A 60,948-nucleotide genomic window follows, 5' to 3' on the forward strand; every position below is an offset into this window, starting at 1 on the left:
ACCATCCCATCCCCCCAACCATCACCTCAGTGGTAACCTTGGTAACATCAATAGATAAGAGGGCAGCCAGCCAATAGGAACACATATTCATTCCTAACTGACCTTCAGTGACCTGGAAAGTGTTTATTTGTATCATTTTCAGTTAGTGCGCACTAACACGATTTAACGATTTTTAACGATAAATCGTTAGAATTTCTATTGTATCGTGTTCTATAACGATTTAAGACGATATAAACATTATCGGACGATAATTTTAATCGTTGAAAAACGATTCACATCCCTACTAATTTATCTTCTTTCTGACATGAGAAACTGTGTATGTGTTACTCCCATAGGTTCATGCAATTTAGGGACTTACTTGAGATTGCCTGTCTTATCTATAAAAGAAGAATTATCAGATGTATAGAGTGGAGGCAGAGAGTAGTGCTTTTCCTGGCTGGCTTGTCAGGGAAATGCTGCCTCACAGTATCTCCCAGGGATACCTGAATTATGTACTGATATACAATAAAAAATTGATTTGTATTTACAAACCTTTGGGGTGGTATCCCTGTGTCTGTGGAGAAGCGCCTTAGGTTTGTTTGGCGCTTAACATACTAAAGCTTGAGAGAGAGTGAAGGCCACACAGCTGTGCCTGAAATTGATAAGACCTCAGAGGGAGGGAACATCACTGCTTTTCTCAAGCATTTAAAGGTTGATTTTAAGATCCATGCGCTGTTCCCGGCGCATGCACAGACATCGTATTTTATAACGTGCGCACAGTGATGTGCGCATGCGCCAGGAACCGCACACAGATCTTAAAATTGTCTTCTAAATGCTTGGGAAAAGTAGCGATGTTCCCTCCGAGTTCTTATCAATTTCAGACACAGATGTGTGTCCTTCACTCTCTCTTAAGCTTTAGTATAGGTTAATTGATTGCTTTATCATCATAGACCTACTGAAATAATTAAAATAATCAGACTCTTGCCTGTTCATAAGCATTTCACAATGCAAAACAGTAAATATGAGTTCACTCATAGGTTGGCCTGTGGTCATCAAACCAGTCTGTGTCTGGGTGAGAACTCTGAATCCACATGGCCCAACCTCCACACACATCCTCAGCCAAAGTAACAAAAAATGATTCCAACATGGTGGTATTTGTTGCGACCGTCGCTGCCCGATGTCTCCACTCCGCCCACCTTACCGCATTGGCGACTCCCTCCGGGGTTGATGGAAGGCTGGCTGCCGCGGCGTCTTTCAGCCGTCCTCGTCCGGCGTCCCCAGACTGGCCCGATGCTGTAATCCACCATAAGAAAATAAGAACATAAGAAAATGCCATACTGAGTCAGACCAAGGGTCCATCAAGCCCAGCATCCTGTTTCCAACAGTGGCCAATCCAGGCCATAAGAACCTGGCAATTACCCAAAAACTAAGTCTATTCCATGTAACCATTACTAATGGCAGTGGCTATTCTCTAAGTGAACTTAATAGCAGGTAATGGACTTCTCCTCCAAGAACGTATCCAATCCTTTTTTAAACACAGCTATACTAACTGCACTACCACATCCTCTGCCAACAAATTCCAGAGTTTAATTGTGCGTTGAGTAAAAAAGAACTTTCTCCGATTAGTTTTAAATGTGCCCCATGCTAACTTCATGTAGTGCCCCCTAGTCTTTCTACTATCCGAAAGAGTAAATAACCGATTCACATCTACCCGTTCTAGACCTCTCATGATTTTAAACACCTCTATCATATCCCCCCTCAGTCGTCTCTTCTCCAAGCTGAAAAGTCCTAACCTCTTTAGTCTTTCCTCATAGGGGAGTTGTTCCATTCCCCTTATCATTTTGGTAGCCCTTCTCTGTACCTTCTCCATCGCAATTATATCTTTTTTGAGATGCGGCGACCAGAATTGTACACAGTATTCAAGGTGCAGTCTCACCATGGAGCGATACAGAGGCATTATGACATTTTCCGTTTTATTCACCATTCCTTTTCTAATAATTCCCAACATTCTGTTTGCTTTTTTGACTGCCGCAGCACACTGCACCGACGATTTCAATGTGTTATCCACTATGACACCTAGATCTCTTTCTTGGGTTGTAGCACCTAATATGGAACCCAACATTGTGTAATTATAGCATGGGTTATTTTTCCCTATATGCATCACCTTGCACTTATCCACATTAAATTTCATCTGCCATTTGGATGCCCAATTTTCCAGTCTCACAAGGTCTTCCTGCAATTTATCACAATCTGCTTGTGATTTAACTACTCTGAACAATTTTGTGTCATCTGCAAATTTGATTATCTCACTCGTCGTATTTCTTTCCAGATCATTTATAAATATATTGAAAAGTAAGGGTCCCAATACAGATCCCTGAGGCACTCCACTGTCCACTCCCTTCCACTGAGAAAATTGCCCATTTAATCCTACTCTCTGTTTCCTGTCTTTTATCCAGTTTGCAATCCACGAAAGGACATCGCCACCTATCCCATGACTTTTTACTTTTCCTAGAAGCCTCTCATGAGGAACTTTGTCAAACGCCTTCTGAAAATCCAAGTATACTATATCTACCGGTTCACCTTTATCCACATGTTTATTAACTCCTTCAAAAAAGTGAAGCAGGTTTGTGAGGCAAGACTTGCCCTGGGTAAAGCCATGCTGACTTTGTTCCATTAAATGATGTCTTTCTATATGTTCTGTGATTTTGATGTTTAGAACACTTTCCACTATTTTTCCTGGCACTGAAGTCAGGCTAACCGGTCTGTAGTTTCCCGGATCGCCCCTGGAGCCCTTTTTAAATATTGGGGTTACATTTGCTATCCTCCAGTCTTCAGGTACAATGGATGATTTTAATGATAAGTTACAAATTTTTACTAATAGGTCTGAAATTTCATTTTTTAGTTCCTTCAGAACTCTGGGGTGTATACCATCCGGTCCAGGTGATTTACTACTCTTCAGTTTGTCAATCAGGCCTACCACATCTTCTAGGTTCACCGTGATTTGATTCAGTCCATCTGAATCATTGCCCATGAAAACCTTCTTCATTACGGGTACCTCCCCAACATCCTCTTCAGTAAACACCGAAGCAAAGAAATCATTTAATCTTTCCACGATGGCCTTATTTTCTCTAAGTGCCCCTTTAACCCCTTGATCATCTAAAGGTCCAACTGACTCCCTCACAGGCTTTCTGCTTCGGATATATTTAGAAAAGTTTTTACTGTGAGTTTTTGCCTCTACAGCCAACTTCTTTTCAAATTCTCTCTTAGCCTGTCTTATCAATGTCTTACATTTAACTTGCCAATGTTTATGCTTTACCCTATTTTCTTCTGTTGGATCCTTCTTCCAATTTTTGAATGAAGATCTTTTGGCTAAAATAGCTTCTTTCACCTCCCCTTTTAACCATGCCGGTAATCGTTTTGCCTTCTTTCCACCTTTCTTAATGTGTGGAATACATCTGGACTGTGCTTCTAGAATGGTATTTTTTAACAATGACCACGCCTCTTGGACATTTTTTACTTTTGTAGCTGCTCCTTTCAGTTTTTTTCTAACAATTTTTCTCATTTTATCAAAGTTTCCCTTTTGAAAGTTTAGCACGAGAGCCTTGGATTTGCACACTGTTCCTTTTCCAGTCATTAAATCAAATTTGATCATATTATGATCACTATTGCCAAGCGGCCCCACCACCGTTACCTCTCTCACCAAGTCCTGATGCCTAGGGGCGCACGTGCGGTGCGGCCCCGCCTCAAGTACCAGAAGTGGCGCGAGCCTCAGGGGCGTCCCCCTGAGATGACGTCATCCGCTTCAGATATTTAAAGGTCTCTGAATTGCTAACAACTCAAGTTAGCAAGGATAAGGATTTGTTCAATCTATGCTACTCTGCCTCCTCGGACTTAACAGGGGTACCCGCTCCTCTAGGGCCTCGTTCTCTCTTACTTTGTAAGTTGCAGTCTGGAACCGGTACTCGGTCCTCGTTCCCGGACTTCTTTGGAATTCACTTCTGCCTGGAAGCCATCGCTGCCTACTACATCTGTGAGTTACTATCGCTCTCGCAGAGCTTTCCCTTGAACCAGGTACTCGCTTCTCGAGGGCCTACTTCATTCCAGCTCCTGGGCTTCTATGAGACATTGTGTGAGTGTTACCATCAAGTTCTGTCCATGAACTCTGCATACCCTGCCTACTCACTATATTTCAGTTTCTCTACAGCTCAGCCTCCAGGGATTGCTGTTCCAGTATCTGAGGGACTACAGCCCAGCCGGGCACTTCTAGCTCACTACTGCCACCTCTGGTGGTTCAGTATACTGTCTAATAAAAGAACTAGTGTGTGTCTGTCTCCTAACTCTGAGCCTGACCGGTGGTCCCTCTTGGGATCTTCCCCCGGGGGCATGGTCATCTGCCACCGGTCCAAAGATCCACTCACAACTCTCCTAAATAATAACAGTATTATACGACAATATTTTCTTGTTCCTGTTCTTGTATGTTGTGTATTTGGTGTGTCGAATGAATGGGGTTTCGGAGTTTTTGTTGTAGTGTTGTACTATGGTAGAATGGATATTATGTGGTTAAAAAGTGTGAATGTGACTACAAGGGTGTGGATAATCATACCTTTTGGGTTTCTATATTCTTGGTTTGTGTACTTGAGTTGGAGAGTAATCCAATTCTTAATGGATATTTTATATGTTGCGTCTTCTTTTTTTCATGATGATAATGGCTGATTTTAAAATTTTATCCCCTATTGAAAGGAGGAAACTATTATCAATTAATCGTGAAAAGGCACAGATTGTGTTTTTACAAGAAACACACCTTACTGATGTCAAGCATCATAACCTTAAATGTGACTGGGTTGGTCAGTGTTATTTTTCTTCTTTTTAAAGTAGACAACGTGTAGTGGCTATCCCGACTCATAAAAATCTTCCATTTGTACTTAATAAGAAGATAGCAGATCGAGATGGCCGCTTCATTTTAATTAGTGGGACTTTATGTTCTAAGAAATATGTCTTTTGTAACAACTATACTCCTAATTTATATCATCATTCCATTTATACAAAGATAGTAGCTGAAATGGGTCAATTTCTTGTACACCACTTTATTTTGGGTGGTGATTTTAATTTAATAGCTGATGTGCAAATGGATACCAAGCCAAGTCAAACAACAAATCAATGTAAGATACATGAGGGTATTTCTTTTTTGATTCAAGAATTGCAATGAATAGATGTGTGGTGTATACTTTGGCCTTCTCAATATGATTACACCTATTCCTCTAAGCCACATAATTATATTCTCAAACTGATTATTTATTTGCTCCTCTCTTCTTCCTCCTTTTCTCATGTTATATCAGCTGATTCTAGAATACAGAGTCATCCCAACATGCTCCTATTTCATTGGTTTTAGGGGCGCATGCTTCTTATTCTAAAGCTTTTCAGTGGAGGATGCATCCCTCTCTCTAGCATGATAATGAGTTTCACACATATCTGCAACTGAGATGGAAGGAATATAAGCAATTAAATCAATCCCCTGACATTTTGCCAGATAAGAACATAAGAAATTGCCATGCTGGGTCAGACCAAGGGTCCATCAAGCCCAGCATCCTGTTTCCAACAGAGGCCAAAACCAGGCCACAAGAGCCTGGCAATTACCCAAACACTAAGAAGATCCCATGCTACTGAACCAATTAATAGCAGTAGCTATTCCCTAAATAAAATTGATTAATAGCCATTAATGGACTTCTCCTCCAAGAACTTATCCAAACATTTTTTGAACCCAGCTACACTAACTGCACTAACCACATCCTCTGGCAACAAATTCCAGAGCTTTATTGTGCGTTGAGTGAAAAAGAATTTTCTCCGATTAGTCTTAAATGTGCTACTTGCTAACATCATGGAATGCCCCCTAGTCCTTCTATTATTCGAAAGTGAAAATAACCGAGTCACATCTACTCGTTCAAGACCTCTCATGATCTTAAAGACCTCTATCATATCCCCCCTCAGCCGTCTCTTCTCCAAGCTGAACAGCCCTAACCTCTTCAGCCTTTCCTCATAGGGAAGCTGTTCCTTCCCCTTTATTATTTTGGTTGCCCTTCTCTGTACCTTCTCCATCACAACTATATCTTTTTTGAGATGCGGTGACCAGAATTGTACACAGTATTCAAGGTGTGGTCTCACCATGGAGCGATACAGAGGCATTATGACATTTTCCGTTCTATTAACCATTCCCTTCCTAATAATTCCTAACATTCTATTTGCTTTTTTGACTGCTGCAGCACACTGAGCTGACGATTTTAAAGTATTCTCCACTATGATGCCTATATCTTTTTCCTGGGTGGTAGTTCCTAATATGGAACCTAACATCGTGTAACTACAGCAAGGGTTATTTTTCCCTATATGCAACACCTTGCACTTGTCCACATTAAATTTCATCTGCCATTTGGATGCCCAGTCTTCAAGTCTTGCAAGGTCCTCCTGCAATGTATCACAGTCTGCTTGTGATTTAACTACTCTGAATAATTTTGTATCATCCGCAAATTTGATAACCTCACTCGTCGTATTCCTTTCCAGATCATTTATATATAAATTGAAAAGCACCGGTCCAAGTACAGATCCCTGAGGCACTCCACTGTTTACCCTTTTCCACTGAGAAAATTGACCATTTAATCCTACTCTCTGTTTCCTGTCTTTTAACCAGCTTGTAATCCACAAAAGGACATCAACTCCTATCCCATGACTTTTTAGTTTTCATAGAAGCCTCTCATGAGGGACTTTGTCAAACGCCTTCTGAAAATCCAAATACACTACATCTACCGGTTCACCTTTATCCACATGTTTATTAACACCTTCAAAAAAATGAAGCAGATTTGTTAGGCAAGACTTCCCTTGGGTAAATCCATGTTGACTATGTTCCATTAAATCATGTCTTTCTAATGCTTTACAATTTTGTTCTTGAGAATAGTTTCCACTATTTTTCCTGGCACTGAAGTCAGGCTCACTGGTCTATAGTTACCCGGATCGCCCCTGGAGCCTTTTTTAAATATTGGGGTTACATTGGCCACCCTCCAGTCTTCAGGTACAATGGATGATTGTACTTTGGGAAGCTATGAAAGCTGTAATATGTGGGAATATTATTGATTATGTAGCTCACAAGGTAAAATTGAGACTAAAAAATTATGCTTTTTTAAAAAAAAATTTATTTATTCATTTTAAAGAATCTTACAAAGCAGAAAATCTTTGTACAGCAACATTGGAAAAGTAAACAATTCAAAAAACATAGTTTGATTAATCAAGAAACAGAATTATCTCCAAAATGGAAACACTAATCGAATGGGGGAGGACTAGAAACATATGGAGGAGATCATTACAATTAGTAAAATAATAGACATTGGAAAGGCGGTTTTAATAACACCCAATCATATTATAGCCTAGGGATTTACTTGGGTTGTTAAGCAGGCATTCTTTTTGGCCTCCAAGAAGTCTCGCAATTGGTCTGGGCTGAAAAAAAATAAACATGTTAACATTTATCTTAAGGACACACTTCCAAGGATATTGAAGAAGAAAATTTGCACCAATATCCAAAGCATCTTGTCGCATACTGAAAAAGACTTTACAACACTCTTGGGTTGATTTGGCCAAGTATGGAAATATCTGCACTTGGCCTCCATGGCTAAATAGTATTCAAATACGAAAAACAAAAAGACACAGAATCTTGATAAACATATAACATCAGAAAAGTACCTACCCAAAATCTATAATGAATCTCAAGGTTAAATCAATAGTTAATATTTTTAGAAAAATGTTTTAGAAAAAATGTTTGTGTAAAGGAGAAAAAAGACTTCGGAAAGCAATAGGGCAACAGATTGCCCCAGCAGTTGGGCTTCTTAATCATAACTCAAAAATCCTCCTTTAGTTGTGACCTTATGTGTCTTCAAAAAATATGAAAGAAATGTGAATCAACAAAATTGAATTTAACTTCTAGAGATTCAACGTATCTTCAACCTGAAGCAAAACTTCCAATATAGGTAAAGTCGTATTATTATCCAATGTATGCTACTCTGACAATGGACAGCATTTCGCCAGAAATGGCTGCGTCAGGGAGTTTTATTTAATTCCCACTTCCAACAGACATTGTTATATTAGCTTCTACTGGGGAAAGAGAAATCTAAGATATGTTTATTCACAGATGATATGCTGTTGTTTTTGGGTAATCCTGCTTCATCGCTCCATTTAATTTTAGACATAATTAACAAGTTTGAGACTTTGCAGGTTTAAAAATAAATTTTACCAAGTCTGAGGCTATGCCTATCACTCCAGAGAATAGACAACTTTGGCCTAATGATTTTCCTTTTCCATTGGCTTTTTCTCATATTAAATATTTTGGGGTGGACTTCCGGTGATGTCATGCAGCTGTGAAGTCATGTGTCCGAAGAGGTCTTCTCGGGCTGCCACTTTTACACCTCAGATCTGCTGTTTTACTGCGAAAAAAGCTCCTATCCCAGAACATAAGGGACAAATGACAACAAGCGAAACAACTAATGAGAGGTGTGTGGAGGTATAACAGTTAAACCGCAATGAGAAAATGAGGGATAAGGTATAGGCCGGAGATTTGCAAATGGTGTTGGGGTTTGAAAAGTCGATGCAGGAACATAAAGCTGACCTAATTAAAGAAATTTCAAAAAATGGTTCGGCATTCTTGGAAGATAAGTTAATTAAATTACAATTGTCAATAGACAAAATAAAAGCATCTTTCAAATCACAGAACCGTAGGTTCAAGGAACTTGGGTCCTGCATGGTGATGCAGGAATCAAATATGGACCATGTGGAAACGGAACTGCAGGCCCTAAAAAAAGAAAATTCCGTTTTAAAAGATCGGCTTGAAGATCAAGAGAACAGAGGGCGGCGACATAACCTACTCATCATCAGTGTCCCAGAATCAGTGAGAAATCCTGAATTGCTGCCACTAGTACAGGTGTGGCTTCCAGAAACTTTGGGCCTATCTCTGATGACGAAGCTAGTGTTAGTGGAAAGAGCTCATCGGCTGGGCACAAATAACCAAAAAACTGTTAAACTGAGGCCGGTGATAGCTAGGATATTGAATTTTGCCAACAAACAAAAACTTTTCATGGCTTATAAAAAAAGAGGAGCAGCACAACTGCTAAAATATAAAGATTCCCGGATCCTCCTGTTCAACGATTCCTCAGCGAAGGTGTCGGAGGACCAATGTGCATTCTCGGGAATATGCGCTGAACTGTATAAAAAGGGAATCAGATTCACTCTTCAATATCCAGCCAAACTCAAAATCACATATGCTGGAGAAAATGACCACATGTTTATCTAAGGTTTCAGCACAAAAGTTTATTGCATCGCTTCATTTGGAGAACAACGATCAACAGGACTGTTGAAACCACTGTAGGGGCCAACCCATTCTAGGGAGCCCTTTCCTGCGCAAAGGAAAGGGAACTCTCCCCAGGTGTAGTCTATCTCTTAATACCTGCTGACCCATATTGAACCGCAAAAGTTTCCCCAGTTCCTTACAAAACTGAATCCCTCTTCCCTGCACCATTGTCTCATCCACACATTGAAACTCTGGAGCTCTGCCTGCCACTGGGGACCTGCACATGGAACAGGATGCATTTCAGAGAATGCCACCCTGGAGGTTCTGGATTTCAGCTTCTACCTAAAATCCTAAATTTGGCTTCCAGAACCTCTCTCCCACATTTTCCTATGTCATTGTTGCCCACATGTACCACGACAGCCAGCTCCTCCTCAGCACTATCTATAATCCTATCTAGGTGACGCGAGAGGTCTGCCACCTTCGCACCAGGCAGGCAAGTTACCAGGCGGTCCTCACATCCATAGCCACCCTGCTATCTACATGTCTAATAATCGAATCACCAACTATGATGGCCGGCCTAACCCTTCCCTCCTGGGCAGTAGCCCTAGGAGACTTGTGCTCAGTGCGAGAGGACAATACATCACCTGGAGAGCAGGCCCTTGCTACAGGATCACTTCCTGCTACACCAGGGTGATGTTCTCCTACTGGGAGACCTTTCTGATCCAAGGCAGCACTGGGGCTGCCAGACTGGATTTGGGACTTGGCTATTATGTCCCTGAAGGTCTCATTAATGTACCTCTTTCTCTGCCTCAGCTCCTCCAAGTTTGTGTTGGAGATGTTGTCCTATTTCAGAAGTCAGACCCACAAAAAAATCATGACTATAGGTATTTGGGCATAAACATTGCACCATAGGATTTTTTGTTGTTCAATAGTGCCGCATATGATGAGAAATCTGCCATATTTAATTTGCTTGTCCATGACAAAAGGACAATGTTTATGTATCAGGATGGCAGCTCCTCTACATTTAGTGGAATAAGATGTATAGCAGCACTGGCCCACCCAATCTTGTTTTAACTTTCCGTGCTCCTTGTCAGATAAATGGGTCTCCTGCAAGAAACCTATCTGCTCTCTTGCCCTCTTTAGATGGTTCAAAATCTTTATACGCTTAATAGGGGAGTGTAATCCCCGTACATTTAAGGATATTAATTTCAGGTCAACCATAATCAGTAATGTAAACAGGGTTAACTTGCCAGTATAATAAGTAGTAATAAGCTCTTGCAACCCCGCCCAGCCTCGAGGTCCAAGTCCCACTTACTTTATTGGTTGTATTAAGACTATTTTTCCCAGAGTATGACATCACAGCCAGCAAAACACCGCACTTACCCCTCCGGGTACTTCTTATTCCTTGTTTCACTTCATTCATTCCTTCAAACATCCTCACAACACTAACCATACTTACAATTACCACACAGCACATCCATATCAAGAACCATGCTCCTAATGGGCACATCTTCCCCAATTCCCTTCTGCTCTTCCTTCTGGGTGAAGACATGTCCTTCAGGCTTGCCAGTCGTAGCATGATTTGAAGCAGATGAGTAGACCATAATCAGGTTAAGGTAAAGAAATCTCTCAATCTTAACCAGAGATCTTAGCATTCCATAGTGAAGCAAAGATAGCCTTCTGGCTTCGAAGTGCTCACAGTAGTCACATCATAAGAGAACACTCCCTAAGATAACTACTGGCCGTCTTGTCAATACTAGCATTCAGAAGCCAAAAGGACAACAGGAAGATATATTGTTATTTAGTAGGGAGTGCTATATGATTTGCCAAGCAGATGAATAGAATTATATAAATTGCCAATTTAGTCAGTCCTTATTTGATCTTGATCTATACTATCCTCATTCTTTCCAATAGGACATTTCTCTTTTGGGGAAAGGGGAGACTTTTCCGAAAGGATGGGCTCCACCTTTGCCAGAGTGGAACCAAGCTGCTGGCACAAGCCTTCAAAAAGGAGATAGAGCAGCTTTTAAACTAGAACAAGGGGGAAAGCCAACAATCACTCAGCAGTGCATGATTCGGAGAAATGTATCTTTGAAGGATACTAATGAAACAGGAGAGTTAGGGCATCCCAACAGAGAGGTTCCATTAAAAGGAAACATAGTCCATGTGCCTATATGTAAAAAATCACTGAAGCTAATGATTTCCGAATTATCCCTAACAACTGAAAAGCAGGTTGTTAATACAAACAAAAAACACACTTTGAAATGTCTGTATGCCAATGCCAGAAGTCTAAGAAGTAAGATGGGAGAGTTAGAGTGTATAGGATTAGCAGCAAATGATGAGATTGACATAATTGGCATCACAGAGACTTGGTGGAAGTAGGATAACCAATGGGTCAGTGCTATATCAGGGTACAAATTATATCGCAATGATAGGGAGGATCAACTTGGTGGAGTTGTGGCACTTTATGTCCAGGAGGGTATAGAGGCCAACAGGATAAAGATCATACAAGAGACTAAATGCTCAGTAGAATCTATATGGGTAGAAATCCCATGTGTGTGGGTAAGAGTATAGTGATAGGAGTATACTACCGTCCACCTGGACAAAATGGTCAGACAGATGATGAAATGCTAAGAGAAATCAGGGAAGCAAACCAATTTGGCAGTGCAATAATAATGGGAGATTTCAATTACCCCAATATTGACTGGGTAAATGTAACATCAGGACTTGCTAGAGACATAAAGTTCCTGGATGTAATAAATGACTGCTTCATGGAGCAATTGGTTCAGAAACCAACAAGAGAGGGAGCTATTTTAGATTTAATTTTAGTGGAACGCAGGATTTGGTGAGAGGCTGTGGGGCCACTTGGCAACAGTGATCATAACATGATCAAATTTAAACTAATAACTGGAAGGGGGACAATAAGTAAATCTGCAGCTCTAACACTAAATTTTAAAAAGGGAAACTTTGATAAAATCAGGAAAATAGAAAAAAACTGAAAGGTGCAGCTGCAAAGGTTAAAAGTATTCAACAGGCTTAGACATTGTTTAAAAATACAGTCTTAGAGGCGCTGTCCATATGTATTCCACATATTAAGAAAGGTGGAAGGAAAGCAAAACGATTACTATCATGGTTAAAACGTGAGGTGAAAGAGGCTATTTTAGCCAAAAAAAATCCTTCAAAAATTGGAAGAAGGATCCATCTGAAGAAAATAGGATAAAACATAAGCATTGTCAAGTTAAGTGTAAAACATTGATAAGACAGGCGAAGAGAGAATTTGAAATGAAGTTGGCCATAGAGGCAAAAACTCATAATAAAAACCTTTTTTAATATATCCAAAGCAAGAAACCTGTGAGGAAGTCAGTTGGACCATTAGATGACCGAGGGGTTAAAGTTGCTCTTAGAAAAGATAAGGCCATTGCAGAAAGACTAAATTAATTCTTTGCTTCCGTGTTTACTAATGAGGATGTTGGGGAGATACTAGTTTAGGAGATGGTTTTCAGGGGTGATGAGTCAGACTAACTGAACAAAATCAATGTGAACCTGGAAGATGTAGTAGGCCAGATTGACAAACTAAAGAGTAGCAAATCACCTGGACCGGATGGTATGCGTCCTAGGGTACTGAAGGAACTAAAAAATGAAATTTCTGATCTATTAGTTAAAAATTGTAACCTACTTTAAAATCATCCATTGTACCTGAAGACTGGAGGGTGGCCAATGTAACCCCAATATTTAAAAAAGGCTCTAGGGCAATCCGGGTAACTATAGACCAGTGAGCCTGACTTCAGTGCCAGGAAAAATAGTGGAAACTATTCTCAATATCAAAATTGTAGAGCATATAAAAAGACATGGTTTAATGGAACACAGTCAACATGGATTTACCGAAGGGAAGTCTTTCCTAACAAATCTTTCATTTTTTTGAAGGGGTTAATAAACATGTTGATAAAGGTGAACCGGTAGATGTACTGTATTTAGATTTTCAGAAGGCATTTGACAAAGTCCCTCATGAGAGGCTTCTAAGAAAAATAAAAAGTCATGGGATAGGAGGTGATGTCCTTTCGTGGATTACAAACTGGTTAAAAGCCAGGAAACAGAGAATAGGATGGAATGGTCAATTTTCTCAGTGGAAAAGAGTAAAACAGTGGAGTGCCTCAGGGATCTGTACTTGGACCGGTGCTTTTCAATATTTATATATAAATGATATGGAAAGGAATATGACGAGTGAGGTTATCAAATTTGCGGATGATACAAAATTATTCAGAGTAGTTAAATCACAAGCAGATTGTGATACATTTCAGGAGGACTTTGCAAGACTGGAAGATTGGGCATCCAAAAGGAAGATGAAATTTAATGTGGACAAGTGCAAAGTGTTGCATATAGGGAAAAATAACCCTTGCTGTAGTTACACGATGTTAGGTTCCATATTAGGAGCTACCACCCAGGAAAAAAATCTAGGCATCATAATGGATAATACTTTAAAATCATTGGCTCAGTGTGCTGCAGCAGTCAAAAAAGCAAACAGAATGTTAGGAATTATTAGGAAGGGAATGGTTAATAAAACAGAAAATGTCATAATGCCTATATATCGCTCCATGGTGAGACTGCACCTTGAATACTATGTATAATTCTGGTCGCCGCATCTCAAAAAAGATATAGTTGCGATGGAGAAGGTACAAAGAAGGGCAACCAAAATGATAAAGGGGATGGAACAGCTCCCCTATGAGGAGAGGCTGAAGAGGTTAGGGCTGTTCAGCTTGGAAAAGAGCCGGCAGAGGGGAGATATGATAGAGGTCTTTAAGATCATGAGAGGTCTTGAACGAGTAGATGTGAATCAGTTATTTACACTTTTGAATAATAGAAGGACTAGGGGGCATTCCATGAAGTTAGCAAGTAGCATATTTAAGACTAATCGGAGAAAATTCTTTTTCACTCAACGCACAATAAAGCTCTGAAGTTTGTTGCCAGACGATGTGGTTAGTGCAGTTAGTGTACCTGGGTTCAAAAAGGGTTTGGAAAAGTTTTTGGAGAAGTCCATTAATGGCTATTAATCAAGTTTACTTAGGGAATAGCCACAGCTATTAATTGCATCAGTAGCATGGGATCTTCTTAGTGTTTGGGTACTTGCCAGGTTCTTGGATCCTGGTTGGCCTCTGTTAGAAACAGGATGCTGGTCTTGATGGACCCTTGGTCTGACCCAGCATGGCAATTTCTTATGTTCTTATCCGAATTATATGATATGAATATTTCAGCTGTAATAGAAAATATCCGGGAGCAACTGATGACATGGAAAGACCGCCCTTTGTCATTATTTGGTAGAAGTGCCCTGTTCAAGAATGCTGTCTTGCCGCAATTGCTCTATAAGTTGCAAATGCTCCCAGTTTGGATTAGGCGTCAAGATTTCCTGCAACTCTGTAAAGCATTAATACATTTTCCTTGGACGGGAAAGAGAGCAAGGTTAAGCTATAAAGTACTTATGTTGTCAAAAAAATATGGTGGTCTAAATGTTCCGCATTTTTACTTTTTTTTTTTTTACATTTTTTATTTATGCGTTATATAAATTTACAAGCATCCACTTGTGAAAGAATATCCTACAGTACAGACTTAGTAATAGCAAACAGAATACACAACATTTATATATATGATAATAAACTTCTGCATTGTAGTCAAAGAGAAGAAAAACTGGAGAGCTTATAATAGAGCGATAAACAGAGTGAAATATCTTTTACCAAGAAATATCTAGTGGCCTGAAACAGTCCTTCCGCTATAACTCTAATTACACCTATACAACGTGCCTATATGGGACTAGGATGGGAGTCCAGGAACACTCTTATCTGTATTGGATTGAAAAATACATATTGTTGTCCCTGATACATTAAACAACATGGAAATTGCAGTTTAAACGTTATTCCTTTCTGCACAGCCTCTCATCTTCACTCCAAAAAGCTTTTTCTTCTTAATTGTTTATTTATTTATTTATTTTAAGTTTTTCTATACCGGCATTCGCGATAAATATCGCATCATGTCGGTTTACAATTAACAAGTAGATAGGGAATAAAAGGCAATAAATAACATTGATCTAAGTAATAATAATAAAATAATAGTAATAGTAGTAAAAAACATTAAACAAGAGAAGGCTAAGGAATGCAGTTACAATAAAACAAGGGAGTAATATAACTTGAATCAGAGAAAAGAAGCAGGGGTTTAAATATAGATAACATATATGCCAGTTGAGTCTGTTTCACTAAATCTTGGTAAACGCCATACTTTTTGACCAAAAAATAACATCTGGCTGTTTCTAAAATAATGGTTAAAGATATTATTTTTATCCATTAGAAATGTAAATGTAACCAGAAGGGGTCTTCGATATGATACAACCAAATCCTGTGCTGAATTCAAAAGAGTAGTTAGATCAGGTATATCTTGTTCTTCTGCATTTTCTTGTCTCTCTTCAGTGGGATATAGATAATAAGCCTTTGATATCACCAGCTTTAGTTCTTCAGGAATCTATTGGGGAAATATTCTTCAAAACTGGAAAATTTAAGAATCTTAGGTTGTGGGCTCTCAGTGCATTTTCAGTTTTTTCAAGTCTTTTGTTAACTTCCATATCATTTTGAATAATTGCAGTGTGTGCTTTCTCAACTTCTATTACTCTTTCTTCCATTCTCTCAATTTTATTTTTCTGTGTCATTAATTCCATAGCATTGTCCTTAACTTGTTGTTTAACTTCAATGACTTTTTTAGTTAATTCCCAAATCGCTTTTTCTAAGGATTGGAGAGCTTTCCAGATTACATTCAATGATATTTCAGGTTCAGATAATATCTTTATTTGGTCTGAGGGAACCTGGCTCCCTTCTTTGCCCCCACCCGCTGCTAAGCCGTCGCCATTTTCAAGACCAACAGATCTTATCCCTGCAGCAAGGCCTAGTCCCGTACCTCCCTCTTCTCCTCCGGGTACTACCTTGTCTTCGTGCACTTGTTTGTTAAGTCCTTCCAAAACTCCAGCCTGTTCAGATGCTCCAGCCTCTCCGCGCAATATCTCCCTTGGACTTTCATCACTCTGCAGGCTCCTTTCCTCATCGTGTCCTGGAGGCGCTGGTCTTTTCGGTGATCCAGGGCTTAATGATATTTCGGTCGGGGATGTACACTCACGCTCCAGAGCCTGTTCGCCAGCGACCTTTTCACCCAGTGTAAGCGGAGGTACGGCTGCGAAAAAACTTCCTATTCTGGGTTGCGATGACTCCAGAGGGGTAGAGGTACTCGCTTTTCGCTTTGTATGGGGCATTTCAGAAATGGTAAGAAAAGGCAATGAATCAGGAGCTCCTCATGCCATGACCGATCAGGTCGCCATCTTGAACCGCATTTTAAATTTTATAATATGGCACGTCAAATGCGATTTTGCTGGGAATGGTATCATGCACAATATAAGTTTGAAGTTCCAGATTTAATAACAGATATTTTGTGCCCCCCTGAAACCCACTAATGTATTACATACAATGTAATGTTTGTATTTGCATACAATGGAGGCAGTGCATGCAAATCTATCTCGTGCATATTCATTGTGGATATCCTGAAAACCTGGCCTGTTTGTGGCACCCAAGGAAGGGAGTTCGCTATCACTGCCCTAGACCATTCCTCAAGCTTCATTAGATCCCTTCTCATGTCTTTCTGGTTGTCTACTCTGTTGCAAATTTTGGCATCATTGGCAAAAAGACAAACCTTTCCCAATAATCCTTCCATAATGTTGTTCATGAAAATCATGAAATGAACCATTCCAAAGGCAAAGTGTACGGCACACCGCTAGTAGCATCTCTCTCCTCTGAGTGAGCTCCATGCATCACTACCTTTTGTAATCTACCACTCAACTAATTTCTAATCCAGTCAGTCACTTTAGTTCCCATACCAAGGGCACTGAATTTATAAGTCAACTACGTGAAACCGTGTCAAAAGCCTTACTGAAATCCAAGTGCACTACTTTTAGTGCTCTCACCGATCCAATTCTCTGCTCACCCAATAAAAGAAATTGATCAGATTCATCTGACAAGACCTATTTCTGGTAAAACCATGCTGCTTCAGATCTTGTAATCCAGAAACTGCACTATCCTCTGTCATAGCAGCAGTTCCATTAATTTGCTCACCAAAGAGGTCAGACTTGCAGGTCTGTAGTCTGTGGTGAGCAAATTAATGCGATCACTACTACCTTTCCCTTTCATGTAATTTTCGTTCATATCTCTCTTCTCTGCCTCTAAATCTTTCCCTTACATCACAATCACTTCACTCCCTTTATCCTGTCACAACTGGATCTCATCTCTCCTTCGCCTTCATTTATCTTCTATCCTTCATCTATCACCCTCCAGTTCTTCCTGCCCCATACTTCACTTACCCAACTCTCCTGAGAGCCTCCCCTCTCTCATCACTCCCCATCATGTTCTCTCATACCCTCCAGTTTGTCTCCCTCATGGAGTCTTTATCCCCATTGTCTCCCACGGCCCTCAATTATCCTCTTTCATTCCTATCACCACACACTCTCTTATTCACTTTCATCTCAGTCCTCCCCTTGCATATTCTCCCCTCCCCCATTCAATGTCCTCTCTGACTTTCTATCACACACACTCACCCTTCATCCCTTATGACTCTCACACACCCATCCCACATCACTTCCCTCTCTCATACTTCCTCCTCCCAATTATTCACTACCACTCACAACTCCTTCTCCACTCCATCACATTTCTAAGCTTCCCCCCGCCCCAATCACCATCTCTAGCTTTTTCGTTACCATTCTCCACTTCATTCTCTGGGTCAGCTACACCTCCATCATCATTTCTGACCCACCCCATCTCTGGCTCTCATCACCCCATCACCACCTCTGGAGTTCTTTGACACAGTCTATGCCCTTCCAGCAATTTTCACCCCTTCCCCAGATACTGTACCCCTGCACTTCCTCATATGCATCCCCTCCTCCCACATGGTTTTCATGAACCCCATATACTGACTCTCTCTAATCACCTCAGACAGTTCAAGTTTGCACTAATTTCAGGGTGATGAGGGGGAGGAAGCCACACTCTCCTTCCCTTATCCTGTTCCCCTCCAGAATTCACCTACCTGTCCTCATATTCCCAGAATTCAACCAGCTCCTCACTTCCCCAGTATTCACCCCCTTTTAGACCACTCCTTCCTCACATCCCCCAACATTAACCCTCCTCCCATTCCACCATTCACTTTCTCCTCATCAGTCATCCTTTCACACCACAAACATTCACCCACTCTTCACTCTCACTTTCCCTCCATGTCGATCACTTACAGCTCTCTGAATATTTCTTTCCTCCACGCAACGCTTTGCTCTCAGCTGAGTCCAGAATCCTGAGATCAAAGGTTGTGGCTAAGTCTGGTCCCCAGTTCCTCCCCTCTGTTGAAAGACGGGAAGGGATGGTAAAAAAAAAAAAAAAAGCACAGCAGAACAGAAAACAATTACTCTCTTCTCTTGTCCAGATACCTTCCTCTTTCTCACCACATGCCGCCTGCAGGGGCTGCTCCTGTCTCAACCCTTCCCCTCCTGCGTGGACAAGAGGAGAAGGAGGGGACGATGGAGCAGGCACTGGAGAGAAGAAAACAATTGAGCTCCCTTTTCCAGCCCCAGTCTTCCTGTTCCCTGAAAGCTGCTCCCAGGAAAGGGGCTGGAGCAGTCAACAGACAGATGTGGGGCATGAGCCCCTTGTACCCACTGCATCACTGGCGTTTGCATTAACGTTAACAAAACTCCACCCTAGGGGAAATGAGAACAGAGCCATGTGAAGCAAGTGCGTCCGGGAAAAGGGGGACCGGAAGTAGAAACAGACTGACTCAGGCTGAAAATGGTGCAGGAGGGGAGAAACAACTAAGGGTAAAAATCACAGGGAGGAGCCGCCGAGTCCCTGGACCCCACCCTTATCTTCCCTAGAACTGGCTCCAGAGCAGCTGGGAAACAGAAGAGGAGGTGGCAGTGATCCTGTGCGGTTGAGGAAGAAGGTCCTAATCCTATCTACTTGCTGGTAATCAGAAGGGAGTTTGTTGTACTGTTAAGTTAAGGAACATTTTTTTGCTTTGACTGCTCACCTGGGGCCAGGAGCCAGTCCTCAGGGGCTTGTACCTGATGTTGGGGAGTCAGAAAGGGAGGGAGGGACGCCTGAGCTGCTCTGTGTCCGGCTGCAATCCCTTTGGAGCTTGCAAGGCCGGATATTCTTTCATTCTTCAAGTACATGAAGTGATAAATATCCTTAATGTGGCTAATCTTAAAACTATGTTTAGTGCTGTTGCATTTCACGGTTGTTGGGACTTCAACTTCTGTCTTATGGCTGGAAGTGGTTTCTTTTTTTTCTTCCTTGTAGGTGTAATAAATGTGGCTAATAAAAGGGGGTCTGGATGATTCTTCTCTGTTAAATCTTTACAAGAGGCAACGTCAACATTCCAATACAACAAAAATCAAACTAAATAGTAATATCTTAACCCCCTACTTCCATTTTCTACACCTAAAACCCAGAGAAGGTGTAAATGCTTCCATAATGTAATGAGGTAGATGACTTAAAGGGAAAAAAAAACAGCTGGCCCCTGTACTCTGCGTGTTGGCTTCAGATAACTAAAACTATATCCCACTTGCCAGCCTTAGAAGCGTCCGTGCTGATATTGCTCTTTATTGGAGACCTGTCAGCCTCTCCTTGCCCTCCTCTTTCCTGGTGTTTAGAGGCGAGTGGTGCTCCGGTCTGCTAGTGCTGATCACTTTTTAATTAACCCCCAGGTGAAACTTTATTCTGTTACTTGGCAAATGAGCCTGGCTAGTAATTACTGTTCCTCCTAAGCTATGAGGAGCTGTGCTTCCTCTGCTTTCTGTACTTTTCAAGTGTATTGTCCAGGATTCTTCTAAACCTTTTGGGATAATTTTTTTTGAAAGATTTATATGTAAATGTAACTACTGTTTTTGTAGCAACTTTCAAAAGTCATTTATGCACATAAAATGCATGGATAAAATCTGTAGACAACTTGGTGGTGTAGTGTAGCAATCTTCAAAGGCCCACTTACCCTGAGTAAAGTGCAAATGCTTTTTTAAAATTGGGGCCCTTTATTTACCTTTTAATCCACTCTGGAGTAGCTGGTGAGGTAAGTGTAATCCAATTTAGAGTCAACTAAAAAAAAAAAAAGGGGGGGGATCTGCTTAGTGCATTTTGACAGATCCATATCACAAGTAGTGAATGAAGCTGGTTAAAAGCTAGTAGAAGGGTTGGGTAACCTTGATGTCAAGGATATGGCAAAGAGGGAGACAAAAATAAGTACTTATTCTACATAACTGCAGGCACTTCTGTCCCAGCATTAAAACAAGCTGAGTCCATTGTTGGCCTACCACTTATCTATATCCCATTCCATGTAAAAACTACACAGCTATTTACAGGCTTATTTGTATGTCTAGTTAATTACTACTTATATTTTACTCTAATTTTTGTAATTCTATTGTAAGTTGTCATTGGGTTTATTGGTGCATTGAAGATATTGAAACATTAGCTCTGTTTATGATAGGGGAGAAGAGTTTTATAAACTGTTGGCAGAAAATGCAAGCTTCAGCATATGTCTGAAGCTGAAATATTGTACTTTTTATTTCCTTCTCAAAAGTTTAGTTCCTTTTTTTTTTTTTTTTTTTTTTTTTTGAAGGCTTGAAAGAATGGCTTCAGAAGCAGCTGAACCACAACAAGTAGGCATGAAATACTTTGCTTGAGCTTGCTCAGTTTTCCATGGTTGCACTGTAGCTGGATTGCTAACTCTCTCTCCAAATTTTGACTTGCCAGAATGTGGCAGTGAGGGTGGCTAACCTGCCATTGGTGAGCTCTACCTGTGACATGGTTTCATCTGCTTACGTCGGCACAAAAGAGAATCATCCCTACCTGAAGTCTGTCTGTGAGGTGGCAGAGGAGGGGGTGAAGACCATCGCTGCTGTGACCCTTGCAAGTACAAAGCCCATCATCCAAAAACTGGAGCCACAAAGTAAGTGATGGCAACTGCTCGCCTGAATAGGATTCATATTTTTTCCATACATTTGAGGGAAAGCAAATGATTGAGGCTTGTAGCTAATAGTTTCTAGCTAGAACTGGCCTTTTTAATAAGATCTTGTGGGGATTTTTTTTAAGTACTCTATCAACTTATTTAATAGTAAATATACTTTAACTCAAAATATACATGTCAACTTCTGTCTAGACTCATCTGTTTTTATAGTGAATGTGTGACATATTAAGCACTCTATTGCATGATCTAACAGGAGACTTTTTTTTTTCTTAAATTCTCCCTTTCATTAAAGAAAATCCAAACCTTTATTAGCTATGGGTGGGAGAGGGAGGTAACATCCCACATCCTACTGAGATTTATTTTGGCCTGGCAATCACCTGTACCTTTAGGTTCCAGCCTCCCTTGCACTGGGACACTAAGCTTTTACTTGCATTTGCCTGGGATTTTTTCCCTGTCTTTATTTTTCTCAACAGCTCTCAGCTGGTGGCCATGCATAGATCTCTGGCCAAAACTCTATAATTATGAGCTCTAAGTCTGGGCACTAAGCAGTGCATGGTGAGTGCAACCCCAGGCCCTAGGGACAGTCTAATACTACCTCCCCAGCAGATTTGATCCAGGTCCTCCACATGGTGCACAGTAATGCTGCTGGGCCAGCCCACCTTCCCTAACAGGACTACACATCAACTGCAGGTAGAGCATCACTGCTACATTAGAAGACTTCATTTCCTGAATGAGCATTCCCCCTTCTATCCAGCAGACATTGCCTGATCTTTTGGTCTGCTTCTAGTATCTTTCCAACTTATTTATTGCATATGGTAACTTAGATTCTTGCTGTGCAGCTGATATTCTATTTCAATTAATACAAAAAATTCTAGTAATAACTAGTAGTGTGGGTTAACTCCATCCTCCTTTCGGGCCGATACAGTATAGTGCACTCCAGAGCGCACTGTTAACGCGCGTCCAACCTGCAGAACCTAATAGCACCCTCAACATGCAAATGCATGTTGATGGCCCTATTAGGTATTCCCCTGCACCCTCCGACTTAATATCATGGCAGTATTGAGTTGGAAGTCCCAAAGGGTAAAAAAGTGTAAAATTTGAAGTCAGCACGCGGCTGTTGGGTCAAACTGAATGCTCAGTTTTGCTGTCAGCGGGCTCTACCTCTGCCTGTTTCTACCGCCGGGCCTCATTTAAATACAGAATCGCATGCACAGGTGAGTGGGCATTTGCCCACTCTTCCGTGGACTTCACTGAATTGGTGTGAGGGGGTGGGGATGTCACCTTTTGGCAGCTGCAAAGGTGGTAAAAGCCAGCCAACAGGCCTGGAACCAGGATTCTCCCACTAGGGAATCAAATTTTGAGGCCCAAGGGAGTTATGTACCCAGCAAGAAAAGTCTACACAAGTAGTCTCTCGAACATTTTTAAACAATCCAAATATCAAGAACCAGTTGGAGCACCAAGATGGACAATTTCAGCAGCATATCTCCAGAATTAAACTTCAAAACATTTCCACTCTCAAAAACCTTTCTACCCATTACATGCAGTTCTCAATCAGCTGAACATTTTTCAGCATTTTCCCAGTCAGTTGTCTGAAGGCCCTTACTCTTTATTCACCCCAGATGTAGCACTGCATGATGCTGCTTCTACAAAAGTCTGTCCCAAGCTGTGGGCTTTCCAAGTTACAGAACCCCTCAGTCAACTAGGACAGTCTTTATCTTCTTGTAAACCTTCCTCGGCTACTTCTCCAGCTCAGAAACCACTTTAGGCACTGCACAAGGTTACAAGCCTCCAAACCTAAACTTCTGACTCTCTAGTCTTTAGTGCAACATTTCTCAACTGCTCCAATATTCTTTAGGAATAGAAAACCTTCTCTCATTTGTCCAAAATGCACCTTCTAGAACCTTCCTTCAGTTGGAAAGTTCCCCATGATAAACATAGCACATAATTCAACCTTAAGCTGCCTTACTTTTTTTTTTCCCATTGGTGATCTGTTTGGTGTTTGGACTAGAATAACTGTTTCATCTCGTGGTTCCCTGTCCCTTAGGTTGCTGAGGGAATGGGATGGATGATGTTGCCTGCTTGGTGTAATGGGCAGCAGGCAGGTTGCAATCTGTAAACCGTAAAGTCAACTAATACAGCTCATTCTCTGGGACCCAGAGCTCCATCTCTGCCTAAGCTTCCTAGCACTATTGTGGTTATAAGGGAAACTTCCCCAGCTTATTGCTATAGGAAGTCTAGAATAAACTTGTTCGTAGCCAGATCCAGGTGTGCTTAGTGGGTTCCCCCATACCTCCATGAGAAACATTACTATGAAGGAGAAAGGACTCTGCTCTTCTGTGGAGGCATGAAAGGAAACCTTTAGAGCAACAAGAGTAGAAAAATAAAACCATGCATGGTTCTGTACATACTATTCAGGTGGCACCAGACGAGGGAGGGAGGAAGATGACTGACTTGCTAAGTTACATCCTTTCTAGGTAACACTTCAATTCCCACCCTGTTACCATACAGGGTCTGACACAGCCAGGGAATGCTGACCCCTTGCTGTCTAGTTTGGATGATGACCTTGTGCTAGCAGTCCTTGAGCTGCCATAACTGGCACCTTGCTCTCCTTCCTCTGCCCATAAAGCTGATGTGGTGGCACCACTCCTGCTTTGTTAGTGCACTTGTAGACAATGGCCGAGTCATCCCCACCACTGCTTCCAGGCTTTGTTTATGTTGTGGGGTTGACTTGACAGGCCCAGGTTTTGTGGCCTTGTTCAGTCTCACTCTTTCAAATGCCAGCACTGGAATCCCAAAATAGTGTGCCTGGTGGAGCTGGCAAACTGGCTCCTTGATGGGGAAAGACTTCTGAGAAGCAGGGAGAACTGGATGGGGGGGCCCCCAACACCACAGTCCCAAGTGTAGTCACTTCTCTCGCTGGCAACCTGTTTATAATGGACTTCTAGGTAATAAGTGGCTTGAATGCATAGTTTCCTAGTCTCATCTTCCTATCTTCTATCTTACTTGTCTGAATGTTCACAGAGCAGAAGTGTAGCTGTCTGTCTTTCTTTTGTAGTTGCTCTTGCCAATAACTGTGCCTGTGTAGGCCTGGACAAAATTGAAGAGAAGCTGCCTGTCCTTCACCAATCTACTGATAAGGTGAGGCTGTGTTTTATTAAACATCACGGCAGGTGACGAGATCCACATTACAGAAAGTCTTAAAGGTGCTTCTCTAAACAGAAATAGCAACAGCACATGACTCTACCTTTCTAGGTATATACCCTTAACCCCCCCATCACCTGCAAAGGTAGAAAGTCATGTGAGCTGCAGCCAGAGCTCTAGCAACAAGCTGACACCATTCTACTGCTCTTTCCTTCCTCTTTTTTTAAATCTTTTATTCACAAAACTGAACTACTTGCAGTTGACCTATGGATGCTCAGAAGTTTCCCATCCCATGGGTATTGAGAGAATGCAGGGGTTTCCTCAGGGTTGCCTTAACTGGGGATTAACCAGGTTCTCTTGCTTTGCATGGACACATCAAAACTTCATGTAGCTGGAAATCTGATCCGAATGTACTGAGGCTCTTAAAGCAATGTTTCTAGTATATATAAATGCCTCTTGAGTCAGTGCAGCTGAAGCTTCTCTATGCAAGGAAGGGTCAGTAAACAAGGGTGGTTTCCATGTGGAACAATAGAAAATATGGCCAGATTTGATCATAACTGGAGTAAGGAAGGCAGTGAATAAAGATTAAGTAGATGCAGGTTACAACCTATTGTAGAAATGAGGGCAGTTGATAGCAGGGCCATGGATATCAAAGCTTAGTGTGATCAGGATTCCTGAGCTTGGACCAGATTCTGTTCTCGCAGCCTGTGGAAACTTGATGCAAACAAGTGGCAGTCCTCAGATGTGACCATCTAGTACTAACTGTGATTCTTCATGTAGATCGTTGCTAATGCCACAGACATGGTGGTTGGTGCAAAAGAAGCTGTAGCAGGGACTGTGATGGGTGCCAAGGACACAGTTGCCGATGCAGTCACTGGAGTGGTGGACAAGGCCAAGGGAGCTGCACAGGAGAGCATGGAAATGACAAAAGCTGTTGTGACTGGCAGCATTAACTCTGTTCTGGGAAGCCCCATGGTGCAGGTGGTGAGCACTGGGGTAGATGCTGCACTGAGCAAGACGGAGGCCCTTGTGGATCAGTATCTCCCAGTGACTGAAGGGGAAGCAGGTAAGGAGAAACTGGGCTTGCAAAAAGCCTCAATTATTCCTTTTCCTCTGGTTTTGTTTAGAATTCAGTCATGTTCAGTATGGCCTAATGTGAAATTCCTGGCTTTTCTTTTTTTAGACTTGGTGGCTTTGTAACTTCATCTCTTCTCCCTCCCTCCCTCTCCCCCAGGATTGGTTATATCATAAGGGTCCATAATGTATTTCATGAGGCTAACATCTCTGGTTCCAAGGAGTGGATTCTCCTCTTTTGGGGGAGGGAGGCTGACATTCAAGGCCCGGGCAGTGTAGTGAAATGCCTCTGGAGTTACTGTACCCACTCCATGATGGTGCTGCAGGAACAGTCTGGACAGCTTGCATGGTCAACAAACTTTACTGTGACATTTCATCATAAGGGTTCTGCTTTTCATCTGTGCCCCACCATGATGTATGTACACATTGGATCTCCCCCCCCTCCTCCAGTGCATGTATCCTCAGAACAGGGTCCTGGGGGTTTCCTTGCCCAACCAGGATCTCTCAATGAGAGGAGAATCCACTTCAATCTCAAAATGGTACCTGCAGTCCCCGTAAGTCCAGTTCATACCCATCCTGTGTCCCAAAATATGGGTATCAAGACTCGTCCTGAAGTGACTTTATCGTGAAGGTCTGCTGCTTGATGCAGCCAAGCTCCAGGGTGGGGAGGAGGGGTGCTAAACCTTTCAAAGTCCCAAAAAATCCTCTGATAATGAGTCACTGCTATCCTTCCCATTGCAGGGGAAAGGAGTATCTTAAAATTAAAGATGAGCAAAATCAGGTCCTTGCCTCAAATCCAAACCATGGTCCACACTCTTGACTTCTAGTCCCCCTTCTAGGCATGAATTCACCCACTTCAGACCTTCGTCTGAGGGAGGTGCTGATGGGATGGTATCTCCTTCGCTATCTATCTTAAGGGCAGGGATCTAGGGCCACCACAGAGACCAGGGGTTTCTACATCTTTTTACTTCTGTCTCAAGATAAGAATAAGATTTGAAACCCAGCTGATAGTTGCTTTCTTCTCTCGATTTTAGCCAAAGAAGCTACTGGCACCCAGAAGCCAAGCTTTTATGCTAGACTGGGATCTCTGTCTTCCAAGGTTCATGAGCAGGCCTTGATCACAGTGAAAGATGCTAAATGCAGGAGCCAGGAGGCCATCTCTCAGCTCCATCACACCATTGATCTGGTAAGAGATGTGGTCTCCATTGATCTCGTTCAAGAGCAGTACTAACATGCTAGCTTGGATGAAAAGGAAGCCTGCACCAAACTCATCTGTCTGCCACCACTAGTATTGTAATTCAGCAGTGCTTGTTGCAGGGGAGGCTGGGTGCCTTTTGGTCTTGATGCATCACCTAATATCTTCCATGTTTAAGACTGCTTGCAGGTATTGTCATTGACCTTAACTAGTGTTGATGTTTTGGCCTCCTCCAGCTGGAAGAGGAGATAGGGCTAAAGCAGAATGATTTACACTGAAGACTAACTTATTAGATGAGCTTCAGGTTTTTCCCCAATGTATACCAAGCCCGTTTACTAATAGCAGCACTGTCTCCTGATTTCAGATGGAGTATGCCCAAAAGAGTCTGTCCAGTGCCAACCAGAAACTGCAGGATGCCCAAGAGAAGCTGCACCAGGCTTGGCTAGCATGGAAGAGAAACATAGGACAACAGGATGGAGAGGAAGCTCCCAGTAGAGAGGTAAACAGCTTTTGGGTGGCTTAATGTTTCCAGGCATTCAGTCTGCATAAACTTCTAACACTGGCAACAGTCTAGATGCACCTTCTGTCATGCCTTGATCATTATCAACCATTTTGAACAGCCTCTCAATTATACCTTTTTCTTTGTGGCTTTATTTTTTTTTTTTGAATTGCTGATCTGTCCTCTTGACCCCATATTTATTATTTGGACAGCACAGCCTCTGAGCCATGGAGTCGGCCCCTCTATCTTGCTGATTCATTTTGACAAGGAATATTGAGCTGGCGCCACTAAGTCTGAGACCGGATGCCCAAAGCTTTACATTAAGGGTGGCAGGAAGAGACCCAGCTATTATTGGTATCTAAGCTTTATGGGACATGGGTCTGTAGTAGCTTTTCCCATCCTTTGCAGTAGTTGGCTTTCTCTGCTAATATAGACCACGTTTCTTCCTAAAGACTGGCTTGCTCAGTAATCTTACCTGCTCTCCTTCCAGCTCCCATTCTGCATTTATCCTGGGCATCTCTGGAAGATATGGGGCCTTGAACCCCATGAGACTGCCAAGGTGGTTCTGATTTGGGAACAACTGGGATTCCAAGACCTTAGGGCAGAGGATCCTCTCTACCTCAAGTAACAGACAATAAGTCTGTGATTCCAAAAGGGTTTATGGTGGTACTGGGAGAATTGTAACAACTTGACCACCCCCTTCAAATGACATCCATAGCAGAACAAAAATCCAAACTGTTCAGCAGGGGCTCTGGGGCTTACTGACACCTAAACCTTATGATAATGCCATAGGAAAACCTCTCAGGCTATGACTTTATCCTTTTTGATACTTGAATTGTGTAGGAATTTTCTCTTCCCCTCAACCCTCTTAAAGTAGGGCAACTTCCCTTTGGCAGAATGCAGTGCTCCTCACTCATTGTATCCTATGAGACTTCTGACAATTCACACTAGAAGTGTCTGCAGCTATTTGGTGTAGGACCTCTTCTGCTGGAGCACCTGCCATGGAGCTTGGACTACTTCCAGGATGTGTATTTCGGAGGTTACGTTTTTTAGAAAACAATTGGGAAGACTAGACTTAAAATTTGCTTAACTCTTGTGTGGTTTGTTTTTGTTAAGGTGTGAACTGTTTTTTTGTAATCCAGTCAATATTTAGAGCTGTGGAATAGAAGTATTACTAAATATGCCACAGATTCCAAAAGAGCATGAAATCTGATGGGCTTGATCCCTTCACCTGCTCCAAGCACTCTCTCTCCCTCTTGTGGCTCCAGAGATTCCAAACGTGAGTGCTGGACTGCTTCAAGAGAGCCACAACTTCAGTTCCTGGCCTATATTCCACTTATCAAACTGGGACATCTCCCAGTGAGGGAGTGTCTGGAGCAACACTAGACCCACACTTGACTAGTAAACCTGTCATGACACAAACACCCTCCCCAGTCAAGCAAGGTGTAGTCGTACAGATTCTACTCAATAGCCTGGGATCTCTGAGAATGACAGGAATACTACCAGTATCTGTTAATATTCATATCCATGGGTCAACTTTCTCCAATGAGCAGAACATAGTAATACAGCCAGCCAGTTTCTATGATTTCTAAAGTGTCTTTTCTGTTTTTAGCACATTGAATCACGTGCCCTGGCTATTGCCCAGGACCTGTCTCAACAGCTTCAGACAAACTGCCTCACACTGGTATCGAGCATCCAAGGCTTGCCCCAAAACATCCAGAACCAAGCCCACCACGTTAGCTGCCTGGCTGGAGACATCTACCAGAACTTCCACTCTGTTGGCTCCATCAGAGACCTGTCTGATCAGCTCCTCAGCACCTGCAAAGAACAGCTGAAGAAAATGAAGGAATCCATGGATGAGGTGATGGCTTATCTTGCTAACACCACACCACTCAACTGGTTGGTAGGACCTGTGAGCCCAGAGCAGAAGCAAGAAAAAGCCAGCCAACAAGAGCCTGAACACAGCAGCTAAAGTGCACCAGTCTAGCACTAATTCCAGTTCTGCTAAACTACAGAAGTGACTATTGTGTCAAGATGTTACATAGAATATCAAGCTTGACCAATTGCCCTCTTGATGGGACACATGGTTTTGTGCTGTCTACTAGCCACTGGTGAGATGGATGTGGGGAAGTCAAGGTTCCTTCTTTCAAAAGGAACAATGATACAAATTACATTCTAGCATTGGTTCCACTTAATGTTCTGATTTGAAATAAGAGGTGGAGTGCCTTTAACCCTAGTATGAGTCATCTTATATAGAGCTTCTAGTCCATTTCATTTTGCAGATCTTAAGAAATTTCTAGATTGTTTTGGTGGGCTATGCTGGGAAGACAGACAATGGAAAGCAGAGTTCTGTAACCAGGTTTAAAGAGCACTGGAAGTCCTGTATGGTGATAAGCAGCTTGCAGATCTTTGACTTCATGAAGCAGGGTTGCTTAGGAATTCCACATAGACCCTTAATGTTACAAGACAGTTCACAATAGGCATGACTGCCCCTTCACTGGTTTCCATGTGGGACTTGCAAGTGGTATAGTACTAAATATTTGTAAAGAGGATAAATGCTTGTTTGTAATGGTGGTATAGCAATAAACGTTTTGGCAACTACACTTGTTCATGATAGATTTCTTTAATTTTGACAAATAGTGTTGGATAACATGTCTGTCTGAAAGGGTGATAGATGCAGAGAACCAAAATACCTGAGCCTAAGCATATTTAGTGCATGGGGGTAGATTTGGGAAAGCAAGAGTGGGGTTTGGATGGAAGATGGTAACCCATGTGTTCTTGCTTCAGAACCATATAACATGATACAAAAACTGGTTACCATGCATCAAAATGAAGAACCATATGTAGGGAAGCTAAGAATTTTATTACAAAAAGGAGAAACACTCATAAATGAGCTGAAGGTAGAACGCTTGTAATTGCATTTTATAAATTGTTAACTTATATCAGTAACAGTACATTTAAGTCAGTGATTTAAAAGGTGTCTGGAAATGCCATGGCCACTGCTATAATGGGAGAAAGCTTATTGTTAAAATGCAAAACTTATAGTTATTAAAGCCCTTGAAGGTCCATGAAACATGTGCTGTCAGGCAAACACCAATGCCATATGCAGGAAGATAAACGATAAGTGTCTTGTTTTAATATTGGTCTTTGAAGAAAATTCTCATTGTGGCATGTATAAGCTGAATTTGGATAACCCAGTGATTATAAGTTTGAGCTGGTATTTCCTAACTTAAATTTACTGTGTTACTGATATGAGTGAACAATTTATAAATGCAATTACAAGTGTTTATAGCTTCAGCTCATTTGAGGGTTTCTTAGTTTCCTTACATGTGGTTCTTCATTTTCAGCACCATATAAAGCACAGCAGATGCCAAGCTGGTACGCTTGTATATTTGTCAGGCTTCCCTCTGCCAAAGCCCTACCATTTGGCTTGCAGCCTCCACTGTGATTGCATTAGCTTTTGAGAATACTTGGTCCCTTGGATAGACTCCAGCTCTCCTTTAGCAGCTTCAGGAATTACTGAAAACACTGTTCTGCAGAGTCTTAACAGGCCATGTAGCTTCCACTAGCAGGCAGGCAATATATTCAGTCTCTTCTGAAGTCTTACTCAATTACATAATAGAATCCAAGTCCTAGCAGTGACTCAAGAACACTATTGTAGAATCATGTTGCAGTCTACCACTGCTGTGATGGTCTGTATCCTTGGCCATCCACAACAAGTTGTTTATCTGAACTTGCTCTCAATAGCTTCACTAGTAAATAGTGGGAGAGGCTGGAAAGCCATCTACTGGAGGTCCTGAACTGTGGAATAGCCACAGGTGGGCAGCTGCCAACCCAAATGGCACCAGAAGTGGAGGCCCCAGGCCTATTGTGCATAGCACACATGGGGACGCAGTCCTGAGGCCATATGGCCCACTGATCTTGGGGGGGGGGGGGGAGCAGCAAAAGCACAAAGAGCAGCTTCTGTTCCCCAGCCCCTTCCCAAAGTAGGAAGATCTGTGGACCAAGAGGCCAACTTATCTTCTGCTGAGGGAGGAAGCAGTACCAGAAGCTGTGCGTGGGCTTGTGTGGATGAGAATGGCAGCTTCAGTGTGTTTGTGGGTGACAATAGAAGCCTGGGTCTGTTTGTGGGTGAGAGTGGGTGCGTGGATGTCTGTGTTCATAATGTTAGCCTGGGGAGGGATGAGAAAGTGAGAGCTTGTATGTGTCTCTGCAGAGAATGTGAGTGTGTAGAGGGGGGGGGGGGGGGGGGGGGAAGAGTATGTGTAGAAGGGAAGAAAACAGTAGTAGAAAGATGCTGAAAGAATTAGGAAATGAGCAACAAGCACAAAAACAGGAAAGACCAGGACCAATTCTTTAGAAAAATACAAAGGTTAAATTTATTTTGATAGCAATTTAAATGTCATCTTTAGGAATGTGCATTTCTTATTTTTGTATTTTGCTCTTCAGTATTCTACTGTTAAACTTTAGTTTCTCAGGCTTTCTATTGTGGTTTTTATCTGCATGTTTGTTCTAATTTGTGGTCTCTTATTTCTATATTAGGTAAGGGTCGTTCTGTTTTGCATGTGTGTGTGAGAAATGCTGTATTTCTGCTAGCATGTAGTTTCTCTATAGTAGTCCAGCTTGTTCTGTACCTCCAGTAGGTGATGGATTAATGTTCTAGGGCCTGGTGTAGTATTTGCATTGCTGCTTTGAATCCTGAGTCAGTGCTGTGACTGTATAGCAAGGGTCTAGATGCCTCTTTGCAAGAGTTTGCTACTTCACAAAATAGCAGTGGAGGGCTATTTTTGCTGAGGTGACAACAGAATTAGAAACTTTTTTTTTCATGCTAGTTGCAATCTGAATTGCCCTAGCTCTGCACTGTAGCTGTTCTGATTGCAGAAAACCAGAAATCATAAATACAATATAATGAAAGATGGTTCATGAAAGAATACATTAATTTGTTACATGACTGGATCTGTTTCCTATACTTGTGCATTTATAAACTGCAATAAATATAATAAATTCTGATTAAGGAATCTTTAATGCTAGTAAGTGCATGAAATTGAGGTAAACTATATTAAAGTTTCATAAATGATGTATAATGGCTGTTGCAAATTACTAGGGCGTTCTTTATCAATAAAAACTATACACCTGCATGCCTATAGCCCACCCATATTAACCTTGTGCCCACCCAAAAAATCAATTCTGGCTACACCACTGGTCCTGAATATTCCAATAGCAGCAGAACTTATTCCCTGCCCCTACTAGAACTAAATCCCTTCCTGAGAAAAGGGAATCATCACTAAACTTTTATACCTTGCAAGGTGCCTTGAAGCATTGAGGATGGTGTGGCTCCTTCATAAAAGAAACAGACCAGAGTGCCATGTACTTATCTACTTTTCTGATATGAACTTATAGGTCACAAAACATAGATATGGTCCATTCCATCAAAAGGAATGACCTCTCAAGAGGTTCTTAGTGCAGGACTAGTCTTCATTCCCTTCGTAAATGATAGTGTGTGTGTATATATGCTACTTGTACCCACCCAACTCCATAGGAAAGCTATTCCAGGCTTCACAACTTCGACCAAAGAATTTCCTTAGAGCAGGAATTCTCAGACTTCAGGATACTGAGCCAGCTGGGTTTTCAGGCTCTCTCCACTGAGTGAGGTGTGCAAATCTTTGTGCCATGTTCAGTGTGGATAGCTTATCAACCAGGCTGCCTGGGTTTTTCTTTTTCCTGAGAATGGGTTTGAGAGCCCGGACTCATTTTAAAATACTTACCTGCTCTTCCTCTAGTCAGGGAGGAGTATAAAACATACACGTTCTATTTTAATCCATTTTATTAAGTCTAGCATTAAAGGTACATATGCCTCTGCTCAGTAGTGCTCAAATATACATGGAATATGCCTTTTGAAACAGGTTTTCTTATCTCCTGTGGAAGAGATTTCCCATGAATAGGCCTAGCTGTAGAAAAGGCATGCTAGTCCTTTTCAGCCAAGTGCAGTACTTTTGTTGCAGGAATATCCAATACCATAGTCTGAGATTTGAGGATCGTAACTTTCTCATGGAAGCATCGCCTTTCAACATAGCTGCAATCCCCATGGTGATGAAATGTTGTGCAGAAGAGTGAAGCGAGAGCAAGCTGATATTGAATTTGAGAAGAGGATGCCTGAGTAATGTGGTCATCTTGGTTGTCCTGTCCACAACCTAGCTGTGGAATTTTATAAGCTGTAAAAGATGAATTATATAAGCCAGAACCCTAATGAAAAGTTGCAGTAGTTGAGACTGGAAGAGTGAGGAATGGAGAATAGTGATTTTTGAGGATCCAGTAAAGGCTATAATTTGAATAGAAATCTTTAAGGCTGTGATGTGAAGCTGCATTGAAAGGGATCACTGAGGATGCCAAGAGTGCAAATGGTTTCAGAGAGGAATAGTTTGACCTACTTTTTTATATATTCATCTTTATTGGGTCATTGCTTTTTTTTTTCTTTACAAGCAGCAAAATGTACACATATATTGATATTCATTTAATCAAGTAATACCCAGAATCTACCCTTATCAATGTATCAGCAATATCTTGAGAAACTGTAAGCCATTGGAAAAATCATACAGAAGTAAAGGTGTTTATCAATCTAGGTAACTAGAGAGAATAGATGCATCCAGATCTGCTGACAGTGATAACTTTGCAATCTAGCACCTAAAAACAAACTACTGTATTTTTCTTGTGGCAACATAAATGATACAAATAGGGTTTCTCTTGATGTTTCTGTTTCAATCAGCTTAAGACATCTGATAAATCAATGGACTGGTCCAGCTGGGCTTCTCTTACAATAGATCTTTTTGGAATATAATTAATCTTAGAGTAAGAATGCCCTGCTCTGGTATCTCTAATATATGTAGAAGATATGTTTAAAGAATATCTTTTGGTGGAATCATTCTCAAATGTAAAATTAATATTCTTATATTAGAATATCTAAAACTATTCTCCATATATTCTAATTTCTTCATGTTTGAGATCTCATGTTTAACAATTTTTTTGAATGGTTTCTACTTTACACATACATTTGTCCTGTGTTTCTAATTTAACATGAGTACTTACCATTTTCTCAACATCTATTACTTTTTGTTGGGTTTCTACATATGTTTTAGTTAAACTTTATTATTGCTGTCTCGAGACTTAATTGCAGCCCAGAGGATATCCATTGTTGTTACAGATGTCTCTGAAGTTGCAATTTATTTTTTCTTCATCAGACTTTCCCACATCACCTCCCCCAGCATCAATGTTTCCCATCGCTCCTTCAGGTAATATTTTTATATCAGAAGGAATTAAATCAGCATTTTTATCCTGTAGGACTATTGGTGGGGATGGAATATTGGGAGCTCCAGGGCTCAATGAGATGGCTTTGGTCAGAGAAACAGATTCTCACTCTAAGTCTGTTTCTAACACGGCCCTGTCCTCCAGATTAATATTGTTGCCGGCTCAAAGAATGATGATATCCGAGAGTCAGGTAGGCCAGCTAAGGGAGATGATGAAATAACCTCCCTTATATTGGCCTTCTGTTTTGTAGGAGGCATATCTCATGCTTCACACTTTCTCTCCTTTATGCATAAGTTTCTAATTGTTCCTTCTAATTCCAATCGCTTACAGATTGGCAGTCATGAGAAAGATTATCATAGTTTACTCACAATTTAAACTTTTTAAAGATCTTGCCGTTACACAAAAGATTTTAAATCCAAACAAAGCCATGCACCCCTGGGTCATTGCTCTTTTGAATGTATCTTCAAATATATTCCCAAGAACAAAATCATAGCAATGGCTATAATCAACTACAGTGACCCAAGTTGTTCAATATGACATTGACCCCCATACCAAACAATCATTCTCAGCCATTCCCACACCTATTTGAGGACAACACCCCAGTGAACAAGCTTGGTCAGATAGCTCAGCATTTTCAATACTATTTACTATCCTGTAGCACTTTATGCCAACATCCAGGTCGCTACAGTACAGTGCACTCCAGGGGAGCGCACTGTTAGCCCAGGTTTGGACACATGTTTGATGCACTAGCTTTACCCCTTATACAGTAAGGCCCATCAATATGCAAATGCATGTTGATGGGCCTATTAGTTATTCCCACATGATACAGAAAGTAACACCTGCTGGCACCTCTGACTTAACACTATTAAGTCAGAAGCCTCAAAATTAAAAAAAAAATTTAAATCTGCCCACGGGTCAGAAGCCGGCTGCTCAATTAAGCCAGCATCCGCTTTCTGAACCCATAGCTATCAGCAGGCTCTAACAGTCACCGGCAAAATTGAGAGTCAGCTGTCAAACCCGCTGACAGCCACCGCTCCTGTCAAAAAGGAGGTGCTAGTGTCCCTAGCATGTTTTTACCATGGGCCCTCATTTGCATGCAGGCCACTACTGAATCTCACACACAGGAGAGTGGGTGCTCACTGGCTCTCTTGCACTTTTTTTTTCTGTACCAGCCTGATTAGAAAGTAACCTAATGCTTGAAGTGCCTTATGGGAAGCCAGATCCCTCCTCAAAGGATTCCAATTGCGTGGTGTGGAATTTCCTTCTACTGTGCAAAAGAAGGTGCCTTTTTTTCAAAGGAGGATAACTACTGCAAGGAATTTCCTACAGGTAGGCACCCCCCCCCCCCCCCCCCAAGAATAGGATCTCACTTATCCCAAAGACATGAATAGAAGGATTCACAAGACCAAGAAATACGACATCTCAATTTTTCCAAATATGTGTGGTAACATGGTGCCATTCCTCCAGCGACGACTTCCTTGTCTCTATGAATGCCATTGGCTTTAAACAGATTATAACCAGGCCTACACACAAAGCTGGCCACATGTTAGACCTCATTTTCATCAACTCTCACTTCACCTCCAACCCCCCCCTCTCACCCCCCCCCCAAGACACCTATATGCACCCCTGTCCCCTGGTCAGACCACTTCCACATCAAACCTAATCTCCCATTACTGAAAAAATCATCCCACCCATCACTCACTCTCCACTACCATCCAATTCAGAAAACCATGCTCCAAAGATGACTTAATTCTCTCCCTCACTGACACCCTCAAAGACCTCGATATTTCCACCCCTGTATCTGCCCTTTTCAACTGGCACAATATCACCAATGACATTGCCAGTAAAATCTGCCCCCTAACAACCAAAAAAACTGAGCCCCTCCTGCAACACTAGAAACCCCTGGTATACCTCTGAACTAAAAAAAAAACCTTAAACTCGACCTAAGAGAATCAGGAAAAAAAATGATGATCAAACCTCTCCCCCTCCCTCCTTGCCACATACAACTCTGCCCTTACCCTCTACTGAACCTCCATACTAAACACCAAGCGCAACTTCTACTGTCAGAATTCACAACATTCACTACAACGCCAAAGCCCTCTTCTCCTATGTCTCCAACCTTACTAAAATTGCCCCATCTCCTATCCCTGAAAACAACACCAAACCCATGTGACAACTTGGCCCTCTTTCCACGACAAAATATCTAAGCTTACCTCCAACTTTCCTCCCTCCACCACCCTCTCAAGCTTCCCCATTAAAATCCACTGAGACTCTTGAGAACGCCTCTGAAATAAAAAAAAAAAAAAACCCTAAAGAAAATTTAAACCAGCAGCTCATCCCATTGACACCATTCCCCCAAAATACCTTCAGACTGTCCCTAACCTAATATCCAAACCTTTAAGCCAATATCAACTGTTCCATCACCTCTGACAATGTAACCCTCCCCCTTTAAAACAAGCCATCATCAACCCTATCCTCAAAAAACCCAAGCTCAACCCCTCTGACCCAACCAACTATTGACCTATAACAATACTCCCCTTCTTAGCCAAACTAATGGAAAAAAATCAACATCCAATTATTGACCATCTTGAAAAAAAAAACAATATTTTGTACCCCTCTCAATTTGGCCTCTGCAAATTCCACAGCACTGACACCCTCCTTAAAGGTATGGACTCCAGGCAGTCCTATATTCTAGCATAGCAATGCTTCACATCTCCTCAGCCTTCGACACCATAAGCCACAAGATTCTCCTAAACCACCTCACTGAAATTGGCATTGCTGGCACCACCCTTCTCTGGCTTGAATCCTACCTCAACAGTAGATTCTACTCAGTCAAAACTGGTAACAGCAAATCCGATCCTATAAACAACTTGAGGTGTACCCCAAGGCTCCTCCTTCTCCAATATATACATGCTGCCCCTATGCCAACTCCTTTCCGACCTAGGACTCTCCCATTTCATTTACGCTGATGTCCAAATCCTTATCTCCATTACTGAATCCATCTCTAACTCCTTCAAGACATGGGAATCCTGCCTATCTTCAATCACTCATCTCTTCTCCAACCTAAACCTCTCACTCAATGCCTCCAAAACTGAACTCATTATATCATGCAATCCCAACACTTGGGCCACCACCAACACTAACTCTCTTCCCCCACCCCCAACTCCTTTTGCCCAACATGTACGAGACCTTGGGGTTATACTGGACAGCCAACTAAACCTCAAAAAGTTCATAAGCTCTACCATGAAAGAATGTTACCACAACCTTCATGTCCTCAAAAAAAAAAATTAAACCCCTCCTTCACATTCACGACTTCCGCACAGTCCTCCAGGCTATATTATTTTCCAAATTAATTACTGCAATACCCTTCTGCAAGGCCTCCCCTCTTCCACCATCAGATCCCTCCAAATGCTGCAAAATGCCACTGCTAGAGTTCTCACTAACAGTCACAAAAAGGACCACATCACCCCCGTACTTAAAAACCTCCACTGGCTCCCAATCTCCTTCAGAATCCGCTACAAAAATCTAACTATCATACACAAGACACTACATAATCATAACATACACTAGCTCAACAATTCTCTGCACTTCCATACCTCCAAGAGACCCACCAGTTCATTACATATATCCCTCACTAAATCTAAGTAATAGCTTAAACTGAATTTGCCTCATGGGAGCTGGTAGGTAGTGCTCGTAGATCAATTTAAAAGTGCATGAAAAGAATTGTGGTGCGGTCACAGAACCCAGATCTGCATTGCATTTTGCTGCAAGACGCGTCAGACCAGATCAGAAAGAAGCTGTTTCCCCCACATAGCGACCTGGCCTAACTTTAATAAAGTTTTGGAAATTATTAGGGATGTGCAATCCGCAACGTATAAGTCCCTGTTTGTTTGATTCGTGGGTTAGCGAAACACATGGCGATCCCTAAAAATAAAACACATCATATTAGTTTCATTCTTTTGGTTTGCAGTGATTTCTTAGCGGCTGTTTGAAATAGGCCATGTGGGAGTATTCGTAGCAAAAACCAGCCCTTTCTCGTGAGTCATAAGTGACCTCACAGCCCTGTCATAGAGTGGGGCAGACAGGTTGGCAAGGAGAAGAGAATGCAACCTATCAGAGCTAAGCATTTTTCTAATACAGCCAATCTCCGCTCTCACTCAGTGCTCTGCGATGCTGTTCCTGATGATGCTATACTATTTATACCTTAAGCACACGGCGTGCCACGTTCTTTCTTTGCGGGTGTTGTCCAGGGAGGTTGCTTTACTCAGAGCTAGTCTGAGTGTCTCAAATCTGTATTCAATTGCTAGCTACTTTGATAGAATTTTCCATTGTTAAAGATATTTGTTTGTTTTTGCTGCAGTGCCAGGCAGGCTTTTTGTGACCGCTCTGTTTTTTGTTTTTTTTTAATTGAACTCAGACAGTCTCTCTGTCTCTCTCACTGAGACAAGCTCCTAGCGGTGGCATTTTGCTGCTTATCTTACCCCCCTGGGGTAGGTTGGTGCAGGCACAGGCAGGGTGTGGGTGGAAGATAGCGTGAGTTGGTATTTTCAAACAAGAAGCAGCGTCACTAGGAATTGTGCTTGCTCAGGCTTCCAGTCAAGTCTTTTCTCTGCTGTTTCATTTTTTTGTGCACACAGAGCAGTCTCAGCTGTAGTGTACATCAAGGCACTGCATCGTGTGGCTGTGGGCAGTTTTCCAGACTCACATATATTGGGACAGCAATGCTCTTTTAAGCGAAATCCCTAGTAGGCCTCTTTTTTTTGTAGTTACAAGTTTGGTGTGTGCACATGCAGAGGACTCAGTTGTAGTGTACATCAAGGCATTGCACCGTGTGTCTGTGGGCAGTTTTCCAGACTCACATATATTTGTACAGAGGTGTTCATTCACCAAAAAAGAAATAATTATTTTAATTGAAATCCCTAATAGGCAGTGACATTAAATCCATGATGTTGGGGAAAGGTAGACATGGTTGAGTGATTGGGACTGGCAGAGGAGGCACTTCAAAAGGCAGTGTCTCCCCATTAAAGTTAAAAAGGGAGCTGTTCCAATCTAAAATCTCTGGAGGGGCAGGCAGTTCCATCTGGAAAAATCTGAAATTTAAAGATGATGCACTGCCATCACCTGTTTCTGACCCTGTAGTTTTGGAGGTGAGGGAAGGAGAGGCTGAGTCATGCAAGACAAAAGGGCGAGACCCAAAAGCAGCAGTGCGACAGCAGACTCAACTTAGCATTGAAAATGTAGTGCAGGCACTGTTTGCTTCTGATTCCAATGCAGAATCATCTTGTGTGGGATTCTCATCCTCAGAAATGGAAGAAGTAGTAGCTGAAAAGGTGTAGGAGGATTAGTTGGTTCTGCCTTAACCTCCACGTCAGTGCTGCAGGGGAGAGATGAAACTGATGATGAGGAGGAGGAAGTGCAGTCAGCGCAGGCACAGAGTATGACTGCTGCCCCTGGCATTCCTTCTCAGGGTGCACCCACTACTTCAATTCCAATGCCAGCATCCACTCCAAAGGCTATAGAGAAGGGATCACGAAAGAAATCTGTGATCTTGAGCCACTTTAAAGTGACAGAGGACCTGCGTTTTGCCCAGTGTAATTACTGTGCCAGGGATAATAGCAGAGGCAAGCAAATGGGACATTAACTAATTTTGGCATGATGCATCATATGCAGAAGCAACACCCAACAGTACTTCCATCTGGGGATGGTGGCAGTACCAGTCAGGGGACCCCTTTTTCCAGGCAGTGTAAAGTGGTTGAAAAGGAGCAGCGTCATCCCATGCCCTCAGCCGCATCTAGCAGTCAGGTGGTAGGCCAGCAACCCCCTGCCATGTGTCAGAAGCGACAACCCACCATGGAGGAAATGGGGTGGTGTTCAGTAGGGATGTGAATCGTATTTCTGATGATTGAAAATATGGTACGATATTTTCAAAATCGTCAGAAATCGGGGGCTCCCCGAAACCGCTAGGAAAACCCCACAAAATTGTTTGTGGGGTTCTCTTATTGTTTTGGCTGAGGGCGGGAAAACTGGCACACAAAAATAACCCCTAAACCCACCCCGACCCTTTAAAACTAATCCCTTAGCTTCCCCCCCCCCAAAAAAACTTTTTACAGGTACCTGGTGGTCCAGTGGGGGTCTCGGGAGCGATCTCCCGTTCTCGGGCCATCGGCTGCCACTAATAAAAATGGCGCCGATGGCCCTTTGCCCTTACCATGTGACAGGGTATCCGTGCCATTGGCCGGTCCCTGTCACATGGTAGGAGCACTGGATGGCCCGTGCCAATTTTAAAGATGGCGCTGGCCATCCAGTGCTCCCTCCAGTAATAAGCCAAAACCCAGAAACCTTCAAAGTACATCATAATCTACCGGAGCTGAGATGAATCAAATTGATCAGAGAGTAGGGTATAGTCAAATCTGCCATTAGGCCCTCTAGATCAAATTTTGGTCAGTGTGATACCTACTCTTGTATGTAGCAGAGCAGGCATACTACATTATAGATAGGTATATCAGGGAGTGCAACCCTGCCCTGCTCTCCATAGACCAAAAAGCAAGTATGGTCAAAGGTTTAAGCCATAACGGCAGCATTTGTAGCGGGTATAAGAGTTTGGAAAGGATAGCCATCTTGACCAGAGCACAACAACCTGAAACAGAGAAAGGGGAGTGCCTTCCACTTCTGCAATAAAGCCTTTGTATTATGTAGAACTGAATCTATATTCAAATCATAAAGTTTCTCAATGGATCTCACAACATGAATCCCGCCCAGGTTTAATGGTAAGGGACCGTCCCAGTTGTTTTGCAGAGGGGGAAAAAGGAGATGTTACTGACTTCCCAGATTATAATTAATCAAGAAGCGAGAGGAGAACCAGAATTGGCTGATAGTGGCAATGATATCCTCCAAGCATTCAGCAGGGTTTCCTAAGTATAGCAGCATGTTGTTCGCAAAGAGATTCAGTTTAACCCATTGCCTATTAAGCCTAATACAAGAAAAAGGATGGAGAGTGGAAAAGGGAAAAGGGAACACAGTGGAGTACCTCAGGGATCTGTACTTGGACTGGTGCTTTTCAAGATATATATATATATATGGAAAGGAATATGATGAGTGAGGTTATCAAATTTGCAGGTGATACAAAATTATTCAGAGTAGTTAAATCACAAGCGGATTGTGATATATTACAGGAGGACAATGCAAGACTGGAAGATTGGGCATCCAAATGGTAGATGAAACTTAATGTGGACAAGTGCATGGTGTTGCATATAGGGAAAAATAACTCTTGCTGTAGTTACACGATTTTAGGTTCCATATTAGGAACTACCACCCAGGAAAAATATCTAGGCATCATAGTGGATAATACATTAAAATTATCGGCTCAGTGTATTGCAGCAGTCAAAAAAGCAAACAGAATGTTAGGAATTATTAGGAAGGGAATGATTAATAAAACAGAAAATGTCATAATGCCTCTACATCGCTCCATGGTGAGACCGCACCTTGAATACTGTGTACAATTCTGGTCGCCGCATCTCAAAAAAGATATAGTTGCGATGGAGAAGGTACAGAGAAGGGCAACCAAAATGATAAAGGGGATGGAACAGCTCCCCTATGAGGAGAGGCTGAAGAGGTTAGGGCTGTTCAGCTTGGAAAAGAGCCGGCTGAGGGGAGATATGATAGAGGTCTTTAAGATCATGAGAAGTCTTGAACGAGTAGATGTGAATCGGTTATTTATACTTTTGAATAATAGAAGGACTAGGGGGCATTCCATGAAGTTAGCAAGTAGCATATTTAAGACTAATCGGAGAAAATTCTTTTTCACTCAATGCACAATAAAGCTCTGGAATTTGTTGTCAGAGGATGTGGTGTTGCAGTTAGTGTAGCTGGGTTCAAAAAAGGTTTGGATAAGTTCTTGGAGAAGAAGTCCATTTATGGCTATTAATCAAGTTTGCTTAGGGAATAGCCACTGCTATTAATTGCATCAGTAGCATGGGATCTTCTTAGTGTTTGGGTAATTGCCAGGTTCTTGTGGCCTGGTTTTGGCCTCTGTTGGAAACAGGATGCTGGGCTTGATGGACCCTTGGTCTGACCCAGCATGGCAATTTCTTATGTTCTTATCCGAATTATATGATATGAATATTTCAGCTCTAATAGAAAATATCCGGGAGCAACTGATGACATTGAAAGACCTCCCTTTGTCATTATTTGGTAGAAGTTCCCTGTTCAAGAATGCTGTCTTGCCAAAATTGCACTATAAGCTGCAAATGCTCCCAGTTTGGATTAGGCGTCAAGATTTCCTGCAACGCTGTAATGCATTAATACATTTTCCTTGGAGGGGAAAGAGGGCAAGGTTAAGCTATAAAGTACTTTTGTTGTCAAAAAAATATGGTGGTCTAAAAGTTCTGCATTTTTACTTTTTTTTTTTTTTTACATTTTTTATTTATGCGTTATATAAATTTACAAGCATCCACTTGTGAAAGAATATCCTACAGTACAGACTTAGTAATACCAAACAGAATACACAACATTTATATACATCATAATAAACTTCTGCATTGTAGTCAAATAGAAGAAAAACTGGAGAGCTTATAATAGAGCGATAAACAGTGAAATATCTATTACCAAGAAATATCTGGTGGCCTGAACAGTCCATCCGCTATAACTCTAATTACACCTATACAACGTGCCTATATGGGACTAGGATGGGAGTCCAGGAACACTCTCATCTGTATTAGATCGAAAAATACATACTGTTGTCCCTGATACAATAAACAACATGGAAATTGCAGTTTAAAAGTTATTCCTTTCTGCACAGCCTCTCCTCTAAACTCCAACATGATTTTATTTCTTAATTGAGTCTGTTTCACTAAATCTTGGTAACACCATACTTTTTGATCAAAAATTAGCATCTGGCTTCTAAAATAATGCTTAAAGATATTATTTTTATCCATTAGAAATGTAAACGTAACCAGAAGGGGTCTTCGATATGATATAACCAAATCCTGTGCTGAATTCAAAAGAGTAGTTAGATCAGGTATATCCTGTTCTTCTGCATTTTCTTGTCTCTCTTCAGTGGGATATAGATAATAAGCCTTTGATATCACCGGCTTTAGTTCTTCAGGAATCTAGTGGGGAAATATTCTTCAAAACTGGAAAATTTAAGAATCTTAGGTTGTGGGCTCTCAGTGCATTTTCAATTTTTTCAAGTCTTTTGTTAACTTCCATATCATTTTGAATAATTGCAGTATTTGATTTCTCAACTTCTATTACTCTTTCTTCCATTCTCTCAATTTTATTTTTCTGTGTCATTAATTCCATAGCATTGTCCTTAACTTGTTGTTTAACTTCAATGACTTTTTTAGTTAATTTCCAAATCGCTTTTTCTAAGGATTGGAGAGCTTTCCAGATTACATTCAATGATATTTCAGGTTCAGATAATATCTTTATTTGGTCTGAGGGAACCTGGCTCCCTTCTTTGCCCCCGCCCTCTGCTAAGCCGTCGCCATTTTCAAGACCAACAGATCTTATCCCTGCAGCAAGGCCTAGTCCCGTACCTCCCTCTTCTCCTCCGGGTACTACCTTGTCTTCGTGCACTTGTTTGTTAAGTCCTTCCAAAACTCCAGCCTGTTCAGATGCTCCAGCCTCTCCGCGGAATATCTCCCTTGGACTTTCATCACTCTGCAGGCTCCTTTTCTCATCGTGTCCTGGAGGCGCCGGTCTTTTCGGTGATCCAGGGCTTAATGATATTTCGGTCAGGGACGTACGCTCACGCTCTAGAGCTCGTTCCCCAGCAACCTTTTCACCCGGTGTAAGCGGAGGTACGGCTGCGAAAAAACGTCCTATTCTGGGTTGCGATGACTCCAGAGGGGTAGAGATACTCGCTTTACGCTTTGTATGGGGCATTTCAGAAATGGTAAGAAAAGGCAATGAATCAGGAGCTCCTCACGCCGTGACCGATCAGGTCGCCATCTTGAACCGCATTTTTACTTTTATAATATGGCACGTCAAATGCGATTTTGCTGGGAATGGTATCATGCACAATATAAGTTCGAAGTTCCAGATTTAATAACAGATATTTTGTGCCCCCCTGATACCCACTAATGTATTACATACAATGTAATGTATGTATTTGCATACAATGGAGGCAGTGCATGCAAATCTTTCTCATGCATATTCATTGTGGATATCCTGAAAACCTGGCCTGTTTGTGGCATCCAAGGAAGGGAGTTCGCCATTACTGCCCTAGACCATTCCTCGAGCTTCATTAGATTCCTTCTCATGTCTTTCTAGTTGTCTACTCTGTTGCAAATTTTGGCGTCATCGGCAAAAAGACAAACTTTTCCCAATAATCCTTCCATAATGTTCATGAAAATCATGAAATGAACCATTCCAAAGACGAAGCCATGTGGCACACTGCTAGTAGCATCTCTCTCCTCTGAGTGAGCGCCATGCATCACTACCTTTTGTAATCTACCACTCAACTAATTTCTAATCCAGTCCGCATACCAAGGGCACTGAATTTATAAGTCAACTACGTGAAACTGTGTCAAAAGCCTTACTGAAATCCAAGTGCACTACTTCTAGTGCTCTCACCAATCCAATTCTCTGCTCACCCAATAAAAGAAATTGATCGGATTTATCTGACAAGACCTATTTCTGGTAAAACCATGCTGCTTCAGATCTTGTAATCCACTGGATTCCAGAAACTGCACTATCCTCTATCATAGCAGCAGTTCCATTAATTTGCTCAACAAAGAGGTCAGACTTGCTGGCCTGTAGTCTGTGGTGAGCAAATTAATGCAATCACTACTATGTTTCCCTTTCATGTAATTTTCCTTCATATCTCTCTTCTCTGCCTCTAAATCTTTCCCTTACATCACAATCACTTCACTCCCTTTATCCTGTCACAACTGGATCTCATCTCTTCTTCACCCTCATTTATCTTCTATCCTTCATCTATCACCCTCCAGTTCTTCCTGCCCCATACTTCACTTACCCAACTCTCACCTACTCCCCCGAGAGCCTCCCCTCTCTCATCACTCCCCATCTTGTTCTCTCATCCCCTCCAGTTTGTCTCCCTCATGGAGTCTTTATCCCCATTGTCTCCCATGGCCCTCAATTATCCTCTTTCATTCTTATCACCACACACTCTCTTATTCACTTTCACCTCAGTCCTCCTCTTGCATACTCTCCCCTCCCCCATTCAATGTCCTCTCTGACTTTCTATCAGACACACACTCACCCTTTACCCCTTATGACTCTCACATCACTTCTCTCTCACATACTTCCTCCTCCCACTTACCCACTACCTCTCACAACCCCTTCCCCATCCATCACATTTCTAAGCTCCCCCCCCCCCCCCCCCCAATCACCATCTCTAGCTTTTTCGTTACCTTTCTCCACTTCATTCTCTGGCTCAGCTACACCTCCATCATCATATCTGACCCACCCCATCTCTGGCTCTCATCACCCCATCACCACCTCTGGAGTTCTTTGACACAGTCTATGCCCTTCCAGCAATTTTCACCCCTTCCCCAGATACTGTACCCCTGCACTTCCTCATATGCATCCCCTCCTCCCACATGGTTTTCATGAACCCCATATACTGACTCTCTCTAATCACCTCAGACAGTTCAAGTTTGCACTAATTTCAGGGTGATGAGGGGGAGGAAGCCACATTCACCTTCCCTTATCCTGCTCCCCCCCAGAATTCACCTACCTGTCCTCATACTCCCAGGACAATTCAACCAGCTCCTCACTTCCCCAGTATTCACCCCCTTTTAGACCACTGCTTCCTCACATCCCCCAACATTAACCCTCCTCTCATTCCACTATTCACTTCCTCCTCATCAGTCATCCTTTCACACCACAAACATTCACCCACTCTTCACCTCACCCCCTTTCACTTTCCCTCCATGTCGATCACTTACAACTCTCTGAATATTTCTTTCCTCCACCCAACGCTTTGCCCTCAGCTGAGTCCAGAATCCTGAGATCAAAGGTTGTGGCTGAGTCTGGTCCAGTTCCTCCCCTCTGTTGAAAGACGGGAACAAGTGGGAGGGGATGAAATAAAACAGAAAACAATTACTCTGTTCTCCTGGCCAGACACCTCCTTCCTCTTTCTCACCACATGCCGCCTGCAGGGGCTGCTCCTGTCTCAACCCTTCCCCTCCTGCGGGGACAAGAGGGGAGGAGGGGACGATGGAGCAGGCACTGCAGAGAAGAAAACAATTGAGCTCCCTTTTCCAGCCCCAAGCTTCCTGTTTCCTGAAAGCTGCCCCCAGGAAAGGGGCTGCAGCAGTCAACAGACAGATGTGGGGCATGAGCCCCTTGTACCCACTGCATCACTGGCGTTTGCATTAACGTTAACAAAAATCTACCCTAGGGGAAATGAGAACAGAGCCATGTGAAGCAAGTGCGTCCGGGAAAAGGGGGACCGGAAGTAGAAACAGACTGGCTCAGGCTGAAAATGGTGCAGGAGGGGAGACACAACTAAGGGTAAAAATCACAGGGAGGAGCCGCCGATTCCCTGGACCCCACCCTTATCTTCCCTAGAACTGGCTCCAGAGCAGCTGGGGATCAGAAGAGGAGGTGGCAGTGATCCTGTGCGGTTGAGGGAAGAAGGTTCTACTCTTATCTTCTTGGTGGTAATTGGAAGGGAGTTTGTTGTACTAATATTGTTTTTGCTTTGACTGCTCACCTGGGGCCAGGAGCCAGTCCTCAGGGGCTTGTACCTGATGTTGGGGAGTCAGAAAGAGAGGGTGGGAAGCCTGCTCAGCACCTGGGCTGCTCTGTGTCAGAGAACTTAATTCATTTGGAGCTTGCAAGGCCGGATATTCTTTCATTCTTCACGTACCTGAAGTGATAAATATCCTTAATGTGGCTAATCTTAAAACTATTTTTAGTGCTGTTGAATTTCATGGTTGTTGGGACTTCAACTTCTGTCTTATGGATGGAAGTGGTTTCTTTTTTTTCTTCCTTGTAGGTGCAATAAATGTGGCTAATAAAAGGGGGTCTGGATGATTATCTTCTCTGTCGTTTTGTTAAATCTTTACAAGAGGCAACGTCAACATTCCAATACAACAAAAATCAAACTAAATAGTAAATCTTAACCCTCTGCTTCCATTTTCTACACCTAAAACCCAGAGAAGGTGTAAATGCTTCCATAATTTAATGAGGTAGATGACTTAAAAGAAATAAAAAAAAAAAAAAAAAACTGACCTCCATGTACGCTGCGTGATGGCTTCAAATAACTAAAACGATATCCCATTTGCCAGCCCTAGAAGCGTCCGTGCTATTGCTCTTTATTTGAGACCTGTCTGCTTCTCCTTGCCTTTTTCTTTCCTGGTGTTTAGAGGCGAGTGGTGCTCCGGTCTGCTAGTGCTGATCACTTAACTCCCAGGTGAAACTTTATTCTGCTACTTGGCAAATGAGCCTCGCTAGTTACTGTTCCTTCTAAGCTATGAGGAGCTGTGCTACCTCTGGTTTCTGTACTTTTCAAGTGTATTGTCCAGGATTCTTCTAAACCTTATGGGATAACTTTTTTTTTGAAAGATTTATATATAAATGTAACTCCTTTTTGTAGCAACTTTCAAAAGCCATTTATGCACATAAAATGCATTGCTAAAGTCTGTAGACAACTTGGTGGCATAGTGTAGCAATCTTCAAAGGCCCACTTACCCTGAGTAAAGTGCATTTACAAGTGCAAATGTGTTTTTAAAATTGGGCCCTTTATTTGTTTACCTCTTTAATCCACTCTGGAGTAGCTAGGTGAGGTAAGTGTAATCCAATTTAGAGTCAACTTAACTTAAAAAAAACAAAAAACGGAGGGTTCTGCTTAGTGCATTTTGACAGATCCATATCACAGGTAGTGAATGAAGCTCCTTAAAAGCTAGTAGAAGGGTTGGTAACCTTGATGTCAAGGTTATGGCAGAGAGGGAGACAAAATAAGTACTTATTCTACACAACTAAATGTACTTCGGTGCTAGCATTAAAACAAGCTGAGTCCATTGTTGGCCTACCACCTAATCTATATCCCACTCCATGTAAAAACTACACAGCTATTTACAGGCTTATTTGTATGTCTAGTTAATTACTACTTTATATTTTACTCATTTTTGTAATTCTTCTTGTAAATTGTCATTGGGTTTATTGCTGCATTGAAGATATTGACACACTAGCTCCATGATAGGGGAGAGGAGTCCTATAAACTGTTGGCAGAAAATGCAAGCTTCAGCATATGTCTGAAGCTGAAATATTGTACTTTTTATTTCCTTCTCAAAAACGTTTAGCTAACTTCTTTTTTTTTTTTTTTTTTTTAAGGCTTGAAAGAATGGCTTCAGAAGCAGCTGAACCACAACAGGTAGGCATGAAATACTTTGCTTGAGCTGGCTCAGTTTTCCATGGTTGCACTGTAGCTGGATTGCTAACTCTCTCTCCAAACTTTGACTTGCCAGAATGTGGCAGTGAGGGTGGCTAACCTGCCCTTGGTGAGCTCTACCTGTGACATGGTTTCATCTGCTTACATCAGCACGAAAGAGAATCATCCCTACCTGAAGTCTGTCTGTGAGGTGGCAGAGGAGGGGGTGAAGAGCATCGCTGCTGTGACCCTTGCAAGTACAAAGCCCATCATCCAAAAACTGGAGCCACAAAGTAAGTGATGGGAACTGCTCAACTGAATAGGATTCATATTTTTTCCATCCATTTGAGGGAAAGCAAATGATTGAGGCTTGTATCTAACTAGAACTGGCATCTTTAAGATCTTGTGGGGTTTTTCTTAAGTACTCTCTGTCAATTTATTTAATACTAAATACACCTTAACTCAGAATATGTATGGTCAACTTAATGTCTAGACTCATCTGTTTTTATGGTGTGTGACATATTAAGCACTCTATTGTATGATCCAACAGGAGACTTTTTTTTTTTTTTTTTTTCTTAAATTCTCCCTTTCATTAAAGGAAATCCAAACCTTTATTAGCTATGGGTGGGAGAGGGAGGTAACATCCCACATCCTACTGAGATTTATTTTGGCCTGGCAATCACCTGTACCTTTAGGTTCCTGCCTCCCTTGCACTGGGACACTAAGCTTTTACTTGCATTTGCCTGGGATTTTTTCCCTGTCTTTATTTTTCTCAACAGCTCTCAGCTGGTGGCCATGCATAGCTCTCTGGCCAAAACTCTATAATCATGAGCTCTAAGTCTGGGCACTAAGTGGTGTATGGTGAGTGCAACCCCAGGCCCTAGGGACAGTCTAATACTACCTCCCCAGCAGATTTGATCCAGGTCCTCCACGTGGTGCACAGTAATGCTGCTGGGCTGGCCCATCTTCTCTAACAGGACTGGACATCAACTGCAGGTAGAGCATCACTGCTACATTGGAAGACTTCATTTCCTGAATGAGAATTCCCCCTTCTATCCAGCAGACATTGCCTGATCTTTTGGTCTGCTTCTAGTATCTTTCCTACTTATTTATTGCATATGGCAACTTGGATTCTTGCTGTGCAGCTGATATTCAATTTCAATTAATACAAAAAATTCTAGTAAGAACTAGTAGCATGGGGGGTTAACTCCATCCTCCCTTCGGGCCGATACAGTATAATGCACTCCGGAGCGCACTGTTAACATGCATCCAACCCGCAGAACCTAATAGCACCCTCAACATGCAAACGCATGTTGATGGCCCTATTAGGTATTCCCGCACGGGAAAGTGCACAGAAAAGCAGTAAAAACTGCTTTTCGTGCACCCTCTGACTTAATATCATGACGATATTAAGTTGGAAGTCCCAAAGGGTAAAAAAAAAAAAATTTGAAGTCGGCCTGCGGCTAAACCGGATGCTCAATTTTGCTGTCGGCGGGCTCTACCTCTGCCTGTTTCTACCGCCGGGTCTCATTTAAATACAGAATCGCACGCACAGGCGAGTGGGCATTTGCCCGCAGACTTCACTGAATTGGCCTGAAGGTGAGGGGGGTGGGGATGTCACCTTTTGGCAGCTGCAAAGGTGGTAAAAGCCAGCCAACGGGCCTGGAACCAGGATTCTCCCAATAGGGAATCAAATATTGAGGCCTGAGGGAGTTATGTACCCAGCAAGACAAGTCTACACTAGTCTCTTGAGAAGTTTTTCAACAATCCAAATATCAAGAACCAGTTGGAGCACCAAGATGGACAATTTCAGCAGCATATCTCCAGAATTAAACTTCAAAACCTTTCTACCCATTACTTGTAGTTCTCAATCAGCTGAACATTTTTCAGCATTTTCCCAGTCAGTTGTCAGAGGGCCCCAGATGTAGCATTGCATGATGCCTCTTCTACGAAAGTCTCACAAGCTGTGGGCTTTCAAAGTTAGACAGAACCCCTCAGTCAACTAGGACAGCCTTTATCTCCTTGTAAACCTTCCTGGGCTACTTCAGCTCAGAAACCACTTTAGGCACTGCACAAGGTTACAAGCCTCCAAACCTAAACTTCTGACTCTCTAGTCTTTAGTGCAACATGTCTCAACTGCTCCAATCTTCTTTAGGAATAGAAAGCCTTCTCTCATTGTCCAAAATGCACCTTCTAGAACCTTCCTTCAGTTGGAAAGCTCCCCATGTTAAACATAGCACATAATTCAACCTTAAGCTGCCTTACATTTTTTTTTTTCCTATTTGTGATCTGTTTGGTGTTTTGGACTAGAATAACTCAGCTTCATCTCGTGGTTCCCTGTCCCTTTAGGTTGCTGAGGGAATGGGTTGGATGTTGCCTGCTTGGTGTAATGGGCAGCAGGCAGGTTGCAATCTGTAAAGTCAACTAATACAGCTTATTCTCTGGGACCCACAGCTCCATCTCTGCCTAAGCTTCCCAGCACTATTGTGGTTATAAGGGAAACTTCCCCAGCTTATTGCTATAGGAAGCCTAGAATAAACTTGTTCATAGCCAGATCCAGGTGTGCTTGGTGGGTTCCCCCATACCTCCATGAGAAACATTACTATGAAGGAGAAATGACTCTGCTCTTCTGTGGAGGCATGAAAGGAAACCTTTAGAGCAACAAGAGTAGAAAAATAAAACCATGCATGGTTCTGTACATACTATTCAGGTGGCACCAGACAAGGGAGGGAGGAAGATGACTGACTTGCTAAGTTATAGAAACATAGAAATGATGGCAGAAGAAGACCAAACGGCCCAGCAAGCTTCACATTTTTTTTTCTCATACTTATCTGTTTCTCTTAGCTCTTTGGTTCTATTTCCCTTCCACCCCCACCATTAATGTAGAGAGCAGTGATGGAGCTGCATCCAAGTGAAATATCAAGCTTGATTAGTTTGGGGTAGTAACGGCCACAATAAGCAAGCTACACCCATGCTTATTTGTTTTACCCAGACTGTTATTCAGCCCTTATTGGTGGTTGTTCTTCTCCCCTGCCGTTGAAGCAGAGAGCTATGCTGGATATGCATTGAAAGTGAAGTATCAGGCTTACTTGGTTTGGGGTAGTAACCGCCGTAACAAGCCAGCTACTCCCTGCTTTGTGAGTGCAAATCCTTTTTTCCACATTTCCTCTTGCTGTTGAAGCTTAGAGCGATGTTGGAGTCACAGTAACCATGTGTATGTTTATTGAATAAGGGTATTATCTCCAGGCAGTAGCCGTCATTCTGGCGAGCCACCCACTCTTCATTGACGCCTCTTGACTTTATGGATTCACAGTGTTTATCCCACGCCCCTTTGAAGTCCTTCACAGTTCTGGTCTTCACCACTTCCTCCGGAAGGGCATTCCAGGCATCCACCACACTCTCCGTGAAGAAATACTTCCTGACATTGGTTCTGAATCTTCCTCCCTGGAGCTTCAAATAGTGACCCCTGGTTCTGCTGGGTTTTTTTTGTATTTTTTTTTCCTTGGATCATTAAAACCTTTCCAGTATCAGTCTGTATCATATCACCTCTGCTCCTCCTTTCCTCCAGGGTATACATATTTAGATTCTTCAAATCTCTCCTCATAAGTCATTTGATGAAGACCTTCCACCTTTTTGGTCGCCCTTCTCTGGACCACCTCCATCTTGTCTCTGTCTCTTCGGAGATACGGTCTCCAGAACTGAACACAATACTCCAGGTGAGGTCTCACCAAGGACCTGTACAAGGGGATAATCACTTCCCTTTTCTTACTCTATATTCCTCTCTCTATGCAGCCCAGCATTCTTCTGGCTTTAGCTATTGCCTTGTCACATTGTTTCGCCGACTTCAGATCATTAGACACAATCACCCCAAGGTCTCTCTCCTGCTCCGTGCACATCAGCCTTTCTCCCCCCATCGAATACAGTTCATTCGGATTTTCACACCCCATATGCATGACTCTGCACTTCTTGGCATTGAATCTCAGCTGAAGAGGTTAGGGCTGTTCAGCTTGGAGAAGAGACGGCTGAGGGGGGATATCATAGAGGTCTTTAAGATCATGAGAGGTCTTGAACGAGTAGATGTGACTCGGTTATTTACACTTTCGAATAATAGAAGGACTAGGGGGCATTCCATGAAGTTAGCAAGTAGCACATTTAAGACTAATCGGAGAAAATTCTTTTTCACTCAACGCACAATAAATCTCTGGAATTTGTTGCCAGAGGATGTGGTTAGTGCAGTTAGTGTAGCTGGGTTCAAAAAAGGTTTGGATAAGTTCTTGGAAGAGAAGTCCATTAACTGCTATTAATCAAGTTTACTTAGGGAATAGTCACTGCTATTAATTGCATCAGTAGCATGGGATCTTCTAGGTGTTTGGGTAATTGCCAGGTTCTTGTGGCCTGGTTTGGCCTCTGTTGGAAACAGGATGCTGGGCTTGATGGACCCTTGGTCTGACCCAGCATGGCAATTTCTTATGTTCTTATATCTTCGACCACTCTTCCATCTTCCTTAAATCCCATCTCATTCTCTCCACTCCTTCCGGCATGTCCACTCTGTTGCAGATCTTAGTGTCGTCCACAAAAAGACAAACCTTACCTTCTATCCCTTCCGCAATGTCACTCACAAAGATATTGAAAAGGACGGGTCCCAACACGATCCCTGCGGTACACCGCTTAAAACCGCTCTCTTCAGAGAGAGTTCAATTTACCATCCAGTTTCATCCTTTCTAGGTAACACTTCAGTCCCCCCCCGTTACCATACAGGGTCTGACACAGCCAGGGAATGCTGACCCCTTGCTGTCTAGTTTGGATGATGACCTTGTGCTAGCAGTCCTTGAGCTGCCATAACTGGCACCTTGCTCTCCTTCCTCTGCCCATAAAGCTGATGTGGTGGCACCACTCCTGCTTTTGTTAGTGCACTTGTAGCCAATGACAGAGTCCTCCCCCACTACTGCTTCCAGGCTTTGCTATGTTGATGTGGAGCTGTCTGACAGGCCCTGCTCTTGTAGCATTGTTAAGTCTCTTTCAAATGCCAGCACGGGAATCCCAAAATAGTGTGCCTGGTGGAGTTGGAACGCTGGCTCCTTGATGGGAAAGACTTTTGAGAAGCAGGGAGCTCTGGATGGGGAGCCCACAACACCAGGGTCCAAGTATAGTCACTTCTCTCACTGGCAACCTGTTTATAATGGACTTCTAGGTAATGTCATAAGTGGCTTGAATGCATAGTTTTTCCTATCCTGCTTGTCTGAATGTTCACAGAGCAGGAGTGTAGCTGTCTGTCTTTCTTTTGTAGTTGCTCTTGCCAATAACTGTGCCTGTGTAGGCCTGGACAAAATTGAAGAGAAGCTGCCTGTCCTTCACCAATCTACTGACAAGGTGAGGTGGTTTTTTGTTAAACATCACGGCAGGATGTCAAGAGATCCGCATTTACACAAAGTCTTCCATGTGCTTCTCTAAACAGAAATAGCAACAGCACACGACTCTCTACCTTTCTAGGTATATACCCTTAACACCCCCTCCCCCTCCCCTATCACCAACAAAGGTAGAAAGTCATGTGAGCTGCAGCCAGAGCTCTAGCAACAAGCTGACCCCATTCTACTACTCTTTCCTTCCTCTTTTTAAATCTTTATTCAGCAAACTGAACTACTTGAAGGTGACCTATGGATGCTCACAAGTTTCCCATCCCATGGGTATTGAGAGAATGCAGGGGCTCCTCAGGGTTGCCTTAACTGGGGATTAACCAGGTTCTGTTGCTTTGCATGGACACATCAAAACTTCATGCAGCTGGAAATCTGATCAGAATGTACTGAGGCTCTTAAAGCAGTGTTTCTAGTATATATAAATGCCTCTAAGTGCAGCTGAAGCTTCTCTATGCAAGGAAGGGTCAGTAAACAATGGTGGCTTCCATGTGGAACAATAGAAAATATGGCCAAATGTGATCATAACTGAACTGGAGTAAGGAAGGTGGTGAATAAAGATTCGGTAGGAGCAGGTTACAACCTGTTGTAGAAATGAGGGCAGTTGATAGCAGGATTCTGGAGAAGTAAAAGGGAGCCATGGATATCAAAGCTTGGTGTGATCAGAATTCCTGGGCTTGGACCAGATTCTGTTCTCGCAGCCTGTGGAAACTTGATGCAACAAGTGGCAGTCCTCAGATGTGACCATCTAGTACTAACTGTGTAATTCTTCATGTAGATTGTTGCTAATGCCACAGACATGGTGGTTGGTGCAAAAGAAGCTGTAGCAGGGACTGTGATGGGTGCCAAGGACACCATTGCCCATGCAGTCACTGGAGTGGTGGACAAGGCCAAGGGAGCTGCACAGGAGAGCATGGAAATGACAAAAGCTGTTGTGACTGGGAGCATTAACTCTGTTCTGGGAAGCCCCATGGTGCAGGTTGTGAGCACAGGGGTAGATGCTGCACTGAGCAAGACTGAGGCCCTTGTGGATCAGTATCTCCCAGTGACTGAAGGGGAAGCAGGTAAGGAGCAACTGGACTTGCAAAAAGCTTCATGAAATGTCTGCACTAGCTTTTTAGAATAACTTGTGCCACTGACTGACCCAAGTTCTTCTGGATTCCTATCCCTCAATTATTCCCTTTCCTCTGGCTTTGTGCAATTCCTGGCTTTTCCAGGATTGGTTATAAAAAATGTATTTCTTGGGGCTAACGTCTCCAGTTCCAAGGAGTGGCTTCTCCTATTTTGGGGGAGGGAGGCTGACATTCAAGGCCCGGGCAGTGTAGTGAAAATACCTCTGCTGGTGTTCTGTACCCACTCCATGATGGTGCTGCAGGAACAGTCTGGACAGCTTGCATGGTCAACAAACTTTACTGTGACCTTTCATCATAAGGGTTCTGCTTTTCATCTGTGCCCCACCATGATGTATGTACACATTGGATCCCCCCCCCCCCCACACAGTACATGTATCCTCAGAACAGGGTCCTGGGGTAGAGCTGGTCCCTCAGCATGAGAGAGGGGTTTCCTTGCCCAACCAGGATCTCTCAATGTGAGGAGAATCCACTTCAATCTCAAAATGGTACCTGAAGTCCCCATGAGTCCAGTTCATACCCATCCTGGTTCCCAAAATATGGGTATCCAGACTCATCGTGAAGCTCTGCTGCTTGATGCAGCCAAGCTCCAGGGTGGGGAGGAGGGGTGCTAAACCTTTCAAAGCCCCAAAAAAATCCTCTGAGATAATGAGTCACTGCTCTCCTTCCCATTGCAGGGGAAAGGAGTACACAGGTCTTCTCACTCCTGGCCTCTGTATTCAGGTCTTGCCCCTTACAGCCTTGACAGTTCCACCCAGGGTACACCCAAAACTCACAAACTGTTACCAAAGGAGGAATAGACCCTACCTGGCAAGGTGTGTACTGGAAAAATGAGTATCTTAAAATTAAAGATGAGCCAAACCAGGTCCTTGCCTCACAATCCAGACCAAGGACCACACTCTGACTTCTAGTTCTCCCCCCCACCCCTTCTAGGCATGAATTCACCCACTTCAGAGCTCCTCTGAGGGAGGTGCTGATGGGATGGTATCTCCTTCCTTCCTTATCTATCCTAAGGGCAGGGATCTAGGGCCACCACAGAGACCAGGGGTTTCTACATCTTTTTACTTCTGTCTCAAGATAAGATTTGAAACCCAGCTGATAGTTGCTTTCTTCTCTCGTTTTAGCCAAAGATGCTACTGGCAGCCAGAAGCCAAGCTACTATGCTAGACTGGGATCTCTGTCTTCCAAGGTTGGCAAGCAAGCTTATGAGCAGGCCTTGATCACAGTGAAAGATGCTAAATGCAGGAGCCAGGAGGCCATCTCTCAGCTCCATCACACCATTGATCTGGTAAGATATGTGGTCTCCATTGATCTTGTTCCAAGAGCAGTACTAACATGCTAGCTTGGATGAAAAGGAAACCTGCACTGAAATCATCTGTTTGCCGCCACCTAGTATTGTAATTCAGCAGTGCATGATAGGCTGGGTGCCTTTTGGTCTTTGCATCAGCTGATAGCTTCCAGGATTAAGACTGCTTGCAGGTATTGTCATTGACCTTACTAGTGTTGATGTTTTGACTTTCTCCAGCTGGAGGAAAGAGGGCTAAAGCAGAATGATTTATACTGAAGACTAACTTCAGGTTTTTCCCCCAATGTTTACCAAGCCTGTTTACTAATAGCAGCACTGTCTCCTGATTTCAGATGGAGTATGCCCAAAAGAGTCTGTCTAGTGCCAACCAGAAGCTGCAGGATGCCCAAGAGAAGCTGCACCAGGCTTGGGTAGCATGGAAGAGAAACATAGGACAGCAGGATGGAGAGGAAGCTCCCAGCAGAGAGGTAAACAGCTTTTGGGTGGCTTAATGTTTCCAGGCATTCAGTCTGCATAAACTTCTAACACTGGCAACAGTGCCTGGATGCATCTTCTGACATGCCTTGAACATTGTTCTCAGCCAGTTTGAACTTCCTTTCTGTAGAGAGCTGTATAGACAAGCTATAACTGTCATTGCCCAATATAAGCAAAGCTATCCTGATGTTGGAATGCTTTTGTATTCTCTAAGTGGGAGGTGACTTTAGGTAAATTGCCCTTCCTGGACACAAAGGCCCAGCTTCTGAACAAATTGATTTTACATCAACCTCTCAATTCTACTTTTGTTTGGGTTTTTTTTTTTAATTGCTGATCTGCTGTCTTGGGCCCCATATGCATTCTGAGCTACTCAGCCCAGCCATCATAGCAAGAGTCCTCTGCCTCAGCTCCTTCACAACATGAGATGTGCACCCCAAATCCAGCCACTAGGTATTGTTTCAGATGCCATACCTGACTAGCCGAGGGCCATAAAACCTGAGTCAAACTGCTCACAAGTACTGTGCATAGCAGTGGACAGCACAGCTGAGCCATGGAGTCAGCCCCTCAACTATCTTGCTGATTCATTTTGACAAGGTGTATTAAGCTGGCATCACTAAGCCTAATGAGACCAGTTGCCCAGAGCTTTGCATTAAGGGTGGCAGGAAGAGACCCAGCTCTTCTTGATATCTAAGCTTTATGGGACATGGGTCTGTGATAAGCATTGCCCATCCTTTGCAGTAGTTTGGTTTTCTCTGCTAATATAGACCACGTTTCTTCCAAAAGACTGACTTGCTCTCCTCCCAGCTCCCATTCTGCATTTATATTGGGCATATCTGGAAGTTACGGGGCCATGAACCCCATGAGACTGCCAAGGTGGTTCTGATTTGGGAACAACTGGGATTCCAGGATCTTAGGGCAAAGGATCCCCTCTACCTCAAGTAACACTTGCACAATAAGTTGGTGTTTCCAAAAAGGTTTATGGTGGTACTGGGAGAATTGTAACAACTTGACCACCCTCTTCAAATTACGACATAGCAGAACAAAAATCCAAACTGTTCAGCTGGGGCTTACTGACACCTAAACCTTATGATACTTCCATAAGAGAACCTCTCCGGCTATGACCTTTTTTCCTTTTTGATACTTGAATTGTGTGGGTAGTTTCTCTTCTCACAACCCTCTTAAAGTAGGGCAACTTCCCTTTGGCAGAATGCAGTGCTCCTCACTCATTGTATTTTATGAGACTTCTGACAATTGACACTAGAAGTGTCTGCAGCTATTTGGTGTAGGACCTCTTCTGCTGGAGCACACTCCAAGGAGCTTGGACTACTTCCAGGATGTGTCAGAGGTTCAATTTTTTAGAAAACAATTGAAGACTTGACTCTAAATGTACTTAACTCTTGTACATCTGGGTTGGTGGTTGGTTTTTTGTTTTTTTTAAGCTGTGAATGGATTTTTTTTGTAATCCAGTGAATAGAGCTGTGGAATAGAAGTTTTGCTAAATATGCCATGAAATCTGACCTGCTTGGAGCAGGTGATGGGATCAAGCCCTCACTCCCTCTTGTGGCTCCAGAGAATCCAAACTTGAGTGCTGGATTGCTTCAAGAGAGCCACAACTTCCAGTTCGATCAGTTGACTATTGGCCAGGGAGTGTCTGGCGTAACACTAGACCCACTCTGACACACACTTACTAGACTGGTGTGTGACACTGACACCCTCACTCCCCCCCCCCCCCCCCTCCCCAGACAAGCAAAGTGTAGCCATACAGACTCTGAGGGCCCAGGCTATTGAGTAAAGGAACAAAACAATGATTGGCAGAAATACTACCAGTATCTGATTTTCATATCTGTAGCTCATCTTTATCCAGTGAGTGGAACATAGTAAGCCAGCCATTTTCTGTGATTTCTAAAGTGTCTTTTCTGTTTTTAGCACATTGAATCACGTGCCCTGGCTATTGCCCAGGACCTGTCTCAACAGCTTCAGACACACTGCCTCACACTGGTATCAAGCATCCAAGGTTTGCCCCAAAACATCCAGAACCAAGCCCACCACGTTAGCTGCCTGGCTGGAGACATCTACCAGAACCTCCACTCTGTTGGCTCCATCAGAGACCTGTCTGATCAGCTCCTCAGCACCTGCAAAGAACAGCTGAAGAAAATGAAGGAATCCATGGATGAGATGATGGCTTATCTTGCTAACACTACACCACTCAACTGGTTGGTAGGACCTGTGAGCCCAGAGCAGAAGCAAGAACAAGCCAGCCAACAAGAGTCTGAACACAGCAGCTAAAGTGCACTAGTCTAGCACTAATTCCAGTTCTGCTAAGCTACAGAAGTGACTATTGTGTGAAGATGTTACATAGAATATCAAGCGTGACCAATTGCCCTCTTGATGGGACACATGGTATTGTGCTGTCTACTAGCAACTAGTGAGATGGATGTGGGAAGTCGGTGTCATCTTTCAAAAGGAACAATGATACAAACTACTCTAGCACTGGTTCCACTTAATGTTCTGATTTGAAATAAGGTGGAGTGCCTTTAACCCTAGTATGTCATTTTATATAGGACTTCTGCAAAATGAAATGCACTAGATCTTAAATTTCTAGATTGTTTTGGTAGGCTATGCTGGGAAGACAGACAATAGAAAGCAGAGTTCTGTAACCAGGTTTAAAGAGCACTGGAAGTCCTGTATGCTGATAAGCAGTTTGCAGATCTTTGACTTCATGAAGCAGGGTTGCTTAGGAACTCCACATGTACCCTAAATGTTATAAGACAGTTCACAATAGGCATAACTACCCCATCACAGGTTTCCAAGTGGGTCTTGCAAATAGGTATAGTACTAAATTAACATTTGTAAAGAAAATAACTGCTTGTTTGTGGTATAGCAATAAATGTTTTGGCAACTACACACGTTCATGATGGATTTCTTTAAGTTTTCAAATAGTGTTGGATAACATGTCTGTCTGAAAGGTGATAGATGCAGAGAACCAAAATACCTGAGCCTAAGCATATTTAGTGTATGGGGGTAGATTTGGGAAAGCAAGAGTGGAGTTTGGATGGAAGATGGTAACCTATGTGTTCCCTTGCTTCAGCACCATATAAAGCACAGCAGATGTCAAGGTGGTACGCTTGTATATCTGTCAGGCTAGCCTCTGCTAAAGCCCAGCACTTGGCATGCAGCCTCCACCCTCCAGGGTAATTGCATTAGCTTTTGAGAATACTTGGTCCCTTGGATAGACTCCAGCTCTCCTTCAGATGCTGCATAAGTGTAATCACTCCTGTGATGGTCTGTATCCTTGGCCAGCCACAGCAAGTTGTTTATCTGAACTTGCTCTCAATAGCTTCACTAAGTAGTGGGAGAGGCTGGAAAAGCCATCTCTTGGAGGTCCTGAATATTGCAATAGCAGCAGAACTTATTCCCTGTCCCTACTAGGACTGAATCCCTTCCTGAGAGAGGAATCATCAACTTTTATACCTTGCAAGATCCCTTGAAGCATTGAGGGTGGTGTTGCACTCTGGTCTGTTTTTTTTTATTTCCTTTTCTGACAAACTTAAGTCACAAAACATAGTTGTGGTCTAGGCCATAAAAAGGAATGACCACTCAAGACGTTCTTAGTGCAGGACTAGTCTTCATTGCCTCTGTAAATGATGGGTGGGCACAAGTAGCATACACACACTCCATAGGAAAGCTATTCCAGGCTTCGCAACTTTGACTAAAGATTTTCCTTGGAGCAGGAATTCTCAGACTTCAGGACACTGA

General features: G+C 42.6%; 1 protein-coding gene across 3 annotated transcripts; it reads left to right on the top strand.

Annotated features, from left to right (window-relative positions):
- Window positions 1-19,202: 19,202 nt before the first annotated feature.
- On the top strand, window positions 19,203-60,096 carry LOC115095387 (perilipin-2-like). Of its 3 annotated transcripts, none has more exons than XM_029608972.1 (8): window positions 19,203-19,323; window positions 20,972-21,011; window positions 21,106-21,301; window positions 24,375-24,457; window positions 25,241-25,526; window positions 26,569-26,720; window positions 27,094-27,228; window positions 28,841-29,831. In XM_029608972.1, the coding sequence occupies exons 2-8, from the start codon at window positions 20,982-20,984 to the stop codon at window positions 29,198-29,200; spliced, it is 1,242 nt and encodes a 413-aa protein (XP_029464832.1). In that variant the 5' UTR covers window positions 19,203-19,323; window positions 20,972-20,981; the 3' UTR covers window positions 29,201-29,831. The 3 variants fall into 3 exon arrangements, with proteins under 3 accessions (XP_029464832.1, XP_029464823.1, XP_029464811.1); XM_029608963.1 differs by lacking the exons at window positions 20,972-21,011; window positions 21,106-21,301; window positions 24,375-24,457; ... (2 more) ...; window positions 27,094-27,228; window positions 28,841-29,831 and adding exons at window positions 48,835-48,874; window positions 48,969-49,164; window positions 54,159-54,241; ... (2 more) ...; window positions 57,051-57,185; window positions 59,119-60,096 and having other exon boundaries at window positions 19,221-19,323; XM_029608951.1 differs by lacking the exons at window positions 19,203-19,323; window positions 20,972-21,011; window positions 21,106-21,301; ... (3 more) ...; window positions 27,094-27,228; window positions 28,841-29,831 and adding exons at window positions 47,039-47,159; window positions 48,835-48,874; window positions 48,969-49,164; ... (3 more) ...; window positions 57,051-57,185; window positions 59,119-60,096.
- Window positions 60,097-60,948: the final 852 nt, after the last annotated feature.

This window comes from Rhinatrema bivittatum, chromosome 1, assembly GCF_901001135.1.
Source record: "Rhinatrema bivittatum chromosome 1, aRhiBiv1.1, whole genome shotgun sequence".
Lineage (NCBI taxonomy): Eukaryota > Metazoa > Chordata > Amphibia > Gymnophiona > Rhinatrematidae > Rhinatrema > Rhinatrema bivittatum.

Coding starts and splice junctions, on each gene's coding strand:
- LOC115095387 (XM_029608963.1), top strand. CDS start 48,845: ATGGCTTCAGAAGCAGCTGAACCACAACAG. Junction 48,875..48,968: donor AAGCAGCTGAACCACAACAG/GTAGGCATGAAA, acceptor TTGACTTGCCAG/AATGTGGCAGTGAGGGTGGC. Junction 56,701..57,050: donor TCCATCACACCATTGATCTG/GTAAGATATGTG, acceptor TCCTGATTTCAG/ATGGAGTATGCCCAAAAGAG.